The 72,089-nt window shown below is 44.3% G+C and overlaps 1 protein-coding gene across 1 annotated transcript; it reads right to left on the bottom strand.

Annotated features, from left to right (window-relative positions):
* Positions 1-30,633: 30,633 nt before the first annotated feature.
* On the bottom strand, positions 30,634-46,595 carry LOC138675707 (sulfate transporter-like). The gene is made up of 3 exons (XM_069764167.1): positions 46,534-46,595; positions 33,805-34,404; positions 30,634-33,584 (listed from the first exon to the last, which is right to left on the bottom strand). The coding sequence occupies exons 1-3, from the start codon at positions 46,540-46,542 to the stop codon at positions 31,983-31,985; spliced, it is 2,211 nt and encodes a 736-aa protein (XP_069620268.1). The 5' UTR covers positions 46,543-46,595; the 3' UTR covers positions 30,634-31,982.
* Between the last annotated feature and the right edge of the window lie 25,494 nt (positions 46,596-72,089).

Genomic DNA, 72,089 nt, shown 5'->3' with positions numbered 1-72,089 from the left:
GACTTTAGAGACCCAATCACAGTGCAGGTATTGTCTGCCAGGCCATGAAACGCTGCAGCTATCTTTGCTGTGGTCGTGCAGTGATTGGCTGGGCCGCACAGCATCTTCCCGAGTATAAGAGACCTGGCGCCGCCCTGCTCGCCGCATTCAGCTCCGGATTCAGCGAGAGTAGGGAGAGCTGCTGCAGAGATAGGGTCAGAATTGTGGTTTTTAGAGTTAGTGGAGGTCTGCAACTCTTACATCCACAACTCCTCAGAAACCAACAGTCCTTTTTAGGGATAATTCGTGGGTCCCGATATTGCAGCCGTAGGTAGGCAGGGCACGGCATATCCACATCAGTGCAAGGCCTGCAGGCACTGTATGTGCATCCATTGCTCCCACTGCATCCTTCCCAAAGCTCCATAACTGCCTGCTGCTGCTGCAGCTTATTTACTGTCTATATACCTTTTTTTTTTTCAAAAATTCCCTTCCCCAAAAAAAAAACAAATATACAGTCTGTTCTGTCAGACTGAGGCCTGTTGAAAAGTGATAGTTTGTCAGGCATACGTAGCATAGTTGTGTGTGCTACCCTTGTGCCCCCTTTTTTTGGTGTTTTAAATTCACAGAAAAAGGCCTCATATATCTGTGTGCTCTAAAGTTGGGCATTGGAGGCCGGTGTACTTATTTTTTGGCTGTCTGACACTCAATTTCTATACAGTACTATTTTGCATAAAAATATTGAAGGCCACATATTTGCCAGTGTGGTATTTCTATGAGAGCCCTCATATATCTCTGCTCCAAGTTGGGACATTGTAGGCCGGTGTACTTATTTTTTGGCTGTGTGATACTCAAATTCTATGCAGCACTATTTCGCATAAATTAACTTTAAAAAAAAAAATTGCATACAGTCTGTTAGGTCAGGCTAAGGCCTGCCTGGTGTTTGGGTTTTAAAAATCGTAGATTTGCAGGCATACTGATCATATATTATTTTGCTACTAATAAAGACATTTGTGTTGAGCATTTGAAATAGTGCAGTAGTCCATTTAAATTGGTTAAATACCATTTTACCATGCACCATTTTACCATTTTACCATGTACCATGGTTAAATACTACAAATACCAGTCCGCAGCCGCCCCATTTGTAAGATGCGCCAATTCCGGCACTTAGCCCCTCTCTTCCCACTCCCGTGTAGCGGTGGGATATGGGGTAATAAGGGGTTAATGTCACCTTGCTATTGTAAGGTGACATTAAGCCGGGTTAATAACGGAGAGACGCCTATCCATTATTAATCCAATAGTAATAAAGGGTTAATAAAACACACACACATTAGGAAAAAAGTATTTTAATATTCTTCATTTAACCATACTTACCATACTTCAGCGCCTGCAAAAAACATAAAATAATAAACCGTATACTACCTGTCTGCCGTAGTCCAATTAATAACGAGTGTCCCACGACGATCTCCCCTATAGAACAGTTACATCGGGTGATGTCATTGCTCTATAGGACCCTCAGTGACACACTGACAGGAGAAAATGGCTCCTGCAGTGCATCACTGAGGTTACTATAGTTCAAAGTCTCACTTTATGGCAATTGGCACGTGGGAAAATTTCTCACACAGCAATGCCAAAAGTGAGACTAGGGACTACTTTCTTACAGCGACAGAGGAATACTGTGCGGAAGGATACCTGTTATGACCCGGTGGTAAGGACAATAATGGACCTGGTGGTTAAGAGCACACGGAATGACCTGATAGTTACAAATAATATAGGACGAGCTCTGAGACGTGGGAACTCTGCTGACCGCAATCCCTAATCCTATCACACACACTAGAAATAGCCGTGGATTGCTCCTAACGCTCCCTATGCAACTCGACACAGCCTAAGGAACTAGCGAGCCCTGAAGATAGAAAAATAAGCCTACCTTGCCTCAGAGAAATTCCCCAAAGGAAAAGGCAGCCCCCCATATATAATGACTGTGAGTAAAGATGAAAATACAAACACAGAGATGATATAGATTTAGCAAAGTGAGGCCCGACTTACTGAACAGAGTGAGGATAGGAAAGGTAACTTTGCGGTCAGCACAAAAAACTACAAAAAGACCACGCAGAGGGCGCAAAAGACCCTCCGCACCGACTCACGGTGCAGAGGCGCTCCCTCTGCGTCCCAGAGCTTCCAGCAAGCAAGACAAAAATCAAAATAGCAAGCTGGACAGAAAAATAGCAAACTAAAGAAAAACAAGCAGGAACTTAGCTTCTGCTGGGAAGACAGGTCACAAGAACGATCCAGGAGTGAACTAGACCAATACTGGAACATTGACAGGTGGCATGGAGCAATGATCTAAGTGGAGTTAAATAGAGCAGCCAGTGTTGTGATCAGGCAATTCAGTACCACAATGGACATAAAAGTCAGAGCACATACAGTGACCTGACAGTAACCCAAAAACATAGAACGAGCCCTGAGACGTGGGAACTCTGCTGACCGCAATCCCTAATCCTCTCCAACCACACTAGAAGCAGCCGTGGATTGCGCCTAACGCTCCCTATGCAACTGGGCACAGCCTGAGAAACTAGCTAGCCTGAAGATAGAAAATAAGCCTACCTTGCCTCAGAGAAATACCCCCAAAGGAAAAGGCAGCCCCCACATATAATGACTGTGAGATAAGATGAAAAGACAAACGTGGAGATGAAATAGATTTAGCAAAGTGAGGCCCGACTTTCTGAACAGAGCGAGGATAGGAAAGGTAACTTTGCGGTCAACACAAAACCCTACAAATAACCACGCAAAGGGGGCAAAAAGACCCTCCGTACCGACTAACGGCACGGAGGTACACCCTCTGCGTCCCAGAGCTACCAGCAAGCAACAAAAAACCAAACAAGCAAGCTGGACAGAAAAAACAGCAAACAAAAATAACAAAAGCGGAACTTAGCTATGCAGAGCAGCAGGCCACAGGAACGATCCAGGAGGAAGCAAGTCCTATACTAGAACATTGACTGGAGGCCAGGATCAAAGCACTAGGTGGAGTTAAATAGAGCAGCACCTAACGACTTCACCACATCACCTGAGGAAGGAAACTCAGAAGCTGCAGTACCACTCTCCTCCACCAACGGAAGCTCATAGAGAGAAGCAGCCGAAGTACCACTTGTGACCACAGGAGGGAGCTCTGCCACAGAATTCACAACAGTACCCCCCCCTTGAGGAGGGGTCACCGAACCCTCACCAGAGCCCCCAGGACGACCAGGATGAGCCATATGAAAGGCACAAACAAGATCGGGAGCATGGACATCGGAGGCAAAGACCCAGGAATTATCTTCCTGAGCATAACCCTTCCACTTAACCAGATACTGGAGTTTCCGTCTTGAAACACGAGAATCCAAAATCTTCTCCACAATATACTCCAACTCCCCCTCCACCAAAACTGGGGCAGGAGGATCAACAGATGGAACCATAGGTGCCACGTATCTCCGCAACAATGACCTATGGAATACATTATGGATGGAGAAAGAGTCTGGAAGGGTCAAACGAAAAGACACAGGATTAAGAACCTCAGAAATCCTATACGGACCAATGAAACGAGGTTTAAACTTAGGAGAGGAAACCTTCATAGGAATATGACGAGAAGACAACCAAACCAAATCCCCAACACGAAGTCGAGGACCCACACAGCGTCAGCGATAAGCAAAACGTTGAGCCTTCTCCTGGGACAAGGTCAAATTGTCCACTACATGAGTCCAAATCTGCTGCAACCTGTCCACCACAGTACCCACACCAGGACAGTCCGAAGACTCAACCTGCCCTGAAGAGAAACGAGGATGGAACCCAGAGTTGCAGAAAAACGGCGAAACCAAGGTAGCCGAGCTGGCCCGATTATTAAGAGCGAACTCAGCCAAAGGCAAAAAGGACACCCAGTCATCCTGATCAGCAGAAACAAAGCATCTCAGATATGTTTCCAAGGTCTGATTGGTTCGTTCGGTCTGGCCATTAGTCTGAGGATGGAAAGCCGAGGAAAAAGACAAGTCAATGCCCATCCTTGCACAAAAAGCTCGCCAAAACCTCGAAACAAACTGGGAACCTCTGTCAGAAACGATATTCTCTGGAATGCCATGTAAACGAACCACATGCTGGAAGAACAATGGCACCAAATCAGAGGAAGAAGGTAATTTAGACAAGGGTACCAAATGGACCATCTTAGAGAAGCGATCACAAACCACCCAAATGACTGACATTTTTTGAGAGACGGGAAGATCAGAAATAAAATCCATAGAGATATGTGTCCAAGGCCTCTTCGGGACCGGCAAGGGCAAAAGCAACCCACTGGCACGAGAACAGCAGGGCTTAGCCCGAGCACAAATCCCACAGGACTGCACAAAAGAACGCACATCCCACGACAGAGATGGCCACCAAAAGGATCTAGCCACTAACTCTCTGGTACCAAAGATTCCAGGATGACCAGCCAACACCGAACAATGAACCTCAGAGATAACTTTATTCGTCCACCTATCAGGGACAAACAGTTTCTCCGCTGGGCAACAATCAGGTTTATTAGCCTGAAATTTTTGCAGCACCCGCCGCAAATCAGGGGAGATGGCAGACACAATTACTCCCTCTTTGAGAATACCCGCCGGCTCAGATAAACCCGGAGAGTCGGGCACAAAACTCCTAGACAGGGCATCCGCCTTCACATTTTTAGAGCCCGGAAGGTACGAAACCACAATATCAAAACGGGCAAAAAACAGCGACCAACGAGCATGTCTAGGATTCAACCGCTTGGCAGACTCGAGATAAGTCAAGTTCTTATGATCAGTCAAGACCACCACGCGATGCTTAGCTTCTTCAAGCCAATGATGCCACTCCTCGAATGCCCACTTCATGGCCAGCAACTCTCGATTGCCAACATCATAATTTCGCTCAGCAGGCGAAAACTTCCTGGAAAAGAAGGCGCATGGTTTCATCACCGAGCAACCAGAACTTCTCTGCAACAAAACAGCCCCTGCTCCAATCTCAGAAGCATCAACCTCGACCTGGAATGGAAGCGAAACATCTGGTTGACACAACACAGGGGCAGAAGCAAAACAATGCTTCAACTCTTGAAAAGCTTCCACAGCAGCAGAAGACCATATGACCACATCAGCACCCTTCTTGGTCAAATCGGTCAATGGTTTAGCAATACTAGAAAAATTGCAGATGAAGCGACGATAAAAATTAGCAAAGCCCAGGAACTTTTGCAGACTTTTCAGAGATGTCGGCTGAGTCCAATCATGGATGGCTTGGACCTTAACAGGGTCCATCTCGATAGTAGAAGGGGAAAAAATGAACCCCAAAAATGAAACCTTCTGAACACCAAAGAGACACTTTGATCCCTTCACAAACAAAGAATTAGCACGCAGGACCTGAAACACCGTTCTGACCTGCTTCACATGCGACTCCCAATCATCCGAGAAGACCAAAATATCATCCAAGTATACAATCAGGAATTTATCCAGGTACTCTCGGAAGATGTCATGCATAAAGGACTGAAACACTGATGGAGCATTGGCAAGTCCGAATGGCATTACTAGGTACTCAAAATGGCCCTCGGGCGTATTAAATGCAGTTTTCCATTCGTCGCCTCGCTTAATACGCACTAGATTATACGCACCACGAAGATCTATTTTGGTGAACCAACTAGCCCCCTTAATCCGAGCAAACAAATCAGATAACAGCGGCAAGGGGTACTGAAATTTAACCGTGATCTTATTTAAAAGGCGGTAATCTATACAAGGTCTCAGCGAACCATCCTTCTTGGCCACAAAAAAGAACCCCGCTCCTAATGGCGACGATGACGGGCGAATATGCCCCTTCTCCAAGGACTCCTTCACGTAACTCCGCATAGTGGCGTGCACAGGCACAGATAAATTAAACAGTCGACCTTTTGGGAATTTACTACCAGGAATCAAATCGATAGCACAATCACAATCCCTATGCGGAGGTAGGGTATCGGACTTGGGCTCATCAAATACATCCCGGTAATCAGACAAGAACTCTGGGACCTCAGAAGGGGTGGATGACGAAATAGACAGAAATGGGACATCACCATGTACCCCCTGACAACCCCAGCTGGACACAGACATGGATTTCCAATCTAATACTGGATTATGGACTTGTAGCCATGGCAACCCCAACACGACCACATCATGCAGATTATGCAACACCAGAAAGCGAATAACCTCCTCATGTGCAGGAGCCATGCACATGGTCAGCTGGGTCCAGTACTGAGGCTTATTCTTGGCCAAAGGCGTAGCATCAATTCCTCTCAATGGAATAGGACACTGCAAGGGCTCCAAGAAAAACCCACAACGCCTAGCATACTCCAAGTCCATCAAATTCAGGGCAGCGCCTGAATCCACAAATGCCATGACAGAATAAGATGACAAAGAGCAGATCAAGGTTACGGACAAAAGAAATTTTGACTGTACAGTACCAATGGTGGCAGACCTAGCGAACCGCTTAGTGCGCTTAGGACAATCAGGGATAGCATGAGTGGAATCACCACAGTAGAAACACAGCCCATTCTGACGTCTGTGTTCTTGCCGTTCAACTCTGGTCAAAGTCCTATCGCACTGCATAGGCTCAGGTTTATGCTCAGATAATACCGCCAAATGGTGCACAGATTTACGCTCACGCAAGCGTCGACCGATCTGAATGGCCAAAGACATAGACTCATTCAGACCAGCAGGCATAGGAAATCCCACCATGACATCCTTAAGGGCTTCAGAGAGACCCTTTCTGAAAATAGCTGCGAGCGCACCTTCATTCCATTGAGTGAGTACGGACCACTTTCTAAATTTCTGACAATATACCTCTATCTCATCCTGACCCTGACACAGAGCCAGCAAATTTTTCTCTGCCTGATCCACTGAATTAGGTTCATCGTACAGCAATCCGAGCGCCAGGAAAAATGCATCAATATTACTTAATGCAGGATCTCCTGGCGCAAGAGAAAATGCCCAGTCCTGAGGGTTGCCACGTAAAAAAGAAATAACGATCCTAACTTGTTGAACTGGGTCACCAGAGGAGCGAGGTTTCAAAGCCAGAAATAGTTTACAATTATTTTTGAAACTCAGAAATTTAGTTCTATCTCCAAAAAACAAATCAGGAATAGGAATTCTTGGTTCTAACATAGAATTCTGAACCACAAAGTCTTGAATATTTTGTACTCTTGCCGTGAGCTGATCCACACATGAAGACAGACCTTTAATGTCCATCGCTACACCTGTGTCCTGAACCACCCAAATGTCCAGGGGAAAAAAAAGGCAAAACACAGTGCAGAGAAAAAAAAATGGTCTCAGAACTTCTTTTTTCCCTCTATTGAGAATCATTAGTACTTTGGGCCTCCAGTACTGTTGTGATCAGGTAATTCAGTACCACAATGGACATAAAAGTCAGAGCACATACAGTGACCTGACAGCAACCCAAAAACATAGAACGAGCTATGAGACGTGGGAACTCTGCTGACCGCAATCACTAATCCTCTCCAACCACACTAGAAGCAGCCGTGGATTGCGCCTAACGCTCCCTATGCAACTCGGCACAGCCTAAGAAACTAGCTAGCCTGAAGATAGAAAATAAGCCTACCTTGCCTCAGAGAAATACCCCCAAAGGAAAAGGCAGCCCCCACATATAATGACTGTGAGATAAGATGAAAAGACAAACGTAGAGATGAAATAGATTTAGCAAAGTGAGGCTCGACTTTCTGAACAGAGCGAGGATAGGAAAGGTAACTTTGCGGTCAACACAAAACCCTACAAATAACCACGCAAAGGGGGCAAAAAGACCCTCCGTACCGACTAACGGCACGGAGGTACACCCTCTGCGTCCCAGAGCTACCAGCAAGCAAGAAAAAACCAAACAAGCAAGCTGGACAGAAAAAACAGCAAACAAAAATAACAAAAGCGGAACTTAGCTATGCAGAGCAGCAGGCCACAGGAACGATCCAGGAGGAAGCAAGTCCTATACTAGAACATTGACTGGAGGCCAGGATCAAAGCACTAGGTGGAGTTAAATAGAGCAGCACCTAACGACTTCACCACATCACCTGAGGAAGGAAACTCAGAAGCCGCAGTACCACTCTCCTCCACCAACGGAAGCTCATAGAGAGAATCAGCCGAAATACCACTTGTGACCACAGGAGGGAGCTCTGCCACAGAATTCACAGCAAGCCAGCTAACGAATTAAACTCGTCACCTGTGGAAGGAAACTCAGAAGCCGCAGCCCCATGGACAGAACCAGCCGAAGTGCCATTCATGACCACAGGAGGGAGCTTGACAACAGAATTCACAACAGTACCCCCCCCTTGAGGAGGGGTCACCGAACCCTCACCAGAGCCCCCAGGCCGACCAGGACGAGCCAAATGAAAGGCACGAACCAGATCGGCAGCATGAACATCGGAGGCAAAAACCCAGGAATTGTCTTCCTGACCATAACCCTTCCACTTGACCAGGTACTGGAGTTTCTGTCTCGAAATACGAGAATCCAAAATCTTCTCCACCACATACTCCAACTCCCCCTCAACCAACACCGGGGCAGGAGGATCAACGGATGGAACCACAGGCGCCACGTATCTCCACAACAACAACCTATGGAATACATTATGGATGGCAAAAGAAGCTGGAAGGGTCAAACGAAACGACACAGGATTGAGAACCTCAGAAATCTTATACGGACCAATGAAACGAGGATTAAACTTAGGAGAGGAAACCTTCATAGGAACATAACGAGACGACAACCAAACCAAATCCCCAACACGAAATCGGGGACCCACACAGCGCCGGCGGTTAGCGAAACGTTGAGCCTTCTCCTGGGACAATGTTAAATTGTCCACCACATGAGTCCAAACCTGCTGCAACCTATCCACCACAGTATCTACACCAGGACAGTCCGAAGACTCAACCTGCCGTGAAGAGAAACGAGGATGGAAACCAGAATTGCAGAAAAACTGCGAAACCAAAGAAGCCGAGCTGGCCCGATTATTAAGGGCGAACTCAGCCAAAGGCAAAAAGGACACCCAATCATCTTGATCAGCAGAAACAAAGCATCTCAGATATGTTTCCAAAGTCTGATTAGTTCGTTCGGTTTGGCCATTTGTCTGAGGATGGAAAGCCGAGGAAAAAGACAAATCAATGCCCATGATAGCACAAAAGGCTCGCCAAAACCTCGAAACAAACTGGGAACCTTTGTCCGAAACGATGTTCTCCGGAATGCCATGTAAACGAACCACATGCTGGAAAAACAATGGCACCAAATCAGAGGAGGAAGGCAACTTAGACAAGGGTACCAAATGGACCATCTTAGAAAAGCGATCACAAACCACCCAAATGACCGACATCTTTTGAGAGACAGGGAGATCCGAAATAAAATCCATAGAGATATGTGTCCAGGGCCTCTTCGGGATCGGCAAGGGCAAAAGCAACCCACTGGCACGAGAACAGCAGGGCTTAGCCGGAGCACAAGTCCCACAGGACTGCACAAAAGAACGCACATCCCGCGACAAAGACGGCCACCAAAAGGATCTAGCCACCAAATCTCTGGTACCAAAGGTTCCAGGATGACCAGCCAACACCAAACAATGAACCTCAGAGATAACTCTGCTAGTCCATTTATCAGGGACAAACAGTTTCTCCGCTGGGCAACGGTCAGGTCTATCAGCCTGAAATTTTTGCAGCACCCGCCGCAAATCAGGGGAGATGGCAGACAAAATTACCCCCTCTTTGAGAATACCCGCCGGCTCAGGAACACCCGGAGAGTCGGGCACAAAACTCCTTGACAGGGCATCAGCCTTCACATTCTTAGAGCCTGGAAGGTACGAAACCACAAAATCAAAGCGGGAGAAAAATAGCGACCAACGAGCCTGTCTAGGATTCAACCGTTTGGCAGACTCGAGATAAGTCAAATTCTTGTGATCCGTCAAGACCACCACGCGATGCTTGGCTCCTTCAAGCCAATGACGCCACTCCTCGAATGCCCACTTCATGGCCAACAACTCTCGATTGCCAACATCATAATTGCGCTCAGCAGGCGAAAACTTTCTAGAAAAGAAGGCACATGGTTTCATCACCGAGCCATCAGAACTTCTTTGCGACAAAACAGCCCCTGCTCCAATCTCAGAAGCATCAACCTCGACCTGAAACGGGAGCGAAACATCTGGCTGGCACAACACAGGGGCAGAAGAAAAACGACGCTTTAACTCCTGAAAAGCTTCCACAGCCGCAGAAGACCAATTGACCACAACAGCACCCTTCTTGGTCAAATCAGTCAACGGTTTAGCAACACTAGAAAAATTACTGATGAAGCGATGATAAAAATTAGCAAAGCCCAGGAACTTTTGCAGACTCTTCACAGATGTCGGCTGAGTCCAATCATAAATGGCCTGGACTTTAACAGGGTCCATCTCGATAGTAGAAGGGGAAAAAATGAAACCCAAAAATGAAACCTTCTGAACTCCAAAGAGACACTTTGACCCCTTCACAAACAAAGAATTCGCACGAAGGACCTGGAACACCATTCTGACCTGCTTCACGTGAGACTCCCAATCATCCGAAAAGACCAAAATATCATCCAAATATACAATCAGGAATTTATCCAGGTACTCTCGGAAGATGTCATGCATAAAGGACTGAAATACTGATGGAGCATTGGAAAGCCCGAATGGCATAACCAGGTACTCAAAATGGCCCTCGGGTGTATTAAATGCTGTTTTCCATTCATCGCCCTGTTTAATACGCACAAGATTATACGCACCACGAAGATCTATCTTGGTGAACCAACTAGCCCCCTTAATCCGAGCAAACAAATCAGACAGCAGCGGCAAAGGATACTGAAATTTGACTGTGATCTTATTAAGAAGGCGGTAATCAATACAAGGTCTCAAAGAACCATCCTTCTTGGCCACAAAAAAGAACCCTGCTCCCAATGGTGACGACGACGGGCGAATATGACCCTTCTCCAAGGATTCCTTTACATAACTCTGCATAGCGGCGTGCTCTGGCACAGATAAATTGAACAGTCGGCCCTTAGGAAACTTACTACCAGGAATCAAATTGATAGCACAATCGCAATCCCTATGAGGAGGTAGGGCACTGGATTTGGGCTCATCAAATACATCCCGGTAATCCGACAAAAACTCCGGGACTTCAGAAGGGGTGGATGATGAAAGGGAACATCACCATGTACTCCCTGACAACCCCAGCTGGACACAGACATAGATTTCCAATCCAATACTGGATTATGGACCTGTAGCCATGGCAACCCCAAAAAGACCACTTCATGCAGATTATGCAACACCAAAAAGCGAATATCCTCCTGATGTGCAGGAGCCATGCACATGGTCAATTGGGTCCAGTACTGAGGCTTATTCTTGGCCAAAGGCGTAGCATCAATTCCTCTCAATGGAATAGGATACTGCAAAGGCTCCAAGAAAAAACCACAGCGCCTAGCAAACTCCAAGTCCATCAAATTCAGGGCAGCACCTGAATCCACAAATGCCATAACAGAATAGGATGACAAAGAGCAAATCAGAGTAACGGACAAAAGAAATTTCGACTGTACCGTACCAATGGTGGCAGACCTAGCGAAACGCTTAGTGCGCTTAGGACAATCGGAGATAGCATGAGTGGAATCACCACAGTAAAAACACAGCCCATTCCGACGTCTGTGTTCTTGCCGTTCAGCTCTGGTCAAAGTCCTATCACATTGCATAGGCTCAGGTCTATGCTCAGATAATACCGCCAAATGGTGCACAGCTTTACGCTCACGCAAGCGTCGATCGATCTGAATGGCCAATGACATAGACTCATTCAGACCAGCAGGCATGGGAAATCCCACCATGACATCCTTAAGGGCTTCAGAGAGACCCTTTCTGAAAATTGCTGCCAGGGCACATTCATTCCACTGAGTGAGTACAGACCACTTCCTAAACTTCTGACAATATATCTCTACCTCATCCTGACCCTGACACAGAGCCAGCAAGATTTTCTCTGCCTGATCCACTGAATTTGGTTCATCATAAAGCAATCCGAGCGCCAGAAAAAATGCATCAACATCACGCAATGCCGGATCTCCTGGCGCAAGGGAAAATGCCCAGTCTTGAGGGTCGCCATGTAACAAAGAAATAATGATTTTTACTTGTTGAACAGGGTCACCTGAGGAGCGAGGTTTCAAAGCAAGAAACAATTTACAATTATTTTTGAAATTCAGAAACTTAGATCTGTCCCCAAAAAACAAATCAGGAATTGGAATCCTAGGCTCTAACATCGGATTCTGAACCACAAAATCTTGAATGTTTTGTACCCTTGCAGTGAGATTATTCATACAAGAGGACAGACCTTGAATGTCCATATCTACACCTGTATCCTGAACCACCCAGAGGTAAAGGGGAAAAGAGAGACAAAACACACTGCAAAGAAAAAAAAATGGTCTCAGAATTTCTCTTATCCCTCTATTGAGATGCATTAATACTTTGGGCCACCTGTACTGTTATGACCCGGTGGTAAGGACAATAATGAACCTGGTGGTTAAGAGCACACGGAATGACCTGATAGTTACAAATAATATAGGACGAGCTCTGAGACGTGGGAACTCTGCTGACCGCAATCCCTAATCCTATCACACACACTAGAAATAGCCGTGGATTGCTCCTAACGCTCCCTATGCAACTTGACACAGCCTAAGGAACTAGCTAGCCCTGAAGATAGAAAAATAAGCCTACCTTGCCTCAGAGAAATTCCCCAAAGGAAAAGGCAGCCGCCCACATATAATGACTGTGAGTAAAGATGAAAATACAAACACAGAGATGAAATAGATTTAGCAAAGTGAGGCCCGACTTACTGAACAGACTGACGATAGGAAAGGTAACTTTGCAGTCAGCACAAAAAACTACAAAAAGACCACGCAGAGGGCGCAAAAGTCCCTCCGCACCGACTCACGGTGCGGAGGCGCTCCCTCTGCGTCCCAGAGCTTCCAGCAAGCAAGACAAAAATCAAAATAGCAAGCTGGACAGAAAAATAGCAAACCAGAGAAAAACAAGCAGGAACTTAGCTTCTGCTGGGAAGACAGGTCACAAGAACGATCCAGGAGTGAACTAGACCAATACTGGAACATTGACAGGTGTCATGGAGCATTGATCTAAGTGGAGTTAAATAGAGCAGCCAGCTAACGAATTAACCTCGACACCTGTGGAAGGAAACTCAGAAGCCGCAGCCCCATGGACAGAACCAGCCGAAGTACCATTCATGACCACAGGAGGGAGCTTGACAACAGAATTCACAACAGATACCTTCCTCATTGTGTTCCTGGAGCCCCTGGAGAGCGGTCACATCAGCTGATGCTGCTGTTCTCCACGGGAGATCGTCATGGGACACTCGTGGATTTCTGCGGATCAGGGAGTATATTGGTTGTTTGTTATTTTAATATTTTTTACAGGTGACACTAGCTTCGGGGATCAAAATGACAAGTAATGGTGAGTATGTACTCTATGTTTAATGTACTGTATGTCTGTATGTATGTATTTTATGTAATGTATGAATGTACTGTATGTAGTATGTATGTAGTATGTATGTAGTATGTATGTTTTGTTTGTTTTTTTCTTCATTTAACACATTAGCCGGATGATGGGACTACTACTGTCCCATCATTGGCTAATGTGTCAATTACTGTCACTGTAGCAGGCATTGTCCGATGAGACTTGTAGTCCCATCAGACAATGCCTGCACACACGCACATAGATAGAAGAACCTGGCAGTCAACCTAATGCTTAGTGAGAGGTTCGAGACCTTCATCAGCTATTACAGTGTAAGAAAACAAATACATATATAAACATTGTGAACATAAAAAATAAATAAATAAAACATTTACTCATTTTCTTTTCATTTTGTTTTATTTATTTATTTTTCATGTTCACGATGTTTATATATGTATTTGTTTTCTTACACTGTAGTAACTGATGAAGGTCCCGAACTTGGGGACCGAAACGTTTTGTTGGTACTACAAAATAAAACCTCTCACTAAGCATTAAGTTGAGTGCCAGGTTCTTCTATCTATTATCTCATGGTGTGAGAACCTACCTGAGCACCACCATTAGTAGTGCACACATACCTATTCTCTGCACACACGCACAGACCCCCGGCAGCCCGCACAGAGCCCTGGCAGCCCGCACAGAGCCCCGGCAGGCCCGCACAGAGCCTCGGCAGCACGCACAGAGCCCCGGCAGGCCCGAATAGCCCCCAGCAGGCCCGCACAGAGCCCCAGCAGCCCGCACAGAGCCCCAGCAAGCCTGTACAGACCCACTGGCAGGCCCGCACAGAGCCCCGGCAGGCCCATACAGACCCCCGACAGGCCCGCATAGAGCCCCGGCAGCCCGCACAGACCCCAGCATTCCTCACAGAGCCCCGGCAGGCCCACACAGAGCCCCTTCAGGCCCGCACAGACCCCGCCCGCACACACAGACATGCACAGTGTCCGCCCACGCACCGCCCACACTCTTTCCCCCTCCGGAACAGGATGTAGAAGGACAGAAAGGGCTTATTTACATTCTGATATTTGTGTCCCATTGACTTGCATTGGTATCGGATATCGGTATCGGCGATAATAGGGAAGAAAAACGGGCCCTAGTAAATCTACAATCTATGAAGGATGTAGTGTTCAAACTTGTGGACAAAGGGGGCAACTTGGTGTTAGGTGTCGAGTTCCACCTGCTGCACAGGGGGAATCTCAAACCACCTCCGCTGCGGTCCCCCATTCTTCTCCAGCTGCAGTGGAGTCTGCTCAGCATAGACGTCGGTCTCAGCGTCTGGCTAGGGCAGATACTCTGCACTTGGTTATTGCTGCTCTTCCAGGCTCAGCCATTGTAGCCAGCACTGGTCAGCGGTGAGCAGACGTCTCTGGGACTAAGTCCTGTTTTTCCCCTTCTGAGCATGCCCAAGGGAGGACATCTCATTGGAGGTCGGGGGTTACACGCTCAGGTCCTGTAGCAGCTCCCACTGGTCCTCTAGGAAGGTCCTGAAGTTGCTGGAGCTATAAAAGATTTGCATGGCCACATGGCCATGCGCTAGTATCATTTGTGTTTTGTGCTTGTCTCCAGTAATACTCTGCCACTCAGGCTGCACATGGAGAGTGTCCATAGACATGGGAAATTACATAGGCAGGCAGCTAGCTTCAGTGGGGCAATTAGTCGCTTGGCTTAGCATCTGGTTCCTTCATGTGTGCGGTTAGCTCAGAAGAGTTCCTGTTATGTTTGCTAATGACAGGTGTTATGAAGGCAATCCAGAAACACAGTGTGCTTAGCGATCAGAGCGCACACAGTGATCTGACAAATACCCAAAAATACAAGAACGAGCTCTGAGACGTGGAAACTCTGTAGACTGCACACCTGATCCTATCCTAAACACAACTAAAAGCGGCTGTGGATTGCGCCTAACAACTACCTAGGCAACTCGGCACAGCCTAAGAAACTAGCTAGCCTGAAGATAGAAAAATAGGCCTGACTTGCCCCAGAGAAATTCCCCAAAGGAAAAGGCAGCCCCCCACATATAATGACTGTGAGTAAGATGAAAAGACAAAACGTAGGGATGAAATAGATTCAGCAAAGTGGGGCCCGATATTCTAGGACAGAGCGAGGACAGTAAAGCGAACTTTGCAGTCTACAAAAAACCCTAAAGCAAAACCACGCAAAGGGGGCAAAAAAAAAACCACCGTGCCGAACTAACGGCACGGCGGTACACCCTTTGCGTCTCAGAGCTTCCAGCAAAACAAAAGACAAGCTGGACAGAAAAAAAGCAACAAAAAAGCAAAAAGCACTTAGCTATACAGAGCAGCAGGTCACAGGAACAATCAGGAGAAGCTCAGATCCAACACTGAAACATTGACAAGGAGCAAGGATAGCAGCATCAGGCGGAGTTAAGTAATGAAGCAGTTAACGAGCTCACCAGAACACCTGAGGGAGGAAGCTCAGAAGCTGCAGTACCACTTGTGACCACAGGAGTGAATTCAGCCACAGAATTCACAACAGTACCCCCCCCTTGAGGAGGGGTCACCGAACCCTCACCAGAGCCCCCAGGCCGACCAGGATGAGCCGCATGAAAGGCACGAACAAGATCGGAAGCATGAACATCAGAGGCAAAAACCCAGGAATTATCTTCCTGAGCATAACCCTTCCATTTAACCAGATACTGGAGTTTCCGTCTAGAAACACGAGAATCCAAAATCTTCTCCACAATATACTCCAATTCCCCCTCCACCAAAACCGGGGCAGGAGGCTCAACAGATGGAACCATAGGTGCCACGTATCTCCGCAACAACGACCTATGGAATACATTATGTATGGAAAAGGAGTCTGGGAGGGTCAAACGAAAAGACACAGGATTGAGAACCTCAGAAATCCTATACGGACCAATAAAACGAGGTTTAAATTTAGGAGAGGAAACCTTCATAGGAATATGACGAGAAGATAACCAAACCAGATCCCCAACACGAAGTCGGGGACCCACACGGCGTCTGCGATTAGCGAAAAGTTGAGCTTTCTCCTGGGACAAGATCAAATTGTCCACTACCTGAGTCCAGATCTGCTGCAACCTATCCACCACAGAATCCACACCAGGACAGTCCGAAGACTCAACCTGTCCTGAAGAGAAACGAGGATGGAACCCAGAATTGCAAAAAAATGGAGAAACCAAGGTAGCCGAGCTGGCCCGATTATTAAGGGCGAACTCAGCCAACGGCAAAAAGGACACCCAATCATCCTGGTCTGCAGAAACAAAACATCTCAGATATGTTTCCAAGGTCTGATTGGTTCGTTCGGTCTGGCCATTAGTCTGAGGATGGAAAGCCGAGGAAAAGGATAGGTCAATGCCCATCCTACCACAAAAGGCTCGCCAAAACCTTGAAACAAACTGGGAACCTCTGTCAGAAACAATATTCTCAGGAATGCCATGCAACCGAACCACATGCTGAAAGAACAAAGGTACCAGATCAGAGGAGGAAGGCAATTTAGCCAAGGGCACCAGATGGACCATTTTAGAAAAGCGATCACAGACCACCCAAATGACTGACATCTTTTGAGAAACGGGAAGGTCAGAAATGAAATCCATCGAAATATGTGTCCAAGGCCTCTTTGGGACCGGCAAGGGCAAAAGCAACCCACTGGCACGAGAACAGCAGTGCTTAGCCCTAGCACAAATCCCACAGGACTGCACAAAAGTACGTACATCCCGTGACAGAGATGGCCACCAGAAGGATCTAGCCACTAACTCTCTGGTACCAAAGATTCCAGGATGACCAGCCAACACCGAACAATGAAGTTCAGAGATAAGTTTATTAGTCCACCTATCAGGGACGAACAGTTTCTCTGCTGGACAACGATCAGGTTTATTCGCCTGAAATTTTTGCAGCACCCGCCGCAAATCAGGGGAGATGGCAGACACAATGACTCCTTCTTTGAGGATACCCGCTGGCTCAGATAAACCCGGAGAGTCGGGCACAAAACTCCTAGACAGAGCATCCGCCTTCACATTTTTAGAGCCCGGAAGGTACGAAATCACAAAGTCGAAGCGGGCAAAAAATAACGACCAACGGGCCTGTCTAGGATTCAAGCGCTTGGCAGACTCGAGATAAGTCAAGTTCTTATGATCAGTCAAGACCACCACGCGATGCTTAGCTCCTTCAAGCCAATGACGCCACTCCTCGAATGCCCACTTCATGGCCAGCAACTCTCGATTGCCCACATCATAATTACGCTCAGCGGGCGAAAACTTCCTGGAAAAGAAAGCACATGGTTTCATCACTGAGCAATCAGAACCTCTCTGTGACAAAACCGCCCCTGCTCCAATCTCAGAAGCATCAACCTCGACCTGGAACGGAAGAGAAACATCTGGCTGACACAACACAGGGGCAGAACAAAAACGACGCTTCAACTCCTGAAAAGCTTCCACAGCAGCAGAAGACCAATTAACCAAATCAGCACCCTTCTTGGTCAAATCGGTCAATGGTTTGGCAATGCTAGAAAAATTACAGATGAAGCGACAATAAAAATTAGCAAATCCCAGGAACTTTTGCAGACTTTTCAGAGATGTCGGCTGAATCCAATCCTGGATGGCTTGGACCTTAACTGGATCCATCTCGATAGTAGAAGGGGTAAAGATGAACCCCAAAAATGAAACTTTCTGCACACCGAAGAGACACTTTGATCCCTTCACAAACAAAGAGTTAGCACGCAGGACCTGAAAAACCATTCTGACCTGCTTCACATGAGACTCCCAATCATCTGAGAAGATCAAAATGTCATCCAAGTAAACAATCAGGAATTTATCCAGATACTCACGGAAGATGTCATGCATAAAAGACTGAAACACAGATGGAGCATTGGCAAGTCCGAACGGCATCACTAGATACTCAAAATGACCCTCGGGCGTATTGAATGCAGTTTTCCATTCATCTCCTTGCCTGATTCTCACCAGATTATACGCACCACGAAGATCTATCTTAGTGAACCAACTAGCCCCCTTAATCCGAGCAAACAAGTCAGATAACAATGGCAAGGGATACTGAAATTTAACAGTGATCTTATTAAGAAGGCGGTAATCAATACACGGTCTCAGCGAACCATCCTTCTTGGCTACAAAGAAGAACCCTGCTCCCAGTGGTGATGACGATGGGCGAATATGTCCCTTCTCCAGGGATTCCTTCACATAACTGCGCATAGCGGCGTGTTCGGGCACGGATAAATTAAATAATCGACCTTTAGGGAATTTACTACCAGGAATCAAATTGATAGCACAATCACAATCCCTATGCGGAGGTAGAGCATCGGACTTGGGCTCTTCAAATACATCCTGATAATCAGACAAGAACTCTGGGACCTCAGAAGGGGTGGATGACGAAATCGACAAAAATGGAACATCACCATGTACCCCCTGACAACCCCAGCTGGATACCGACATGGAATTCCAATCCAATACTGGATTATGGGTTTGTAGCCATGGCAACCCCAACACGACCACATCATGCAGATTATGCAACACCAGAAAGCGAATAACTTCCTGATGTGCAGGAGCCATGCACATGGTCAGCTGGGCCCAGTATTGAGGTTTATTCTTGGCCAAAGGTGTAGCATCAATTCCTCTCAATGGAATAGGACACCGCAAAGGCTCCAAGAAAAACCCACAACGTTTAGCATAATCCAAATCCATCAGATTCAGGGCAGCGCCCGAATCCACAAACGCCATGACAGAAAACGACGACAAAGAGCATATCAAGGTAATGGACAGAAGGAATTTGGACTGTACAGTACCAATGACGGCAGACCTAGCGGACCGCTTAGTGCGCTTAGGACAATCAGAAATAGCATGAGTGGAATCACCACAGTAGAAACACAGACCATTCAGACGTCTGTATTCCTGCCGTTCAACTCTAGTCATAGTCCTATCGCACTGCATAGGCTCAGGTTTAACCTCAGGCAGTACCGCCAAATGGTGCACAGATTTACGCTCGCGCAAGCGTCGACCAATCTGAATGGCCAAAGACAAAGACTCATTCAAACCAGCAGGCATAGGAAATCCCACCATGACATCCTTAAGAGCCTCAGAGAGACCCTTTCTGAACAAAGCTGCCAGCGCAGATTCATTCCACTGAGTGAGTACTGACCATTTCCTAAATTTCTGACAATATACTTCTATATCATCCTGACCCTGGCACAAAGCCAGCAAATTTTTCTCAGCCTGATCCACTGAATTAGGCTCATCGTACAGCAATCCGAGCGCCAGGAAAAAAGCATCGACACTACTCAATGCAGGGTCTCCTGGCGCAAGAGAAAATGCCCAGTCTTGAGGGTCGCCGCGCAAAAAAGAAATAATAATCAAAACCTGTTGAATAGGATTACCAGAAGAATTAGGTTTCATGGCCAGAAATAGCTTACAATTATTTTTGAAACTTAGAAACTTAGTTCTATCTCCAAAAAACAAATCAGGAATAGGAATTCTTGGTTCTAACATAGATTTCTGATTAATAGTATCTTGAATTTTTTGTACATTTATAACGAGATTATCCATTGAAGAGCACAGACCCTGAATATCCATGTCCACACCTGTGTCCAGAATCACCCAAATGTCTAGGGGAAAAAAAAAAAGTGAACACAGAGCGGAAAAAAAAAAAAAAATTATGTCAGAACTTTTCCTTTCCCTCTATTGAGAATCATTAGTTTGGCTCCTTGTACTGTTATGTTTGCTAATGACAGGTGTTATGAAGGCAATCCAGAAACACAGTGTGCTTAGCGATCAGAGCGCACACAGTGATCTGACAAATACCCAAAAATACAAGAACGAGCTCTGAGACGTGGAAACTCTGTAGACTGCACACCTGATCCTATCCTAAACACAACTAAAAGCGGCTGTGGATTGCGCCTAACAACTACCTAGGCAACTCGGCACAGCCTAAGAAACTAGCTAGCCTGAAGATAGAAAAATAGGCCTGACTTGCCCCAGAGAAATTCCCCAAAGGAAAAGGCAGCCCCCCACATATAATGACTGTGAGTAAGATGAAAAGACAAAACGTAGGGATGAAATAGATTCAGCAAAGTGGGGCCCGATATTCTAGGACAGAGCGAGGACAGTAAAGCGAACTTTGCAGTCTACAAAAAACCCTAAAGCAAAACCACGCAAAGGGGGCAAAAAAAACCCCAGCGTGCCGAACTAACGGCACGGCGGTACACCCTTTGCGTCTCAGAGCTTCCAGCAAAACAAAAGACAAGCTGGACAGAAAAAAAGCAACAAAAAAGCAAAAAGCACTTAGCTATACAGAGCAGCAGGTCACAGGAACAATCAGGAGAAGCTCAGATCCAACACTGAAACATTGACAAGGAGCAAGGATAGCAGCATCAGGCGGAGTTAAGTAATGAAGCAGTTAACGAGCTCACCAGAACACCTGAGGGAGGAAGCTCAGAAGCTGCAGTACCACTTGTGACCACAAGAGTGAATTCAGCCACAGAATTCACAACAAGTTCCAGAGCAAGCACAACCCTAGTTAGGGTTTAGTCCCACTAATTATTTCACGACTCTGCAAAGCAAGAGGGTTTGTGCTGATTCTGACTGAGTGACGGAACTCACTTCTAATCTGACATTGTACCGCCATATAGGGCCGCCATTTCTCTAGCAGCAGGCTTCTCTCCTGCACGGTGGACCCCAGGCTGCGAACGCACCTATAACAACTCATATATTTACTCGGTGCTTTCCGCCAGCCATAATACTTGGTAGTTTGGACAATAGCTCAATATGAAAAACAAGCATACAAGCTACTACATGCACCTGATTGTTATCGCAAACTACCATACAAATCTATCCTCACATTTCAGGCGGAAATACTGCAGATCATTGATAAAGCTTTTGAACAGGGCATTATCCCAAAAAATATGGTTGACACCATCCGTAATCTCCACCCGAAATTGCCAACACTTTATTTGATCCCCAAACTTCACAAGGACCCACTGGACCCATCTGGTAGGCTAATCATATCCGGCAATGGGGTCTTTGTGAAGTTATTTCAAGCTTTATTGACCACTATTTAAAACCTCTGGTATCCACACTTCTGTCATACATACAGGAGACAACAGCTGCCTTGCAAAGATGAAATTATCTTTATTTAGAAGATCATATGATAATGGTCACAACTGATGTAGAGGCACTTTACACCTCCATCAGACATGAAGATGGTCTAAAAGCAGCTGCATGGTACCTGAGGATGAGCAACCTTGAGCCCGCCCTGACTGATTTGAATTTAATTCTTCAAGATTTTGTTTTAAAACATATTATTTTTACTTTCAACAAGCATACTTATCTCCAGACACAGAGCACAGCCATGGGGTCTCTTGTGCCCCCTCTTATGCCAACCTTTTTTGGGGGTCATGGGAAAGGGAAATCTTTTAAGGGGATGCCATTAGCTAAATACAACTGGTACAGGGATGGATGAGATATATTGATGATGTTTGGTGTTAGGGCCAGTGGAAAGCACCGAGTATAGATAGGTAGCTACAAGGTGCGTTCGCAGCCCGGGGTCCACCATGCAGAGATATCTGCTGCAAAGGAACGGCAGATAACCTTTGAGCTCACACGTGGGTTAAGCTTCACCCGGTGTGAACTGGAAGCGATCTCTAATGATTCACAGAGAGGCGCGCTGTACACAAACTATTACCCTAACTAAGGCTTATGCTTGCTGTTTAACTCCTCTGTGCTAACCGCACACATGAAGGAACCAGATGCTAAACCAAGGCTAATTGCCCCCACTGATGCTAGCTGCCTGCCTGAGTGAACAGTCCCAAAGATACAGCCTCACACCACATATATAGAGTGGTATAGTATCCACTGGCATAAGCCAAACACATTTGATACTAGCGCATGGCCATACGGCCATGCAAACCTTTTATAATTGCAGCTCTACAGGACCTTCCTGGTGGACCAACAGGAGCTGCAACAGGGCCTGAGTGTGTGACCCCCCGACCTCCAACGAGAGGTCCTCCTGTGGGCATGCTCAGTGCGTGAAAAGCAGGACTTATTCCCAGAAAAGCCTGCTCGCCACTGACCAATGCTGGCTACAAGGGCAGAGCCTGGAAAGGCAACAGTATCCATTCGCACAGTATCAGGCTGAGCCAGACGCTGGGACCGACATCTCCACTGAGCAGGTCCCACTGCAGCTGGAGGAGAAAGGGAGACCACAGCAGACATGGTTCGAGATTCCCCCTGTACAGCAGCGAGAACTCGACACCTAACATTTGGTTTGTGTGGGAAGGCACAGTGGACACTCTTCACTCTCTGATGGTCAAACTCAATCAAAACAATCTCAACATTAATTTAACATACAAATTTGGGAGAGAACTTGAGTTTCTCAACCACAAAATAAGTATATCGGCTGAAGGTATGATCAATGCCAATCTATATAGAGAACCTATGGCCACTAACTCACTTATACATGCCACATCATCTCATCCACCTGCTACCATTAAGGGCATAATAATGGCTAATTTCTGAGGGCCAAGTGGATTTGTTCGGAAAATTGGGATTTTGAGATTCAAGCAGCAGACCTGACAGAAAGGTTTATCAATCGTGGCTATAGTAAACTAAGTATTAAACATGGATACAGGAGGTCCAATAATGTACCAAGGGAACAACTAATCTATTCAGCCTCTAAGAATGGTGATGCAATTGACAACCAGGTAAGATTTATCTCTACCTTTAATAACCAGTGGGATGACATTAGACAATTGTTTAAAAAGCATTGGAATATCCTTATGGTGGACCCCACTCTACATAAAATTTTACCATCACACCCCTCCCTGGTAGCAAAAAGAATCCACAATCTGAGAGATCTACTAGTGCATAGTCACTATGACCCTACCCCAGAATCTTTAAGTAGACCCTTATCACAATGCTTTTTCCTTGTGGTTTATTCAAAGCTTGTGGAAATATGAGGAAATCCCTCACCTTTTTCTAATAGTGATGGATCAAGAAAATTTGACATCAGAAAACATCTGGAATGTTCTTTCCAGGGAGTGATATATTATGCCACTTATTCCTGCAATTTGATGTACATTGGACTTACCACACGTGAGCTTAAAATTAGGGTACGGAAACACATCCGCGACATTGAGAAAGCTAAAACAATTGATGATCCCTCCCTTTTAAAAACTCTACCTGCCTTTTTAAAACCTACCATGATTCCAATCCAAGAGACCTTATCATCAAAGGGATTGACCAGTTCAACCTCGGGATACATGGAGGAGATCTTAGCAAATCCTTAGCTCAACTTGAGAGCAAATGGATATACAGTTAGGTCCATATATATTTGGACAGAGACAACATTTTTCTAATTTTGGGTATAGACATTACCAGAATAAATTTTAAACAAAACAATTCAGATGCAGTTGAAGTTCAGACTTTCAGCTTTCATTTGAGGGTGTCCACATTAAAATTGGATGAAGGGTTTAGGAGTTTCAGCTCCTTAACATGTGCCACCCTGTTTTTAAAGGGACCAAAAGTAATTGGACAATTGACTCCAAGGCTATTTCATGGACAGGTGTGGGCAATCCCTTCGTTATGTTATACTCAATTAAGCAGATAAAAGGCCTGGAGTTGATTTGAGGTGTGGTGCTGCATTTGGAAGGTTTTGCTGTGAAGTAAACATGCGGTCAAAGGAGCTCTCCATGTAGGTGAAACAAGCCACCCTTAAGCTGCGAAAACAGAAAAAAACCCATCAGAGAAATTCCTACAATATTAGGAGTGGCAAAATCTACAGTTTGGTACATCCTGAGAAAGAAAGAAAGCACTGGTGAACTCATCAATGCAAAAAGACCTGGGCGCCCACGGAAGACAACAGTGGTGGATGATCGTAGAATAATCTCCATGGTGAAGAGAAACCCCTTCACAACAGCCAACCAAGTGACCAACACTCTCCAGGAGGTCGGCGTATCAATATCCAAATCTACCATAAAGAGAAGACTGCATGAAAGTAAATACAGAGGGTTCACTGCACGGTGCAAGCCACTCATAAGCATCAAGAATAAAAAGGCTAGACTGGACTTTGCTAAAAAAACATCTAAAAAAGCCAGCACAGTTCCGGAAGAACATTCCTTGGACAGATGAAACCAAGATCAACCTCCACCAGAATGATGGAAAGAAAAAAGTATGGTGAAGGCGTGGTACAGCTCATGATCCAAAGCATACCACATCAACTGCAAAACCCGGCGGAAGCAGTGTGATGGCTTGGGCATGCATGGCTGCCAGTGGCACTGGGTCACTAGTGTTTATTGATGATGTGACACAGGACAGAAGCAGCCGAATGAATTCTGAGGTTTTCAGAGCCGTACTATGGGCTCAGATCCAGCCAAATGCAGCCAAACTGGTTGGTCGTTGTTTCATACTCCAGATGGACAATGGCACAAAACATAGCGCCAAAGCAACCCAGGAGTTTATTAAAGCAAAGAAGTGGAATATTCTTGAATGGCCAAGTCAGTCACCTGAACTCAACCCAATTGAGCATGCATTTCACTTGTTAAAGACTAAACTTCAGACAGAAAGGCCCACAAACAAACAGCAACTGAAAACAACCGCAGTGAAGGCCTGGCAGAGCATCAAAAAGGAGGAAACACAGCGTCTGGTGATGTCCATGAGTTCAAGACTTCAGGGAGTCATTGCCAACAAAAGGTTTTCAACCAAGTACTAAAAATGAACATTTTATTTAAAATTATTTATTCTGTCCAATTACTTGTGGTCCCTTTAAAAACAGGGTGGCACATGTTAAGAAGCTGAACCTCCTAAACCCTTCATCCAATTTTAATGTGGATACCCTCAAATGAAAGCTGAAAGTCTGAACTTCAACTGCATCTGAATTGTTTTGTTTAAATTTTATTGTGGTAATGTCTATAACCAAAATTAGAAAAATGTTGTCTCTGTCCAAATATATATGGACCTAACTGTATCGGCTTGGCACCCTTACCCAACAAGGTTGAATGAAAGTTTGGGCTTTAATTCCTTTCTATAACTGTTGTCTCGGGATCAGGTTTTAAAAGGTGTTTTTATTATTTTTTGTGTGTTTATTTTTTTAACTAATGTTTTTAGTTTTATTTATGTTTATTCTTGTTGCAATTTTGTTATTTTTTTTTTATTTTGATAGCATTCCTCATCTTCTAAGGCATATACCTTGATATGGTGCCATTCCTCCATCTTTATATTGGATGACATTTTCCATTGTGGCAGGATTTCGGAAGTATAGGCTTCATTAGATGACTCCTTGGATCCAAGACCTGACACTCTTTGATCATCAGGAGAATTTTATGGAGAATTATGACTTGAGATCAATCCATCCATGTAGTCCAAAAATTCCTAGATGGGTCTAATTTTTTTCATACATTTCTGCTTTTGAATTTTGTACCATGCTTTTTTTGTATTATATATATTTATTATTGCAACCTGGGGAGATTTTGATACAGTTAGGTCCATATATATTTGGACAGAGACAACATTTTTCTAATTTTGGTTATAGACATTACCACAATAAAATTTAAACAAAACAATTCAGATGCAGTTGAAGTTCAGACTTTCAGCTTTCATTTGAGCGTATCCACATTAAAATTGGATGAAGGGTTTAGGAGGTTCAGCTTCTTAACATGTGCCACCCTGTTTTTAAAGGGACCACAAGTAATTGGACAGAATAAATAATTTTAAATAAAATGTTCATTTTTAGTACTTGGTTGAAAACCTTTTGTTGGCAATGACTCCCTGAAGTCTTGAACTCATGGACATCACCAGACGCTGTGTATCCTCCTTTTTGATGCTCTGCCAGGCCTTCACTGCGGTGGTTTTCAGTTGCTGTTTGTTTGTGGGCCTTTCTGTCTGAAGTTTAGTCTTTAACAAGTGAAATGCATGCTCAATTGGGTTGAGTTCAGGTGACTGACTTGGCCATTCAAGAATATTCCACTTCTTTGCTTTAATAAACTCCTGGGTTGCTTTGGTGTTATGTTTTGTGCCATTGTCCATCTGTAGTATGAAACAACGACCAACCAGTTTGGCTGCATTTGGCTGGATCTGAGCCCATAGTACGGCTCTGAATACCTCAGAATTCATTCGGCTGCTTCTGTCCTGTGTCACATCATCAATAAACACTAGTGACCCAGTGCCACTGGCAGCCATGCATGCCCAAGCCATCACACTGCTTCCGCCGGGTTTTGCAGTTGATGTGGTATGCTTTGGATCATGAGCTGTACCACGCCTTCACCATACTTTTCTCTTTCCATCATTCTGGTGGAGGTTGATCTTGGTTTCATCTGTCCAAGGAATGTTCTTCCGGAACTGTGCTGGCTTTTTTAGATGTTTTTTAGCAAAGTCCAGTCTAGCCTTTTTATTCTTGATGCTTATGAGTGGCTTGCACCGTGCAGTGAACCCTCTGTATTTACTTTCATGCAGTCTTCTCTTTATGGTAGATTTGGATATTGATACGCCGACCTCCTGGAGAGTGTTGGTCACTTGGTTGGCTGTTGTGAAGGGGTTTCTCTTCACCATGGAGATTATTCTGCGATCATCCACCACTGTTGTCTTCCGTGGGCGCCCAGGTCTTTTTGCATTGATGAGTTCACCAGTGCTTTCTTTCTTTCTCAGGATGTACCAAACTGTAGATTTTGCCACTCCTAATATTGTAGGAATTTCTCTGATGGGTTTTTTTCTGTTTTCGCAGCTTAAGGGTGGCTTGTTTCACCTGCATGGAGAGCTGCTTTGGCCGCACGTTTACTTCACAGCAAAACCTTCCAAATGCAAGCACCACACCTCAAATCAACTCCAGGCCTTTTATCTGCTTAATTGAGTATAACATAACAAAGGGATTGCCCACACCTGTCCATGAAATAGCCTTGGAGTCAATTGTCCAATTACTTTTGGTCCCTTTAAAAACAGGGTGGCACATGTTAAGGAGCTGAAACTCCTAAACACTTCATCCAATTTTAATGTGGACACCCTCAAATGAAAGCTGAAAGTCTGAACTTCAACTGCATCTGAATTGTTTTGTTTAAAATTCATTCTGGTAATGTCTATACCCAAAATTAGAAAAATGTTGTATCTGTCCAAATATATATGGACCTAACTGTATGTACTTGGGAATGGACTTTGAACTTACTCCCCTCCTTAAATCATTTTTCCTTACCCTTTTTTTTATCATACCTCTCATTTTTGAAGTTCCCTTTAAAAAAAAAAAATTAACAAAAAATTCTTAACCTATATTTAAGGAAATTACTCACTAAGCCTGTTTATCAGGATTGGATTTTTTGGGCACCTATTTCCTATTTATTGCCTGTACGGCACCTCCACCTTATTTTATTCAGCTATGTCTGCTTTGCCTCATTCACTTTTTCCCTTACTATTTTGCACTTTTTCCCCATCCCCCTTCCTACCTCAATTGACCACATTTTGATACCTTGAATTTAAGGCTCATAAATATTATTATATTCAATTTACTATTTTGACTAATTGTGATCACCCATTTAGTGCAATTTACCTTTTATTTAATTTCCCCTCCCTCTCTTTCTCTTCAGCATCCATTTCATTCATCCACCTAATAATGAACAGTGTTTTTCACTCCTTTCTTTCACACCCTTAAGTCCAGCACCTCCCCCTTCTGCCTTTTCCTTATTCTACTACATGCTTCCTCCACTGTGTCCCAAGCTTTTCCCAGTCTTGCCTCCCCCCTGCCGCTCTTCTAGCTCCCATGGTCTACTGCACGCTCCCCGGGCCTGAACTCTCCCATTGACTTCCAGAAGTGCTCCTATGTGACCGCAGTGCATTCCACTGCGCATCACAGAGCGTGGTTCCGGAAGTCCCTTTTGCAATAGGAGGCAGGACCCGGCATGCGCGTGCTAATCATGATGAAGTGTGAACACCCACCTACTAAACGTCATTCTATCAGCACCCGGCACTTTGATATTTATTCATTCCCAATGCCTACTAACCTGTCACTTTGTGAAACGGAACTCGTCGGGCGAGGGGACCCCTAGCAGCAGCTGCTCTCACGGCACATTTTCACAGCACTGTTCTATCATCGGATTTATGGGCAGCTTTTACTTGCACTTGCATTTGCGTATTCAGCACTATATGGCAATATTTCTCAGCTGAGCCATTTCCATCATCCTTCCCTCCTCCCTCCCTTCCCTCCTTTCCTTTTCCCCATCGTTCTTTCTGCCATCTCCTTAGATTTAAGACTGTATGTGAGAAACAATTGTTCTTTTATAGGATATAGCTCACAATTGTGAGCATTCTATTGACTTTATCTCTTTAGGCTCCTGTTCTATCCATTGATTTTCAGGCAGCTTTTACTTGCACTTGCATTTGTGTATTCAGCACTATTTGGCAATATTTGTCAGCTGAACCATTCTCCACCATATTCCCCACCCCCCTTCCCCATCCTTTTTTCTGCCATCTCCTTGTATTTAAAGACTAATTGTTCTTTTATAGGGGCGCTTTAAATTACATTCTACTTTACTGTGCACTTTATTACTTGCTGCTGCTACTGCTCCCCACTTGTTTAGAGGCTTTACTCTGCCTGTCTTTTTAACTATATTCTTTTATATTTGTTATTCAATAAAGTATTTCTTTTAATTTTACTACTGAGTTTGTTCTCACTTCTTATCTACATGGCACCTACGATAGTAGATTATGTTGATAATGTATTGTTTTAGTGCTCCTTAACATCCTTCTAAATAGGACTATGGGAATAATTCATATCACTGCCACAAAATGACAACGTGGGATACGGCAGGCTGTATCATGTTTTGCAACAGAAAAAATTATAATTTTGTTTTTTTTATGTGTGTTTGGTCTCCAGACAGCTTCATATCACCGCCACAAAATTACAACATGGGCTACAGTGGGCTGTATCACATTTAGCAACAACAAAAAATATTTTTTTTTGTTATGTGCATGAGGTCTGCAGAGAGTTTCATTTCACCACCTGAAAATAATAATGTGGGATAAGGCTGGATGTATCACGTTTTGCAACTGAATTTTTTTTTTTTTAATGTGCGTTAGGTCTGCAGACAGCTTCATATCACCGCCACAAAGTGACAACGTGAAATACGGCAGGCTGTATGATATTTACCAAAAGAAAACAAAATTATATATTTATTTTTAATGTGCATGAGCTATGCACACTGCCGAATTTCACCGCCACCAAATAACAAGGTGAGATATGGCATTGTGAATCATGCTAGCAACTGCCCCAAAACAATATTTCATCATACACAACATCTCAAATCACAGAACAATGTCACCATTGCACAAAGTGACAAGGTGGGATATGGCATGCTGTTTCACATTTAGCTAGTGAAAAAATAATATTTAGAATGCTATGCTTGTGCATGGAGCACAATAGAAGCAGTGCAAAACACACTTGCATGACATGTGCCCTGCTGGCTTTGTCTGTGGACCTCAGTAATGGCAAAACAAAAAAAAAGCTTGGAAGTTCAATGTCACAGCAATACTAGACAGTAGCTAGCTACACTATTTGACTGATATACAACTGCCTTGCTAACTACCTAAAATCTTGCTGCTAACAGTGCCAGCATAAGGGGCAGACTCTCTGTGCTGTTACAGTGTCAAAATGACGCTAAAACAAGATGTCTACTCTTTATATAGAGGGACATGTGATTTCAGCAGCCAATGACATAAGTCGTTGTGTCAGTAAATTGTGGATGTTTCCTGCGCTCTGATTGGCTAGCCGCAATGTGCACACATAAAGTTAGGAGGAAAAAAATACTGTTTACATGAGCGCCGTGCCTCTGAGCTCTACAACCCCCCTCCTTTCATCAAACACATGCCTAACGCTCATGATACAACTCCATTATCGTTGCTAAAGTGCTGAAAATACTTTTGTGGCAGTGCAAATATTTTCCCGCACTTTTTACTGAATATTACCGATTTTTTTTCGATTTTATAAAAATTTGCTCGTGCTTCCGATCTCGAATCTGAATGTGCCATATTCATGCCGAATTTATGTTTGGTGATCGATTTCCCAACAAATTAGCTAATCACCAATTGTGATCATGTCCTGTTCATTAACTTAGATAGGGAAGAAAAGGCTGATACATATAAGATGTGCACACCTGGATGATCAATGAAAGTATGCTTTATTAACACAAATGTAAAAAACAAAGAAATCATAAAATCATTTAAAACCACAAAAACTGTAAAATAGCCGCGATCCTGAACGCACAATAATAAAACCACTGTACGTAGATGCTAATACACTATTTGAGTACAGTAGATGATGTTAGCTACCGGTGCGAATTGCATAAACAGAATGACACTAAGATTGATGATGTTAACAAATAAAGTCAGATCAATATGTAATCAAAGTACATGCGTGACCCATGCTAAGGATCTGGGAAAATAGCTGAAATAATCTGGCATGGAAATATGACATATGGTCAAGTCGCATACGGCTAATAGCCACCCAAATCAATGGTATGTCTCATGACCTAGGAATAATAACCATGGTACTGCGTCATCAAAATAATACAAATAATACAAAATATGTACATCAACAATCTACTTAGGATGTTACCATATGTATGGATAGAATAAACCAATGAAGCATCATGAAAACACCATAATGAGGCAGCATGTGGTGTAGCTTCGTCCCTCTCTTTGATATTGCCTTCCTATCCATGATGTAGCACCCTCATACTCATTATGTTCATGATTTATGTCGATAGATACTGTAGTTCACCCTACCCTTACTTATACAACTGTTCATTAACCTTGGACATGTGCATGGTTCTAGATGATCGTGCTCATGTCTATTAAGGTGTGCGGTGTCGTAATGTCATCAGCACCGCTCACCTTCAATGCGGAAATGAGTAAATATAAGCCTCTATGAAGAGAAATAGGTGATCTGGAACTCTGTATTAAAAACAAAATCAGCCCTTAGCCAATAAAATATATCATAAAATAATTAGCACAGAGTCTTAAACCTACTTTAAGAAAAATTACATTTTAACCTTAACATTTTGGACCTACTTGTTTTTGTTAAGCTTGAGGCTTCTTAATGTCTCACTATTTCAGAAATAACTTTTACATTTTTTTTTACTAAACCCAGAAAGCCAAAGTGAACTTTTACATTTCTGGAGTTAACATGTTTCATGGTAAGTATTATATTTTAGAAATCTCTCAGCTGCTACTTGTCCTAAAGGGGTGGTGGCTGGAAAAAAAATGTAAATCTATATTTTTGATGATGATCTTGCTCAATATTTGAAACAGCACAAGACATAATGTCCATGTGAACTGGGATTAAAAAACGAAACGGCCCATCGTAGCTGTAGAACGAAACGGCCCATCGTAGCTGTAGGTGTACTGTACATAAAAAGCCTAATATGAATATAGACAAGTATAAGTTACTGAGTCATCTATGACATTTTTTATGCTGAAGGGAATTGTCCATACATCTTTTAGCCTTCACTAATTTCTAAGGTCATCGCTAATGGCTTGAGCTGGGTCAAAAGAGAAAGCATTGTCTCTCAACTGAATTTCTTTCTGTTTTTCGCGAAACTTTCTTTCAGCAAATGTTACAGCATCATGCACACTATGAAAAGTCAGCAACTCTACATCACCGCTTGTGTTGACGAAATATCCCCCATCATGAAGGGATCGGCGCACCGATGGGTTGCAGCTTACAAGGAACACTTCAACGCCAATCTCCTCGTAATCGTTACGGACCTCTTTGAGAATACTCAGGCCAACAGTGTCTATGAATTGCATGGCACCACAATCAATTAAAAGTGAGTGAATATCAAGTTGGGGGACTGAGGTTTTAGAATCTGTCTGAGGTTTCTGTACAGTTTTAATCAAATTAAACCTGGCTATGAACCTGTTACTTGTCACTCTCGATGCTGCTTCCTCTTCCTTTTTGGCCTTCCTTTGCAGTGCGGCCACTAAAGCTGGGTTAATGCCAGTCTTGCTGTATAGAGAATTTCTGAAATAGTCTTTGTTGGCATAGTATAGAGAGGCATCAAAGCGGAATATTTTAACGTAAGGAATAGTGTTCAGCTCCTTGTAGGTGAACTGGTCCTCATAAATCTCTGTGCCACTGACCTTACCTAATAAAGTGGCTCTTGGCCTCTGCGTACGAAAGATCACGCAGAGAATAGAGAAACAGACTGCGACCAGTAGCCCAATTTCAGTGGAGATTAAAGAAGATGCTAGCATGCTAACCCACCAAACCACTGTGTCGATTTTACTTATCCGCCACATTTTTGGAGTATCTGCAAATTTTCTTAGGGCTCCCCTGAGACTGCAAATAGTGATGACCCCTAAAATACTATTTTGTAATGAATAGAATAAAGGAGCAATAGCAAGAAGTACAAGCAGCAGTACAGCAGAGCTGATTATGCCAGTGAGTTGTGTAGTTGCACCTGTAGATTCTCTTAGAAGACTTTTAGCAAGGGCGGCGCAGCTGCTGAAGCAGGAGAAAAAAGATGGAATCAGATTGCACATACCAATAGCTATCATCTCCTGATTGGTGCTAATTGTGTACCCATGCTTTTTGGCAAATATTTCAGCAAGGGATACTGTCATGGCAAAGCCAATTATTGCAATAGGGACTGCGTCAGCAGCAATACTTGGAATGAGACTCCAGTCTGGGGCTTTGGGAGTTTGGAAACCAGTAGGAATGTTGCCACATACTGAGGACTTATATTTAGTATTAAAGTTAAAGTAATGGGAAACCAATGTGGCTACAATGATGACAATTAATTCTACTGGAAATGGGATTTTCATCTTATTTTTGAATCTATCATTAATTTCTTTGACAGGTACAATAGTGATTATTGCAATTATACTAGTTACTAAGTCGCATATATTGGTAGCTTTTATATATGTAAAGATGTCGATCCAAGTCATAACCAGTGCTCCTGCTCCGTCCCGACGAGGAATCTTTAATCCGAGGAGATACTTCATCTGGGAAGTCAGAATAGTAAGGGATGACCCTGTAACAAAACCACTCAGCAAGGGTTCTGACAAATACATGGAGATGAATCCCAATTGAAATATTCCCAATAGGATCTGCAAAAGAAATATAAAATAAAATTCATAAATATTTCGCGTAATGTTGAATTGCTGCACATGTATTTAATTTAACAAATTATAAATCATGAAATTAATATTTCCATTGTAATCACATTTTTTGTAGATCATTGATCATAATGGTATTATTAGTATTATAGAATAAGCCCATTCCTTGGCTTGGAGTTTTTTCTCTGTTCTTTTCCAAATGTCTACTTACCTGATAGACTCCAACAATGAAAGTTAAAGATGTGGCCACAGTAATGGCATAACAGCTTTTATCACATATAGTTCCATTGATGAGTGTTGAGTTTACCACTGTTGAGGTAGTGCCATCTGTAATGTACCCTGCAGCTTTTAGTTGTTTGTTCACAGACTCTCCTACCATCAAACAGAGCACTCCATATGTTCCAACACAATTATGGCGGGAAGTTGCCATGAAGAAATAGATAATGCAGCAGAAGAAGTTGGTGTACAATCCGTAGATTGGGTCTTGGTTGGCCAACAGAGAATAAGCAATTGACTGTGGAATGGTGACAATGCCTACAATAATGCCAGATGTGATGTCACCCGGTAGGTATTTCTTAATCTTATAACGTGGAAACCATTGGAAAACAGGAAAAAGTGTTAGGAAAAAGTTGGCAACCATTTTTGGGCCACTTTCGCAGTATTTTCTGGTTTTCTCCGTGATGAGTTCCTTGGTGCTAAGTTCTGGTAGAGCATGTTCTTCAAGCTTTACATGCATGTATTGAAAGGCGCGTGAATCGTTATGCTCATTTTCATCAGGAAAATCATTCCCAGAGTCCTCAAGATCTTCAGGCTAATGTAAAAAAATATAGAAGCAGATGTGGAAATACCCATGAAAATATAGAAGCACCATATGACATATATAATTTAACAATATATTATTAACATACTGAAGATTGTAACATTCTATCACTAATTTTGGTTGTCTAAAGGAAAGGGTACATGCTTTTATTTCTACTATTTGCATAGTTAGTCCAGTATATAGGCCACTTTTCATTTTAACGATTCTTTTCCTTAAAGGATTTAGCCACTTTATCTTTATTTTAATAAATGTGTTGGGGGCATATTTTTTGTCACTTAGTAATATATAAGTTTTCCAGGTTTTACTTCTGCACTTGTTCTAAAAATACCTGGTCCTGTCCATCAGCTTTTTCCATGCCCACTGCGCATAATCCCAATACTGAGGTCCTCAAGGGAACATTGGTGGAGAAAATCAGTTGATCGTTTTCATCATGGTCACACCATAGAGTCTGAATGGAGTGGCAGGTAGCAAGTTTGACCTCTGGTTCATTAATTTCTCTTTGCTATGGCCTTGCCGCTATGGGGAACTGAGAAACTTGGAGCCCTGTTCTGACAATTGATGTTGCACCCAATGGTCCACAACCAAGAATCTAGCATTTATTACCCATCCAGTTGAAAAATATTTGAGACTGGAATGTTCTTTTAATGCAATGGTTGACTGTGTATACAAATGTTGGTAAGTTACAGACTATTAATCATCCACCAAATGAGCCAACTGCTAATTTGTTGGGTGGAATGATTTGTAAGCAACCTTAAAAATCTTCGTTCTCGGCAGCACATCATCCTATTCAAATAATAAGTGCTGTCGAAAACAAAGAAATTCTGTATACTGTATATAGCTTGATCTTATTAATGATCATTCTGTGTGATTGAGTGCGCTCAGCCTATATAAGCGACCTAGTAAATGAGTCGATAGGCTTGCATAAAGCCAATTGGTGGCCACGTAAATCATGGGGTTGGGTGGCCAGTGTAAACACACCCTTAGTTCTCATTAGTATCTGCCTACAAGTCAGTATATGGCAGAGAATATCTTAGATGGAACACTAGAAGTTTTCTTTTGATGTTTACTTGTTTTATAAAAATTAATAGATAACATTTTCTGTGTGTTTTGCATTTCAGTTCATGCTAAACAGTTCACTAGATAAAACTGAAAAATGAAATATTGGTCAGCACATACTATTGCACTGTTGTTTGGCAACTTTTCTACTGAGGTTTATGTCCAGAATTGAGCACAGTTTAAGGGCTTGTTGTCATGTGTTTAGTGTAAACTTTATAATACTAGAAACACCAGCATTTCTGTAGTCTACATACGTCAAAGATTGTCTTATCTAAAGTGAGATCTATTGGAGTTAAATGAAAGACGATTGTAAAATAAAACATCAGTAACCTAACAGTCTAATAATCATACGTTTAAGAAGCTGTAAAGACGTCTTCAGAGCCAACACACCATTGGTACACTGAAAGCTGATGCTAGACTCCTATGGAAGATAAAATAAATTCATAATGCCCTATCCTGATTTCACCACATATCATTTATTTAGAAAGAGTCTGGACTGGAGACTTCTATCAAAATGACAGATTATGCAATGATCAGGGTCACGGGGCTACAGGTGTAAGAGTTTTATCTGGGACCTGGAGCCACGGTTGCCAATCATCTAGAAATTGAATGACAGTCTGTAAAAAATGGTCACTCCGTAAAAAAAAATGTAAGGCATCTGTGATTGAAGTTGAAGAAAGTTACACAGATTATTTTGACTGTAATTATTACCCATGAATGCCGCTCCCCGTGAATGCAGCTCATGTCTTCATATCAAGATTATGGGCTATAGACACTTATCACTAAAAATCATAATGATTTATTATGGTTTTTCAGTGTGTCTGCAAAAAATATTCACATTGGTAACCCTGCCTGGGTTTATGCTTTGTAATGATAACACAGATATATAAAACAATTTGTTTCAGGTACCAAGGGTTTTTTTTTTAATGGATTTAGGGTAATTTGAGAGTGCTGAATTAGAAAATCTGATTACTTTTGCTGAATTGGTTAAGGTTTTTTGAGATAATTCATCGACAAACATAATGTATTCCCCCAATGCAACTTGTGTGATAGCAAGTGAATAACAATAGCTTTTGGTCTTTTTGACTCTTTGACAGTGTCTTAGGTAAAGCAATGGCCCGGACTGCGACCCAAAGGGTCTTAAAGGAAGGGATCCATGACTAGGATGTATGCCAGAGAACTCAGATAGTAATCAGGTCTTTGAACATCAAGGGGTGACAGATATTCTCAGATGGCTTTTTTTCATTGGACTGAACGCAGGGACAATTTCAAATGAGAGGAAGGGTCACACATTAGGTGTGTAGTTTAGGGGCATGGCAACACCTGAATAGTCATTGTACTTCTGGTGTACTTCTTTGGGTGGTCCTGGGTCAGTCCATTGACAGATCACCATCAGATAATGTAACACCCCAGGTGACCGGTTGTTACAGTGATATTGCCTTCCTTTCAAGGAGGGTAATATCATGCTTGGAGGCAAGGGGAGTTCCCTTCACCAGGTAAGCACCTACGCACAACACATTCTGAATCCAGGCCAGAAGAGGGAGCTCAGGACCCATATTCAGGGGAGCTTCCCTCAGCTTGAAGTATTCTGGTCTAGAGGAGGAGTTAGTTCAGTTGGAGAGAGACACTGAGAGAGAAGGAAGTCTGGAACAGAGTGCAGACTATGGAGCCCTGCAGCCAGGACTGAGCTGCAGCTCCAGGGAAGGACGAGAACCCGAGGAGTTGTTGAACGTAGTGGAGAAATTGAGGGAAGGAGCAAAGGAGTGGAAAAGGGCTCAGAGGGGAACTGTGACCGAGCACCCTCAGAGCTGAAGTGCAGAAACCGGGCACCAGGAGCCCAAGGCTTTTGTGGTACTCTAGGACACATAGCAGAACTGGAGGGCTTAGAACTGTATGTGATTTGCCTACACCATGCCTGAAGGTGAAGCAGCACCTTAAGAGCCTGGGTCGTGATAGAGACCCTGTAAAATGGCTCAAGCTGCCCATCATATGGGTAACTGTCTCAGGACAGGAGGGAGGGGACTTTGCCAGCAAGCTGTAGGCAGCAGGGACCTTGCATACTAGCACGAGTATGAAGGCTTACGGACCTCACCTGGGAGAGGGATCACCTTTGCCTCCAAGCTGGCTGGTCCACATCACCACCCATGCCTGGTATCCTGGACTATGGACTTCTTCTGCCAGTAAACCAGGTAAAGACTTTACCACTCTGTGTCCTTCACTTATTTGTCGGCATACACCTTCCTTGCCATACACCTTGGAAGCCCTGTGGACCTGTGGGAAGCAACACCATCTTGCTGCAACAACATCACCCCAGAGGATCCTTTTAAGCAGTGTCAGTCCCTACTGACCGAACACCCCAGGTGGCGTCACAATCAAATGCTTTATTACCAAATTCCCTTTAAAGACCTATCCCCCTTTTATGTGAGCGCCCAGGGCCATGCACCGGGTTGCAGCCACCGTGACATCCCCTTTAAGTGCGTCCGGACTCGGTATCGAGTACCCCAAGGCCCTGGTGGGCGACTCCATAACATCTCAGCTTCAGATAGAGGCCCCTCTGGAAAGTGTTAAGGCTTTAGCTCAAGAAGAAGGCCTGAGCTGGCTGCAGGAGCAGCTGCGGACATTAAGTATAGGAGTTGGCAAGACAGGTGCATTACCAACTCCTCCCAATTGCTTCAGGAGATCCTTGCCTCCTGAGAAGTTGAGTATTGATGGTGTGGCGAAAGCAGAGGAGGCCCACATAGGATACTCTTGTCCAAGCCAGCTGGTGACTCAGCATATTTGAAGGAATCCACATGAAAGAGCTGCACCATTGGTTAGTGGTGACATGAGCATGCTGACGTCATCGTGCGTCAAGCCAGTCACATTCCTACTAGCAGAGACACTGATGTCATCGTGCGAGAACAAGGCAACATCATCAGTGCAGGCGACCAAATCTTCTGGTCGCGTTTTAGACCGGGAGAGCTGGGCTGCCCTTGATTTGAGACATGGTGGCATCAGAGACATGACAGGAATGAGGGCATCTGCACTGGCAGGAGATGGCAGGCAGGGACGAAACAGAACACTGGCTTTCGGACAAGGACAACAAAGAGAAGGAGAGCAACATGGCTTCCAAAGGATTGCTGGCTGCAAGTATGCAGCTGAAGAGCTATTCCCATCCACAGGGCACTTCAGTGATGATGCAGCTTGAGGGATCTAAGCTGCTGGATATTTGGATGATAGTTTGGAGAAAGAAGGAGTAGCGCCATCTGATGAAGACACGGGTTGGGAGCATCAGGGGATAAATGTATGGCTGTTCTGGGAGTATATTGCAGTCAGCCTGGTAAGAAATGTTGACACTGTACATCTGAGTTTTGTAGTGGGAATGTGGAAATGAGGTGTCAGGCTGTGGATGATGGTAATGGGGTTGAATATTGTGCTGGAGAGAGTGATGTATCACAACTGCTGCTGGTATAGAGAGAGCTGATTGTCCCAACTGAGTTGAGCTCGGTGTCTGTATGGCAAGGAAGGAGGTCCAGAGGTGCTACATAGCTAATTCTGATTGTGGTAGAGGGCCCAAGTGATGCCCAGTCAGTGGTGACAGAGGGAAGTACCCCTGAAGAGTCAGATTCGACGACTGTGAATCTAGTACGGATGGATGACAGAGCACAAGGGGATGTATATATTTGCTGTGATGGGCCATTAGGGGCCCATTTGATGCAAGAGACAAAAGCAAAAATTTGGAAGGATGAGTATGTAGAGATTTTTTCATTATTGCCACTTGAAAAGTTTAACGTAGACAGCTTGAAGCCAGATGAGAGTAAAAAGAATGAGTAGGAAGATAGGAGTGAGTAGGAGATATCATTTTATGATATCTCCTACTCACTCCTATCTTCCTACTCATTCTTTTTACTCTCATCTGGCTTCAAGCTGTCTACGTTAAACTTTTCAAGTGGCAATAATGAAAAACAGGCTTTCACAATTTTGGCTAGTGTATTTGGTAAAGGGTGCCTGAAAATTGTTTGGGCCTTTATTGTTTTATTGCACGTACGGAGGTGTGGGTTGGTTAGGTTGGTTATGATATGATGAGCAATTTAGGTAGAGAAAAGCGGTCAGTCCTTCTTTGCAATGAGAACATAAAGAAATTACTTTGTGGATAGAGCTGATAACAGTGCCGCGAGCCGGGTCACAGACTTTTCTCGGGGTTTCTGAAGATGCCGCTAACGCAGGGGAATCTTCAGCAAACACCCAGAAAGGGCGGTGTTGGCATTTTAATGAAAGAGAGTGTAGTTTTGGAAAATCATGTTGGTTAAAGCACGAGTGCTCAGGATGAGGAGATCTCATAGTTATTTCAATTGTTTTAAGAAAGGAAAAAGGAAAACTTGGAGAAACTGCGAGTAAGAGGGACGACACTATTGAGAGAGGAGAGGATGGAATCATACCTAAATAGATATTTTGATAAAGAAGAGGCTGTTTTCTTATGGGACGGTTATTGCTGTGGTTTCAAAATCCCCTCCATTGTTGAGCATATTTCCACTCCAGCCCGTAATTTGAAATCCATATTAGTTAGTCTGGAGGTTGTTTGCGAGAAGTTGGCAAAAGAAGTAGAGTTAGGAAGGGTGGTGGGGCTATTCACGGATTGCCCATTACCCCAGTTGAGGATTTCTCCACTAGGTTTGGTGCCAAAAAAGAGCCCAATAAGTTCTGAATAATTCATAAGTTGTCATACACAGAAGGGTCGTCTGTAAATGATGGGATTAACCCCAATTTTTTTTCGGCATCATATGTCTCTTTCGATAGGGTGATTGAATAGGTCATAGTTTTTGCTTGTTGGGCTGCTATTGGGAAGAAAAGTTTTATATTGACTGTTATTTGCTTATGGAATGTTCTATCTAGTTTGCGTATTTTGAGATATTTAGTTCATCCTTAGAAGGTTAGGTTGTGAAACAGAATTCAGGTTTAGAATTGGTCAGGCATTATTTGGATGACTTTCTATGCATTGTTTCAACTCTGTCTCCGATTTGTCCTGTACTGTTGCAGACAGTGGAGCAGGTTTCTAGAGGTTTCGGTATACCTCTGGTCCTAGACAAAACTGTTGGCCCGACGACGAGTCTAAGTTTTTTGGATATTGAATTGGACTCCATGTTGATGGAATGCAGTTTTCTGATGCTCAAGCTAGATGATTTACGGGTTTGTATTCAGAAGGCTCTTAGGTCTACAAAGATCCGTTTGTGCTATTTACAATTGTTGTTAGGCAAGTTGAATTTTGCCTGAAGGGTATTACCGATGAGACCATTTTATTTTTAGGAAAAAGCTGCCAAATGCATTTTATCTGCTTGAATGTTGGCCAGAAAGCTGATTTACGCAATATTTAAGGGATTATAATGGTTGTTTGGGGTGGATGTACGATGTGATATCCCATGTTGATTTGGAGTTGGTAACAGCGGTTTCACAGGGTTTCTGTGCATATTTCAGTGGAAAATAGTGCACAAGATAATGGCCTTAGGTCTGCTCATGTTTAATGTATTTGTCTATATTTGCCCCGTATTCACATGTAAAGCGCCATGGAATAAATGGCGCTATAAAAATGTATAATAATAATAATAATAGGTTTGGAAACAGAATTGATTGACAAGGAACTTGACCATCTTGAAATTATTCCCTATAGTGGTTTCAGTCAAGATTTGGGGAGAGTGTTTGAGGAATAAGAAAGATAGGTTTTTATGTGACAACATGGCTATTGTGCAGAGTATTAAGAATCTATAAGTTCAATCTCCCAGGGTGGTGAGCCTAATGCAGGCATTTGGTTTTAAGCTGTCTGGAGATGAATGTATGGTTGCGTGCATCTTATGTGCCCAGGGTCACAAATTCCTTGGCAGATGCTCTCACTTGTTTTCAGTGGGGTCGGTTTTGACAGCTGGCATCTGGCTTAGATAAGCAAGGAACCGTGTGCAATCAAGAACTATTGGACCCGGTATTGGACCAGCATTGAGATTGGTCAAGGAGTTAGTGGATCTGGGCACGTTTGCTAAATATATGACAGTGTGGGGGTTTTTGTCAGCAATTGGAGGAAGAGACGGGTGTGTATCCTTCGGTTGATGAAAGAGTGAGGTTGCTGTTGCATATGATAGGACAGGCGAGTAAGGACAGAATATTGGTATCTGTTTTGAATGATCGCATGTCTGTCTTAGCATTCTTGTTTAAATTAACCAGAAAGAAGGATATTACTAAGGACTTCATGTTCAGGAAGGCACTAAAGGTTTACAGGAAAGGCCAGGTTGTTAGCAACTAGTGAAAACCGGTCTCTTTTGAGTAATTAGGAAAACTTTTGATGGCACTGAGAGAAGTTTGTTCTTCAGGATACAAAATTTTATTGTTTTGGTTGGCTTTTACAATAGCATTTTTTGGGACCTTTAGAATTAGCTAGTTAGTAATTAATATTTAGCGTAATCAAGGCAGCATGCAATATAGGGATGTGATTTGGGAGGCAGGGGTAGTTTGTTGTTTTTTAAGAAAGTCTAAGACCGAATATGAGGGTAGAGGCTGCATAAATGAGTTATGAGCAGTAGAAGGCCTAAATGAATGCCCAGTATCTTATATGAAAGGGGTTAACCCAGGGTCTCTATTAGTTCATGAGAATAGTTTGACATTGTCGTAATTTCAGTTGGTGTTCATTTTCAAGAAATGGACAGGTTAAATTTTAGGTCGCATTCATTCAAAAAACGGAACGACAGTGATGTATCTAGATGGGGTTTGACTCTTGACATGGTGAATAGAATTGGACATTGGGAGTAGGAGCAATTCCGTTTGTATGTGCTTCCAAACATGTTATGAAAAAAAAAAAGTTCAGACTATTTCTTTGCATAGTATTCTAGGCAACATTTTGCACTTATTCTGCTCATTTTTCAGATTGCTCACTGCTGGTTTGGGTTCTAGCCACTATTTTGTGATATGGGGAGTGTTAAGGGTGGATGTCAGGCTAGATGACTGACAGCTTAGACTCCCTAGAGAAGAGGCAACGGTGTGGTGAATCGGGGTCAGTGATGTGTTATGTCCCATATTTATGCCTGAATTGCATTTCCACACCAGTTTTGACAGGCCTCTGTATATTTTGCTGATTCACGTGGGTGAAAACGACATTGTCGCCCGGCTTGCATGGAAACATGGCCACTCCACTTATCATTTGAAAGGGATTTACAGTTTCCAGGAGCATCCATAGGATACAGAAACAAGGAGAAGACCATGTTTCACAAAGCTGACAGAAAGTTGTGCGCACCACCGTATTAGACTTCTGGGGGTCCCCTGGGACTGGACCTGATTCTCCAACATCACCGTGAGTTTGTTCCTGTTTGGTGCACCTGTTAGGGCCTAGTGTAGGCTTCAATAGTCAGTACACGGGAGCCGTGTGGCCTGCTTAGTAAAGGCCAGGGAGGTCATACGTTGAGTAGCATCATCACTTGTTTATTGTTTACATTTGCTTGTTAGACATTTTGAGTCTGCAATAGTTGTAGCACCGTGCTATTTTACGGAAAAGATGAAGTTTATTACTCTTGTAAATTGTCTTTTGCCATTGTATACCCCTGTTTGCATCTCCCTCATCCACTTCCAATAAATATACCCTTTGTTGTTTGCACCTCATCTTGTGTACAGTAGTCTTCCTGCACCATGGTGGTCCCCCGGCCATCGCTTCACCCCCACCACACCACACATACTCCCACCCCCCACCACATCACCACACATAATCCTGCCCCCCTCCAAATCACCACACAAAATAAATCACCAAACCTAACATTGCCTCCCACCACATCACCACACACAATCCTGCCCCCCACCACATCACCACACACAATCCCACCCCCAACACATCACTACACATAATCCCACCCCCTACCACATCACCACACATAATCCCGCCCCCCACCACATCACCACACATAATCCCGCCCCCCACCACATCACCACACATAATCCCGCCCCCACCACATCACCACACATAATCCCGCCCCCACCACATCACCACACATAATCCCACCCCCACCACATCACCACACATAATCCCGCCCCCACCACATCACCACACATAATCCCGCCCCCCAACACATCAGCACACATAATCCCGCCCCCCACCACATCACCACACATAATCCCGCCCCCACCACATCACCACACATAATCCCGCCCCCCACCACATCACCACACATAATCCCGCCCCCACCACATCACCACACATAATCCCGCCCCCCACCACATCACCACACATAATCCCGCCCCCACCACATCACCACACATAATCCCGCCCCCACCACATCACCACACATAATCCCACCCAACCAACACATCACCACACATATTCCCACCCCTCACCACATCACCACACATAATCCCGCCCCCCACATTACCACATGAGGCTCCGTCCCCACACATTACCACATGAGGCTCCGTCCCCACACATTACCACATGAGGCTCCATCCCCACACATTACCACACGAGATTCCGTCCCCACACATTACCACATGAGGCTCCACCCCCCCCACATTACCACACGCAGCACTTCCTTTCTATGTAATTCAACCACTTCAGCCAAGGTAAACATACATTTAATTGCATCCACATTCTCCCAAGCAAAATGAGCCAAGAAGAGTTGCCAGGTCCATCTCACAGGCCGCAAGAAAATCCGGACAACGATGCAGTAGCTGATCGACAACAACAATATTGACAAAATCGTAGGATTGGTTATCAACAACAAACACCTGAGCAGATTGATAAGGACAGAGAGATATCACAAGGTTTATATCCACCGAGTGACAGAAAGAAGGGAAGCTGAAATATATAACCAGCGTCAACGATGAAGGAATTTGACACCTGCGGAAGTTGAAAACAACAATGCCCGTCGACGTAAACTGCCACCTTCGAGGTATGCAGCAAGAAATCCAGAGAATATACCCAGTGAACACCACATGGGAGAGCGAGACGTTACGTGTAGTGATTGCGGTGCACCTCACTCTTGGAAAGAAAAATTACACAGTGCAAAGTTTGCGTCGTGCTGCGGAAGTGGTACTATACACTTATGTGAAATAAATGAATATCCTCAGCAGTTTCAAGCATGGTTAACTGAAGATACGAACGAGGCAAAACATTTTATTTTAAGTTAACTTACTACCTGCGTATGCGCTATTGAATGTTGTCATTATTTACTTTAGTTTAATCACCAGCAGCGTTAATTAGATAGCAATGAGCGTGCCGAGCGTTAGCTGGCTGGAAACAGCTAGTCCAAAATAAAACAGCAGAGCATCGATGGAATAAAATAGCAATATGGGTTAATAGGGTTAATAGTGTGCTAATTCTGAGCACTAGACTAGAAAGGCTAAGATCTCTGATGCTATCACAACTTTAATAGAAACTTCAAACCTAAAATATAAATTTGCACAATATTAGACAAATAATCCTGCGATGCCTTGAAAAACCTTTGCGAGTGATCGAGTTCTATAAGCGAACCGTCCCATGTACAGAGAAGCCACAGTCACACACTCACAGTAACTCTCACTATACTGTGATCGCCTGTTGTACGAAGGTCCCTCAACTGTAAGGGTATGTGCACACGTAGAATGGTCCTCTGCAGATTTTTCCGCAGCGGATTTGATAGATCCGCAGGGCAAAAACACAGCGTTTTTCCTGCAGATTTATAGTGGATTTACCGCGGATTTACCGTGGTTTTTGTGCGGATTCCACTGTGGTTTTCTATTATGGAGCAGGTGTAAAACCGCTGTGGATTCCGCACAAAGAATTGAAATGCTGCGGAATGTAAATTGCTGCGTTTCCGCGCGTTTTCTTCCGCAGCATGGGTGCAGCGTTTTTGGTTTCCATAGGTTTACATTGCACTGTAAACTCATGGGAAACTGCTGGGGATCCGCTGCAAAATCCGCATCGTGTGCACAGAGCCTAATTGTCTATGCTGCACCTATGTAAAGAGTGAGCTGCCAAGTGTTGTGGCGTGGTCATAGCTGCTGCTCACAGTATAGTGAGCAGTGACTGTAGACGCTCTGTTCCCGCCCCTATGACTGAAAGGCAATGACTTCTGGGAGGAAATAAGGTCATTTTCAGTAAGGTGGAAAGGCAGCTTTGTAACGCTATTTTTTAGCAGATTAGCGATATATCTGCAGATAAATAACGCTTTCACAGGTGACAGGTTCCATTTAATAATTAATATAGAGTGAACTATATAATCATTTAGGGCAGAAAAGATTAGAAAAAAGAGGATAAATAACAGATATATAAAACCGTTAATTCTGTCGGATCTTAAAAAATCTCTAAATTAGAGCTTAGTGCACGGTTTTTGAGGTCCATATTGTGCAAGAGCCTAGGTACACCAGAGATGGAAGGCCCAGGTCGCTCCAGCACATAAATTAATTCTGTTTATGTTACCAACTGAAAACACAGCATATGTTAAAAAAAAAACAAATTTCCAAATTTGCCTATCTGGAGAAGGAATATACAGAATGTATTTGGCTTTGTGAAAACATAGTGATAACGTCAGTATTTAATATTTCTACCCTATGTGAAACCAGAGGCAAAACATTATTTTAAGATGATAAATTGAAGGATAATACTATAAATGCACAGTAAAAGGAGCATCTGTTTCTAACAGCAGGGAGCGGAGCTGAGCTCCAATCGCTACTGTTAACCATTTAGATGCTGTTGTCAATCTCTGGCAGCAGCATTTAAATGGAATGGTTACCACTGGGGCAGCCAGGGACCAAATTGCATATTCAACTCTGCAGCATCTTCAGGATTTGTTATGTTGCCATTTCTTTATAAAAAAAATTATTTAACCACATTTCAATTTATACCAGATTATAACTGTTGGACCAAATTTTAAGATCTGTTATGTAATCGATTGATATAAAAAGTATAAAACCTCTTTAGGGGCTACAGTTTTCTCTTATCACTAAGAACAAGACTTGAATTGCTGTAAAATGATCGGCAGTTAATTACCAACAGGGTATATCATGGTGTGGAGATATATGAAATATATGAAAACAAGAACAGGACATGTACTTAGCGTAATCTGTGTCCTAATAATGACTAACCTTCTCCATGGAAATGGAAATTCTGTCTAGTTCAGTTCAGAGAATTGGTAAGACAAGCCTATGATCTAAAATGACTCTACGACAGATTTATACATCAGCATTCTATTGTTATTATTGAAGGAACCAATCATATTCAGCTTAAGCAACCCAAAAACAAAAAAAGCTGTTCATTCAGGTTTAGACCATCAAAGTGGAAATAGTATTTAGCCAACAATACAATTCTGTCAAACAAGATAAAATTCCATGTAGATTGTCTACTAAACAAAAGTGTTTGCTATCTTCTATCTCCTTTAATAGGCAATTGAAAACCTTGCATCTGTGGTGATTCAGCGTTATTAACCTTAGGTGTAAGACATAAAGCTTTTTTTAAGATAACATATTGCTTAAAATGCAATTATTTGATGACAAATAACAACATTAATAATCATAATCATAATAATAATAATCCTTTAACCTCTTAGTGACAGAGCCAATTTGGTACTTAATGACCGGGCCAATTTTTACAATTCTGACCACTGTCACTTTATGAGGTTATAACTCTGGAACGCTTCAACGGATCCCGCTGATTGTTTTTTGTGACATATTGTACTTCATGTTAGTGGTAACATTTCTTCGATATTACTCGCGATTATTTATGAAAAAAACGGAAATATGGCGAAAATTTTTAACATTTTGCAATTTTCAAACTTTGTATTTTTATGCCCTTAAATCAGAGAGATATGTCACAAAAATAGTTAATAAATAACATTTCCCACGTGTCTACTTTACATCAGCACAATTTTGGAAACAAAATTTTTTTTTGTTAGGGAGTTATAAGGGTTAAAAGTTGACCAGCAATTTCTCATTTTTACAACACCATTTTTTTTAGGGACCACATCTCATTTGAAGTCATTTTGAGGGGTCTATATGATAGAAAATAACAAAGTGTGACACCATTCTAAAAACTGCACCCCTCAAGGTGCTCAAAACCACATTCAAGAAGTTTATTAACCCTTTACGTGCTTCATAGGAGATGAAACAACGTGGAAGGAAAAAATGAACATTTAACTTTTTTTTGCAAACATTGTAATTCAGAACCATTTTTTTTATTTTCACAAGTGTAAAAACAGAAATGTAACCATACATTTTGTTATGCAATTTCTCCTGAACACGCCAATACCCCATATGTGGGGGTAAACCACTGTTTGGGTGCACCGCAGAGCTTGGAAGTGAAGGAGCGCCGTTTGACTTTTTCAATGCAGAATTGGCGGGAATTGAGATCGGACGCCATGTCGCGTTTGCAGAGCCCCTGATGTGCCTAAACAGTGGAAACTCCCCACAAGTGACACCATTTTGGAAACTAGACCCCTTAAGGAACTTATCTAGATGTGTGGTGAGCACTTTGAATGCCCAAGTGCTTCACAGAAGTTTAGAATGCAGAGTCGTGAAAATAAAAAAAAAATTTTTTTCACAAAAAAGATATTGTAGCCCCCAAGTTTTTATTTTCACAAGGGTAACAGGAGAAATTGGACCACTAAAGTTGTTGTCCAATTTATCCTGAGTATGCTGATGCCCCATATGTGGGGGTAAACCACTGTTTGGGCGCACGGCAGAGTTCGGAAGGGAAGGAGCGCCGTTTTGGAATGCAGACTTAGATAGAATGGTCTGTGGGCGTTATGTTGCATTTGCAGAGCCCTGGCAGGGCCGGACTGGGACTAAAATTCAGCCCTGGCATTTGAAGTCACATAGGCTCACTTGTCACATGGTGACTGTATAATATCTGTGTACACTTGTAGGTTACAAGAAGTGAGGGGAGTGTAACACGACTATATAACATATAATTACAGCTGTATCCAGCATTACAGCTCAGCCCCTATAGAATGTAATGCAGCCAGTCCCCATAGAATGTAATGCAGCCAGTCCCCATAGAATGTAATGCAGCCAGTCCCCATAGAATGTAATGCAGCACAGCCCCATAGAATGTAATGCAGCCAGTCCCCATAGAATGTAATGCAGCCAGTCCCCATAGAATGTAATGCAGCACAGCCCCATAGAATGTAATGCAGCGCAGCCCCATAGAATGTAATGCAGCCAGCCCCCATAGAATGTAATGCAGCACAGGCCCCATAGAATGTAATGCAGCACAGACCCTATAGAATGTAATGCGGCACAGCCCCATAGAATGTAATGTAGCCAGCCCCCATAGAATGTAATGCAGCACAGACCCCATAGAATGTAATGCAGCACAGCCCCATAGAATGTAATGCAGCCAGCCCCCATAGAATGTAATGCAGCACAGCCCCATAGAATGTAATGCAGCACAGCCCCATAGAATGTAATGCAGCACAGCCCCATAGAATGTAATGCAGCACAGCCCCATAGAATGTAATGCAGCCAGCCCCCATAGAATGTAATACAGCACAGACCCCATAGAATGTAATGCAGCACAGCCCCATAGAATGTAATACAGCACAGCCCCCATAGAATGTAATGCAGCACAGACCCCATAGAATGTAATGCAGCCAGTCCCCATAGAATGTAATGCAGCACAGCCACCATACAATATAATGCAGCGCTGCCCAGCTCCATAGAATGTAATGCAGCTATGCCATGTAATAATTTTAAAAAAAGCACTGACTCTACTCACCTTTCCTCTTGCCCCACGCTGCTCCTGGCTCCGGTCTCAGCAGCTGCAGTCTACCCACCTGGTCACACAGCAGGTGCGCGATGATATGACGTAATCGCGCACCCGCAGTGTAAGCGGCAGACAGAGCCGGAATGATGGGAGAGGGAGCGACAGCAGACGCTCTCTCCCCATCATTGCATTCAACTGTACCGGCGTCTATGACGCCGGTACAGTTGAATGCGGGGCCGGGAGTGTGCCGACAGCGGGGGGAGTGTGCCGACAGCGGCACACTTGAGCGGCCCACTACTGCCATCGGCCCTTCTGGCATTTGCCAGAACTGCCCGATGGCCAGTCCGGCCCTGAGCCCTGGTGTACCTAAACAGTAGTAACCCCCCACAAGTGACCCCATTTTGGAAATTAGACCCCCCAAGGAACTTATCTAGATGTGTGGTAAGAACTTTGAATGCCCAAGTGCTTCACAGAAGTTTATAATGCAGAGTCACGAAAATAAAAAATATTTTTTTTCCCACAAAAAAGATTTTTTAGCCCCCAAGTTTTTATTTTCACAAGGGTAACAGGAGAAATTGGACCCCAGAAGTTGTTGTCCAATTTATCCCGAGTACGCTGATGCCCCATATGTGGGAGTAACCCACTGTTTGGGCGCACGGCAGAGTTCAGAAGGGACGGAGCACCATTTGACTTTTTGAGCGCAAAATTGGCTGTCGTGTTTGGAGACCCCCTGATGTACCTAAACAGTGGAAACCCCCCAATTCTAGCTCCAACCCTAACCCCAACACACCCCTAACCCTAATCCCAACCAGATCCATAATCCTAATCACAACCCTAACGATAATCACAACCCTTACCCCAAAACAACCCTAATGTCAACCCTAACCATAACCCTAATCAAAAACCTTAATCCAACACACCCCTAATCCTAATCTCAACCCTAACCTCAAACCTAACCTTAATCCCAATACACCCCTAATCCCAAAACTAACCTTAACCCTAATCCCAAACCTAACCCTAATCCCAAGCGCAACCCTAATGCCAACCCTAACCCTAATACCAACTCTAATCCAAACCCTAACCCTAATCCCAACTCTAACCCTAACTTTAGCCGCAACCCTAGCCCTAACTTTAGCCCCAACCCTAGCCCTAACCCTAACCCTAAATTTAGCCCCAACCCTAACCCTAGCCCTAACTTTAGCTCCAACCCTAACTCTAGCTCTAACTTTAGCTCCAACCCTAACCCTAGCCCTAAGGCTATTTTCACACGTGCGTCGTTTGGCATCCGTCGCAATCCGTCGTTTTGGACAAAAAACGGATCCTGCAAATGTGCCCGCAGGATGCGTTTTTTGCCCATAGACTTGTATTGCCGACGGATCGCGACGGATGGCCACACGTCGCATCCGTTGTGCACTGGATCAGTTGTGTTTTGGCGGACCGTCGGCACAAAAAAACGTTCAATGTAACGTTTTTTTGTACGTCGCGTCCGCCATTTCCGACCATGCATGCGTGGCCATAACTCCGCCCCTACCTCCCCAGGACATAGATTGGGCAGCGGATGCGTTGAAAAATTACATCCGCTGCCCACGTTGTGCACAATTTTCACAACGTGCGTCGGTATGTCGGGCCGACGCATTGCGACGGCCCCGTACCGACGTAAGTGTGAAAGAAACCTAACCCTAAATTTAGCCCCAACCCTAACCCTATATTTAGCCCCAACCCTAACCCTAAATTTAGCCCCAACCCTAACCCTAAATTTAGCCCCAAACCTAACCCTAAATTTAGCCCCAACCCTATCCCTAAATTTAGCCCCAACCCTAACCCTAACCCTAAATTTAGCCCCAAAGCTAACCCTAAATTTAGCCCCAACCCTAACCCTAAATTTAGCCCCAACCCTAACCCTAACCCTAAATTTAGCCCCAACTGCTTTCTCCTGCCGGCTGGCAGATGGCGACAGATGGCTGGCGCACTGCGCATGCGCCCGCCATTTTGTTTCCCAAAGAAGACGCCGGCGGCCAGGAGAAGAAGCAGGAGGACCCAGGGACACCGGTGAGTATAATAGGGTCCCCGAATCCCCCTATTTCTCTGTCCTCTGATGTGCGATCACATCAGAGGACATAGAATTACACATCGCTTTTTTTTCTTTTGCGGTTGCCGGTAAACAGTTAATTACCGGCGATCGCAAAACAGGGGTCGTAAAACTGACCCCGATCATGTTCTTTGGGGTCTCGGCTACCCCCTGCAGCTGAGATCCCAAAGATCCTCCCGGTGCCGGCCGGCGGGCGCACTGCGCATGCGCCCGCCATTTTTTTGCCGGAAAAAGATGGCGGCGCCCATCGGGAGCCACGAGGAGCACCAGGGGAGACAGGTGAGTATCGGGGGGCTATCTGGGACCCCTTTTCCCTGTCCTCTGATGTGCGATCACATCGGAGGACAGAGAAAATAAAAGGGAAATCGCGTTTTTTTTTTTGCGATCGCCGGTAAATGGTTAATTACCGGCGATCACAAAATCGGGGTCGGTAAAAACCAACTCGAATCATGTTCTCTGGGGTCTCGGCTACCCCTGGCAGCCGAGACCCCGGAGAAAATCGGACTCTGGGGGGCGCTATTTACTTTTTCCACAGCGCCGTTAATTAATGGCGCTGTGGTTTAAGTACCCTTAACTGCCGCCGTTAAAAGGCATATCGGCGGTCATTAAGGGGTTAAAGTAAACTTGACAGCTGATGCATGCTGCCCATTCGACATGCAACATGTATCAGACACTAACTGTATGATCTGAGCTAGGTTTGTTTAACTTTGAATTAGCGTTTCAGCAAAAAACATGCTTTGAAAGCTGCTGGGAACTGAGCCACATTGGAAGCAAGTTAGACAGGAGGGTCCCTGGACAGGGCTGCCATCAGGGTATTAAATCCCTTACTGCTGTATGGGGCCCTGTGAGCAGAAGTACAGAGGGGGGGCTGGGTCCCCCTCTTGTGCTTCTGCTGACCGGCCCCAAGGTGTAATAAAGTGCTGTGCACTAAGATGCTGGGAACTTTCTAGAGCTCTACAGCTCTCTAAACTTTTTTTGTTGTTTTTTTTCTTTATAAAATCAATTAAGTGGGTGAGGGGGTCTGCAAATAATGAAGTGGGGGTAGAGGGGGACTGCAAATGATGAAGTGAGGGGGCACGGCAAATGAAGTGATTAGGTGAATGGGAGACTGCAAATGATGAAGTTAGCGTGGGGGACGGGGCACTGCAAATGATGAAGTGATTAGGTGGATGGGGGACTGCAAATGATGAAGTTAGCATGGGGGACTTCAAATGATGAAGTGGGCAGAGGAATGGAGGACTGCAAATGAAGTGAGGCAGGGAGGTGGACTGCAAATTATGAAGTGAGGGTGGGGACAGAGGACTGCAAATGATGAATTGAGGGTGGGGTATGGGGGACAGCAATTGAATTGAGCGTGGGAAGAGCAAATGCTGACTTGGGGGCGGGGCAGAGGGAAGAGCAAATAATGATGAATTTTGAGGGTGGAGGAGTAAATGATGAAGTATTGATACTGGGGGATGGGGACAGTAAATGATGATGAAATGAGAGTGAGGACAGTAAATGTTGATGAATTGAGGGTCAAATAAACGATAAAACAGCCGCACTCTCTTGGGTTATAGCTTGCAAAGTGGTGTACTTATTCACATGTGTTTGACATTCAAATATATGTACACATACAGCAGGATAAGAAAAAAAGTGATGTTTCGACCCAATTCCGGGTCTTTCTCAAACTGCAAGTAAACATAAAATACAATTAGTGTTTATGTACATAGAGCATAATGCGTGAAATTAATATTTACAACTATATATACAACTGTAATCACTAATAAAAATTCCATGAGTCCCCTTAAGGTGAAGGATCTTGAATTGAGGGTGGGGCAGCAAATAATGATAAATTGAGGGTGGGGAGAGTAAGTGATGAGTTGAAATTGGGGTAGAACAGTTGATAATGAAGACATGGCATAAATTGTTATGGAAGAGGCATCTAAGTATAATGATTCAGGGGAGAGGGAGGTACAGAGTGTGGGCATTGAGGATGCAGAAGTGTAATTGGTATTGTATTGGGGGAAAGAGTATGGGTGCTAATTAATTTATATATTTATTGGGTGGGGAAATGGCTATTTATAGTTAGTGGGGGCACAGTAGTGGATTATAATTTATATTTGGAATGGTGGGTTGCATAACTAATTATATTTTAATGGTGGACGCACATCTGTGTTCAGCTGTGTAGCGTAGAAGAAGGGAAAAAAGTGTAAAATGTGCTCTGGAAGTTGGGCTCTAGGTAGCTGTGTGTTATTTTATGCAGAGATGAGTCATGACTGGAAGATGTGATGGCAGTCTGCGCTGGATGAAAAAGAAAAGTAAAGAAGGAGGACTTCGACTAGAGACATCACTGGTAAGTCAGTGTGTTACCTGTAGACTGACACTATCTACTGTACACTATATACAGAGTTAGTGTGTATAATGTCACAGGTGATTACTGTATTTTATGTACACTGACACTATATACAGAGCTCGTGTATATAATGTCCAGGAGATCACTGCATTACCTATACACTGACACTATATACAAAACTCCTGTGTATAATGTCACTGGTGAGCTCTGCATTACCTGTACAGTTACACTATATACAGAGATCCTGTGTATAATGTAACTGATGATCACTGTATTATCTGTAAATTGACACTATATACAGAGCTCCTGTGTATATTGTCACTGATGATCACCGTATTACCTGTACACGGACACTATATACAGAGCTCCTATGTAGAATGTCACCGGTGAGCACTGTATTACCTGTAAACTGACAGTATATATAGAGCTTCTGTGTATAATGGCACTTAGTATTGTGTTTTTTATTAATGATTAGTATTGTAGTATTGGGTCACGGAGACGGAGCAGTCGTTGAGCCTGGGAGTAGTCTCAAGGGGGCCCAAAAATTTTGCCGGTATGGGATCTGAAATTCCTAGTGGCATCCCTGTCACTGGCAGCTTTCTCCCTCCCGCTGTCATGGATTAACAGGTCTCTCCTTGCGTACATGTATAGGGAGAGACCTGTTGCGCCAGAACAGTGGGTGAAGAGAAGCAGTTAGGGACCTGCCTGTCCAACTATTCTCCAAGCGGCTTGACCCCCTGTAGCTTGTAAAGTACAGGGTGGGTCATTTATATGGATACACCTAAGTAAAATGGGAATAGTTGATGATATCAACTTCCTGTTTGTGGCACATTAGTATATGGGAGAGGGAAAACTTTTCAAGATGGGTGGTGACCATAGCGGCCATTTTGAAGTCAGCCACTTTGGATCCAACTTTATTTTTCTCAGTGGGAAGAGGGTCATGTGACACAGCAAACTTAAGTTCATGACCACTTATAAAATGTGTTCAAAAAGCTGCCCATTGTGTTGGATTGTCAATGCAATCCTCTTCTCCCCCTCTTGACACATTGAGAGCAACACAGCAGAAGAAATGCTAGCACAGGCTTCCAGTATCTGTTGTTTCAGTTGCTGCACATCTCAGATCTTCATAGCATAGACAATTGCCTTCAGATAACCCAAAAAATAAAAGTCTAAGGGGGTCAGATCGTAAGACCTTGGTGGCCATTCAACTGGCCCACGGCGACCAATCCACTTTCCGGGAAACTGTTCATGTTTTTTATCACCCATACATTTTTTAAGAGCTGATAATCACTTTATTGTGTTTTTATTCATACAGTAGGTATGGTGATGAATAAAAAAGAACTCAATTTTGGCATTTTTGCTCTCTTTATGGAGTGTACCATATGGGTTAATAAACTTTAAATCTTGATATACCGGACATTTACGAACAAGGCAAAATCAAATAAAATTTTTATTTTATAGTTTTATTTTATATTATACATTTTTTATATCTCATTTGTTTTATTTTTTTATATATATAATGGAAGAAAAAATAGGGTTGATTCAAATTTTTTATATATATATAAATAAGATACCTATCCATTATTAATCCAATAGTAATAAAGGGTTAATAACACACACACACAATAGGAAAAAAGTATTTTAATGAAATAAATACACAGGGTGTTGTAATATGTTTATTATAAGCTCAATCTAAATGACGACCCATGTCTTCTGTTAAAAAGGTAAAAAAAAAACAAACAACAATATCCCATACCTCTCCGCCGCTACAGTCATGTCCCACGATGTAAGTCCATCAGAAGGGGTTAAATAATTTTACATCCAGGAGCTCTGCTAATGCAGCTGTTCTCCTGACTGTAAAAACTGGGGAATAAAAGGAAAGTAGGGGAACGTACAGTAGCTACCTAGACTTGCGGTGCTGCACCCTGCTGGCATAACCTCATATGAACTTGAGCGTGAGAAAATATTCTCGAAAATTCTCGAAAATTCCCACGCTAGAGTTCATATGAGGTTATGCCATATATATGTGTGTATATACTGTATATATATGTGTGTGTTTTGAACAATATTTCATTGTAAAACGATGTGTAAATGTCAGAGGTCTGCTGTATGTAAAAGCTCCTGTTAAAATCGAATTGCACACGGATTGCATACGGATGTAATACGAATGTCATACGGATGTTGCCATAAAAAATCACATAGACATCGCATGACACTCGCGTGTTTTGCCTCCGTTTCTTCGGTCCAGAAATCGGACCGTTTTTTTTCTCACATATGGCTATGAGCCCTTACACTGATTGTTTTTAGATCTTTTAGTTAGCTGTTTCTATGGTATACTAAAGTACAAATTTTTGACCTAAGAGCTGATATTCACCTGCCAGGTGAATTGCAGAAGTCTTGAAAAATAAGAGTCATTACTGTAAATATTAATCTTTGCATAAATTTGATGCATTTGTCAATTTAAAAAATTCTTATAACTGTACATCAGTAACCATAGCAACATCTAAAAACACTGAAGCAACAAACTTTGGGATAACTAAAAATTGTGTCAGTCTTAAAAGGAACCTGTCACCCCGAAAATCGCGGGTGAGGTAAGCCCATCGGCATGAGGGGCTTATCTACAGCATTCTGTAATGCTGTGGATAAGCCCCCGATGTTACCTGAAATAGGAAAAAAAGACGTTAGATTATACTCACCCAGGGGCGGTCCCGCTACTGGTCCTAGAACATGAGTGGGAAAAAGCATGGTTGTGATGAAATGGGGAATAGGCTTAGTGTTCAACATGTACGTGGGTTAAGTGGTAATGTTACTGAAAGCCAGGGGCTGGCTGGCAAATTTTGGCCTGGGGGGCAAGCAGACAGCAGTGGCCCATGAACAGCGGCCCATCCTTATAGTGTTTCCATTCTGAAATTCACCATTGAGTGAGCTACATACACATACATAGAAGCACTGAAAAACCAAAACCCTACTATACAGATATGGTGTCAAAACCAAACTTAGTGTAATATCTTATTCGGGTGGATTCTGCCTGAAAAAGAGCTGCAAAACGCCACAAAAAATGAACATACTGCACAGCAATGTATAAACGACATTGCTGTGCACGTTTAGTGTTTGGTTACCTCTTTTCACCGCTTCAGGGCTTAGAAACTGAATAGGTTGAAAGAAGTGATGCGCTCATTTTTTTTGCTAAAGTTACTCTCCCACTATTGTGTAAAATAAAGAGAAAAGACTCCGGCGGCGGGGCCACCACGAAAAACTATGGCAGAGCCACCAGTGAAACTGTTTAGGAAAATGAGCACTGGCATTTTTCTGAAGCATCTTTGCCTAGAAAAACTTGGTTGACCAAATGTTGTGTGCACATACCCATAAAGGGGTTTTCGGAAACATCGCCAATGACTCATACACTGTCACGATTCCAGTCTATTCCCAGCGTGAGGGATAGTGATCCCAGATATGTGATTTTTACAATTGCGGTCAAATGCCGACTAGAGAAGCAGCTGAGACTCTAGTCAGCATTTAACCGCAACTATGCGGATTGTACAATTGTGTTAACTATGCTGGAAATGGAGAGGAATCGTGACAGTGTGTCCACAGCGCACTATCGCGATTCAGAAATCTGCAGGGACAGGTGGACTACAGAAATTTACCTGTAAAACCCCTTTAACCTAAAAAGGCAATGACAGATCCAAGTGTATACTGTACAGGTACAACAACAACCAAGTTTGCTACAACTACTTGCAGTGGCAGATACTGCAAAAAATGAGCCACAGTATAAGTATGCATGCAACGTATAGGAGCATATTCACAACGGCCATTAAACAGACAAAAGCTAAGATGGGAAACAAAATGAGCAGCTACCCTGCCGTAAGTAAGTAAAACATAATGGTGCATAGGAATAACATAGGATAATTTGTAAACACTGTTTTTGATCAAAAAAGCGTAAAAGCCATCTCACCACGACAAGATGTTCTCAAATTGGGACGGTCCTATACTATATGTAAGGCCGGTGTCACACTACAGTATAACATCCGATGCCAGATGCTAATGACCCTCGGCTCCAGCTTTGCTGCGAGTGTGATCCGAGTGTCAGTGCCCTGTGCTCCGATCCTCAGCATGAGAGCATAGCTGCACAGCAGCGGAGTATACTGAGATATTCATTTCTCCATCTCCCACATTGCACGTCTTGGCGTATATCGGACTGCAGTGGGATCACATCCGAGTGCAGTCCGATGTCTCCCACGCACCCATAGACTTGCATGGGATGAGAGTGAGCTGAATCTCGCTGCCAATCGCAGCATGCTGATGTAACGTCATGAGAAATTAATCGCAGATTTACACTGCCTCATAGTATAACAATGAGCCGAGTGCTATCCGATAAATTATCACATAGCGCTCAGCTGTGTTATATGCTCGTGGGAAAAAGAGACCTAATATTGTAATTGTAACTGAAGCAACAATACTGCACAGTTACGGTACTTGCAAAGTGAAAAAAAAACAGTTTGTGGTAAGTTGTCTTCATAGAATTCATTCCTATATACCATTTCATTATCCACAGTAAAAAAAAAGACAAAACAGTCCACTTTAAGAGGCCTTCCATTAAAGGTAATCTGTCCACCCCCCACCCCCCGGGACGTGTATGACCTATTATTATGGGCATACAGGTAATAGAAATATTACACTGGTCCTACCTGTATGCCTCATATTAATGGTGCTTTTGTGGAGAAATGTTATATTCTATTTTTATGCTAATGATTTCTTCCAGGCTCCGGGGCGTGCGGTACCTGAAAGAAATCCCTGCCTCCTGTCCTCAGTACTAACCCCTCCCATCAGCGTCAGTTACAGCCCTGCACTCCCTCAGGAATACATACCTCAACCTCCTTTCTATGGGAGCTGCATTCAGGGATGTTCTGCGCAGGCGCCGGCGACTTCCGGTCCTCTGGAGTGTGTGCCGATAAGGGGATGTCATTACAGGACATGGAACATTACTACAGGACAGGAGACTTTTATTACAGGACAGAGGATGTTATTATTGAACAATGGACTTTATTACAGTACTGGGGACGTTATTACAGGACAAGGGACATTATTGCGGAGCAGGGGATATTATTACAGGACAGGGGATGTTATTACAGATTGAAGGATGCTATTTCAGGTCGAGGGATGTTATTACAGGTCGAGGGATGTTATTACAGGTCCGGGGACGTTATTACAGGACTGGGGCTGTTATTACAGGATAAGGCATGTTATTACGGAGCTGGAAACGTTATTACAGAATGGGGATGTTATTACGGCATGGGGATGTTATTACAGGATGGGGATGTTATTACAGGTTGGGAGAGGTTATTACAGGACGGGGGACGTTTCTGCAGAACAGGGGATGTTATTACAGGACAAGGGACCTTATTACAGGACAGGGGATGCTATTACATATTGGAGGATGTTATTACATAACAAGGGACGTTATTACAGTTTGAGGGATGTTATTACAAGTCCCTGGAAGTTATTACAGGACTGGGGAAGTTATTACAGGATAAGGCACGTTATTGCTGGACTGGGGACGTTATTACAGGACAAGGAACGTTATTGCAAAACATGAGACGTTATAACAGGACAAGGGACGTTATTAAAGGATGGGGTATGTTATTACAGAACGGGGACGTTATGGGACGGGGATGTTATTACAGGACGGGGGATGTTATTACAGGTTGGGGATGTTATTACAGGATGGGAGACGTTATTACAGGACTGGGGACATTATTACAGGAGAGGGATGTTATTACAGGTCGGGCGGTGTTATTACAGGTCGGGGACATTATTACAGCACAGGGGACGTTATTACTGGACGGTGGATGTTATTACAGGATGGGGGACTTTATTACTGGACAGGGGATGTTATTACAGGGCCCATAGATCCAACCAACATACTATTAGGGGCATCAGTCCAAATTTTGCACCTGGGTCAGTAGGATTCTAGTTATACCACTGTCCCTCTGACATCTGTGCACGAAGTACAGCACAACCAGCATATAGATTAGTATATAATGTACTGGGCTACAGACATCAGAGGGTATATAACAATATTGGGTGTTCTACTGTGTACAGATATACAATATAATATGCACTGACTGATCCTCAGCCTACAGGACCTCACATGCTATAATATATGGTAATACAAATACTATATGATGTCCTGTATGCCTGGGATCAGTTAGAGCAGGGTGCTGTACACATGGCCTGCAGTCTCTATCTGACCCTGGCTGTGAGTTATTGCTGCAGACTGTACTTCTATACAGATGGGGTGAAAGTTCAGGTTGCTGCAATAAATCAGCGTAAGCCACAGACAGCCCGACTGCAGATAAACATCTTCCTGTTACCTCCTCATTCGTCTGCCTCAGTTCCTGCTTCTCCGGAGCTCATGATGATCTCTATCCTGCTCCCGCTCTTCTCCGGCCAGATATAGTGAGGTGAGTTTAGCTGACACTGACTGCACACAGTGTGAGGCCATGTGTGCAGTGCTGGGATGCGGCTTCCGACACTAGTACACATTATTTAAAGGTACAGTGCCGGCACCCGACTTCTACCCATCAAATAGACAGCGGCCTGAACTGCTGCTGGGGGACCGGCCCGGGGGGCATTTGGCATCCTGCCACCCGGCCCAGCCCGCCCCTGCTGAAAGCTCTATTGAACAAACACCATCTTTTCCTATCCAATTACAACTGTCCGCATATCTTACTGGACGGGCTACTTGACTCTTTCTTTGCAAACATTTTGGCTAATATTATTGTGCTAGCACCAAGCCACATTGCCTAAACAAAATCACTTTGGCTAATATTGGGATGCAGGCACCAGGCACCATTTCCTAATCAAAATTGTTTGGGCTATTATTGCTGTGCAGGCACCAGTCCACATTTCTTAATCAAAATGCTTTGGACTAAGATTGTAGTGCAGGCACCAGTCAAAATTTCCTAATCAAAATCGTTTGGGCTAATATTGCTGTGCAGGTTGCATGCCACATATTCGAATCAAAATCGTTTGGGCTAATATTGTTATGGAGACACCAGGCCCCATTTCCTGATCCAAATCGTTTAGCCTAATATTGTTCTCCAGGCACCAGGCCACATTTCCTAATCAAAATAGTTTGGGCTTATATTGCTGTGCAGGCATGAGACCACATTTCCTAATCAAAATTGTTTGGGCTAATATTGGTGTGCAGGTCCCAGGCCACATATCCGAATCAAAATCGTTTGAGCTAATATTGTTGTGCAGGCACCTGGCCCCATTTCTTGATCCAAATTGTTTAGGCTAATATTGTTCTGCAGGCACCAGGTCACATTTCCGCATCAAAATCGTTTGGGCTAATATTGTTGTGCAGGCACACTATTTTAGCAAATAAATACAGTTTATTTATTCAGTTACAGGTGACTGACAGGTTCAGGTCTAGGGTTGTGAAACAGCTTAAAGGTTAAAAGAGGGTAAGGTTGTAGATCTCACTTGGTGTGAACCCAGAGGCATGCAGCTGGGTAGCTCAGTAGAGGAGGTGGAGGAAGAGGAAGATGAGAAGATTACGTTGCAGCTTGCTGCAGAGAATGGCTTAATGCAACCACGACAAGCACTGCATCTTCAGTCACAACTATGGCTGTGGCCAGAAGTTGTCGTGAGTCTGCAGTTCGCATAGACTTTCCTAGACTGGGCCTTTTTTGAGACTGCAAAGAATGAACCAACTGAGGTTATTTGCCAACTATGCAAAAATCGACTCTGTGGAGGAAAAAATTTGCAATATTTTGACCACTACATGCACGAATCGGCAGATGGGCGATCAACATGATTTAATCTGGGAATCTCACTTCTTCCGCCTCCATCACCGTAGCAAGTGTTCTCACAGAGTTCTCTGTCAGCAGAACCTCCACTTGTTGATCCCCTTCAATAGAGGTGAGATACAGTAGAGCCCATCAGCTGTTATGGCAGTGGAGATGCCTGCTGTTTTTGTTTCAACGAGCACACTACATCTTTGTCAATCCAACATAACATCTCCTTCTGCACCATACTCACAGTCCACCAGTTTGTTTTGCTCACCTTACTCCACCCTGTCTCAGCACAGCAGACAGCCCTCGATTCAGCAGTAGTGGTCACGTAAAAGAATGTTTCCTGCTATACATTCCAAAGCTAGGAGCTTATACTCCACTATCTCCAATCTGTTGGCCAAGGAAATGCTTCCTTTCCGCCTGGTGAGCACAGACCGTTTTCAAAAGCTGATGGCCGTAGCAGTCTCCCAGTACCAGCTGCCCAGTCCCTATTACTTCTCTAGGAAAACTGTGCCTGCGCTACACCAGCATGTTGCAAACAACAACTCCCATTCCTTGAAAAATTCTATGTCTGTCAGGGTGAATTTCACCACTGACATTTGGACGAGCAAACATGGCCAGCATTATATTTCCCTGTAAGTGCACTGGGTGACTCTGATGGCTGTAGGTGTAGGGCGGGCAAGGGGCTGATCCACAAGTCTTCTCCTGTATTTAATACTTCCTCCACTGCTTCTACTGCCACAACCTCCTCTAGGGCATCCACCTGCTCCCTCAATGTCTCTTTTAATGAGACACGCATTCCAACAGTGCAGAGAGAATCCCCCACTTCCATACTGTGCAACCAGGGCTAACCACAACCAGGCAGTATGTAAATTATTATACCATGGAGATTGCAGTCACACAGCTCAAGAGTTGTGGACAGCTATCAAGGCCAAGTTTGAGCAATGGCTGTGGCCAATGAACCTGGAGCCAGGGAAGGCAATGTATGATAATGGTGCAAACCTGGTGGCAGCCCTATGCTGGGGTAACCTCACACACGTGCCTTGCATGGCTCACGTCTTCAACCTGGTGGTACAGCAATTTCTCCACTACTATTGGAGCCTAGATGCACTGCTGAAGAACGCATGGTTGCTATATGCTCATTTCTGCCGTTCGCACCCTGCAGTTCATCGACTTGCATGGCTACAGAGGTATTTTGGTCTACCGGTTAACCGTTTGATATGCAATGTGCTGACACAGTGGAATTCCACTCCACATGTTGCAGCTACTGTGGCAGCAGCAACAAGCACTGGTGCAGTGTGTCCTTTTGCATAGCCTGGGTCAACGCAGTCCGAATATGGTGCAAATCACTCATGCGGTGTGGGCACAGATGAAAGACCTCTGTACCTTTCTGTACAGTTTTTAAATGGCTAGTAAGATAGTTAGGGCTGACGATACCGTCATCAGCATCTACATGCTGGAGCACACTCTGAATAGTCTGCGGGAAGAGGTGATGGTCCCAGAGAAAGATTTGGAAGCAGGGGAGGATGCAGCAGGGATAACAATCTCTCAAAGTCGTCACACAGGCAGGTAGGTTGCAGCGATCAACAGGGGCTAATGGTACGAGACAAGCTGTTAGTGATGGTGCCGGAGCTGAGGAACAAATGGAGGAACATGAAGAGGAAAAGGTGATGGATTGCAACAGTCAGGAGATAAAGAGGATACTGATCCACTCTCTGTTGTCAGTGGTTGACGGGAGGGTACAGAGGAAGCAAGCTTGAGTGTAACCCCACCACCAACACACCATGGACTTGGACCTCATGGAAGTGCCCGACACATGAGCAACTTCTTGCTGCACTATCTGCAACATGATGCCCATATTCTTAGGGTTAGAAATAGTGCTGACTACTTAGTTTCCACTCTGTTAGATCTACGGTACAAGAGTACATTTTGACAGATGCTTCCCTCCTGGAAAGGGACGTGCGCATGCTGGAGTATCAAAACACATTTGTAGATAATCTTAAGAGTGGTTTTCCCCAAGAGAGCATTGAGTCACACAGTGTGTATTGCAGTTATATCCTTCTAAACCCTGTAATGTCGAATCATCGGCACAAAAACATTAGCAGCAGCAGTGTAAGTGGCATAAGTGCGGCGCTCCAGGGTCCTTGTCATCGCAGTGGTATTGCTTTCCTCTCGGGGAGAGTGATGCTACGTTTGGAAGCAAACATGCAACACATTTCACACTCCATGCCACCAGGGGGAGCTCCTGCTCCTATTTATTAGGTCACTCCCAACATAGGTAAAACTGGTCGCTTGTAGGGAAAGTTAGTTAGTTGCTGGCTGGCTAAGCTCAGCTCAGTTAGATGGTCCCTGACAGGGGTGGGATCCTGTCAGTGAATGAAGGAGAAAGCACACGGAGCTGTGCATGCCCTCAGAGCTGCAGCTCATAGGAAGAGACACACAGACGGTAGAACTGTATTGCAGCGAGCGTGAAGGAAGTCATAGCAAAGGAAAGGATACCAGAAGGGGACCAGCCCTACACAGGCTGCCTCCTTCTGAGGCGCAGAGTCCCGGTAGCCGGAACACTGAGGGAGTAATGACCTTTATGCCTTGCTTCAGAGACCGACAGGACAGCTAATTGCAAGTTACCTGCCTACACCCAGGAGGCACGGTGTTAACCTTTGGAGGCCGGGGTGTGCTAGAGTCCCTATAAACAGCCTCTAGCCACCAGTCATACGGGTTTGTCCTATCCTATATGGGGGACAGAGAGAAAGACATTACATCTGTGAGGACCTTATGTGAAGCCATAGGCAGTAAGGGACTACACCACTACAGCGCAAGGGAAGGCTACTGATTTCCTCCTGGGCAAGGGAACTCTGGACTTGCCTCCTAACAGACCGGACTCTGCCTGCCCTGTGATCTGGTTCCCTGGACTGTGGATGCTGAAGTCTTCAGTAAAGGTAAAGAGACTGCAACCTTGTGTCCTCGTTCTTCTCTGCGCCTCTCACCATTCCTCATCTACATACTGGGAAGCCCTGGGAACATACTTCACCTGTGGGAAGGTATACCATATAGCTGCCATAACATCACCCCAGCGGACCCCTTAAAGCAGCGTCTGTCACCCTGACCGAATACCACAGGTGGCAACATGAACATTTCTCCTTTACAAACCTTTCCCTTTTACACAGACATCCCAAGGCCATGGACTGGGTCAGCCACCGTGACACCCCCCTATGAACCGCAGGACCCGGTACCGAGTACCCCACGGCCCCATAGGGGCGCTCCATAAGCAATTTCTGTAATTTGTTTTACACATATTTTTAGACCAGTCCATGCACCAGCAGAACAGAGTACAAGTTTGACATGTTGTGAACGACTGGTGAGGATGGTGCAGGAGTATTTCTAGCTCAATATCAATGACATCAATGGAAATTTTTCCTGTCATGCCTTGAAGGTTTTGTCATGCCTGGCAGCCAGTGCTCTCTCAGAACTTGTTTTCAGTGGTGTGGGGGTGACCTGACGGATAAATGCATTCAGCTGTCCCCTGAAGGTGTCTAAAGGCTAACTTCCATTAAGATGAACAAGACCTGGATTTTCAATGACTCTTGCACCCCAATCGTAGACCGGGCAGATGAGGCGATCACGTAGTTTTTAGTGTGATGCATTGATCTGCAGTCTGTTACACCTTTGTCATGGCTTCTGTGCCTACTGTTGCTACTGCTTCTGAAGTTACAAACAATTTTTTGAAATGTGGAAACTCAAAGTTGGGTCTCCATCTGGTGGGTTGCCTATAGTGGAAGGGGTGTCAGATGCCCATTATGCTATTTCTACTCTGGGGAAATTGATGCCATTTTAGTTGGTGTGTGGCAATAATTTTTTTAAATGTTTGGAATGTATGACAAGAAATGCTGCTCTGTAATGTTCTAAATGCATTCTGTATATTTCAATATGGACTCAAAATAGTCACTTTTATATTCACACTACATGGACTCCAACTGGGTTCTCTTTCTCTTTTCTCTGTGTGTTGTCTGCAGCAGTAGGACTCCCAGACTGGCAGGCATGCACTTACTGTGGGTACGAAAAGTATTCAGACCCTTCTACATTTTTCACTTTTTCTTTCTCTGCTGCAGTGATAGTTGACTTTGTGGAACTTTCTCCTATCTCCCTACTGCATCTCTGGAGCTCAGACACAGTGATCTTGGGATTCTTCTTTACCTCTCTCACCAAGGCTCTTCTCATACGATTGCTCAGTTTGGCTGGACTGCCAGGTCTAGGAAGACTTCTGGTAGTCCCAAACTCCTTCCATTTAAGGATTATGGAGACCACTGTGCTCTTAGGAACCTTGAGTACTGCAGAAATTCTGTTGTAACCTTGGCCAGATCTGTGCCTTGCCACAATTCTGTCTCTGAGCTCCTTGGCCAGTTCTTTTGACCTCATGATTCTCATTTGGTCTGACATGCATTATGTGAGGTATTATATAGACAGCAGTGTGTCTTTCCAAATCAAGTCCTATCAGTTTAATTAAACACAGCTGGACCACAATGAAGGAGTAGGACCATCTCAAGGAGGGTCACAACGAAATGGACAGCATGTGACTTAAATATGAGTATCTGAGCAAAGTGTCTGAATACTTATGACCATGTAATATTTCAGTTTTTCTTTTTTATTAAATTTGCAAAAATTTCTACATTTCTGTTTTTTTAATCAAGATCGGGTGCAGAGGGTACATTAATGTGAAAAAAAATGAACGTTTTTGAATTTACCAAAGGACTGCAATGAAACGAAGAGTGAAAAATTTAAATGGGTCTGAATACTTTCCTTACCCACTGTACCTTCAGTCAACTGCCTGTGTTACTATTCTTAAATATTTCTAGCAATAGTAGTCTACGAAGCTGATATTTGTGCCACATGAGTGTAATATAATATACCCGGATCTTCAATGATTCAGCAGCGCAGAATAAGTCCATGTTTTTTTCCCAATTTCTATTTATCTGGTGGCCATTACTGGACCTGTGGATCTGCTGCAGCGAATATCTCCTATAAGCTTAATTTATAGCTCCATCTGGTGAGTGCAATTTGATTGTTTTAAACCAATTGTATTTTGGATAAGACCCTATTTGCGCTATTTTCTCCAGCAGCATCTACTTGCCACCTGAGTGTGGCTGAGCAGAAATGCAGTTTGAGCTATTGCATGAGGTATCAAGGCCCCTAGCAAAGCAGGCTTATATCAGTCCCTCACCCACCTCGTCTTAATTGAAACTTAAATTCAAAGCTGTAAATGCTTATCAAGACTATGATACTTATGCATGGCCCATGGCTGACTGCTGCTGTGCTATTATAAAATTTCTACTGTGGGTGAATGGATCAGTCTACTAACTTAACTCCAAGTTGGGTCTCTTTCATGTTTGTTGTCTGCTGCAGTAGGACTCCCAGACTGGCAGGCGGTTCATTTCAGTCAACTTCCTGTGTTACTATCCTTACATTTTTCTAACATTTTTGGTCTACCAAGCTGATATTTGTGCCACCTGAATAAAGCAGAGCAGAAAAGCAGTTTGAGCTCTTGCATGAGTTATCAGCGCTCCTAGCAAAGCAGACTTACACCTGTCCCTCACCCACCACTTCTTAATTTAAACTTGAATTCAAAGTTGTAAATGCTGGCCTAGACCCTGATACCTGATGCATGCCTCATGTCTGACTTCTGCTGTGCCATTATCAAATTTCTACTGTGGGGGAATTGATCATCAGTTAACTACCTCTGTTACTATCCTTAAATTTTTCTACCTATAGTAGTTTACAAAACTGATGCTTGTGAAACCTGAGTGTGGCTGAGCAGAAAAGCAGTTTGAGATGATGAATGAGGTATCAAGGCTTAAAGCAAAAGAGGCTTACACCAGTCTCTCACCCACCTCATCTTAATTAAAACTTAAATTGAAAGCTCTTGCTGTGCAATTATACTATTCACACTCTGTGTCAATTGATGCCACTTTTCCTGGTGTCTACCCCTATTTTGAGCTGTTTTTGGCCCTCCTTTAGATGTTATCTATGCGTTTGTCTTTGCCTTCCATTGAATTCAATAAGGTTCGGGTATGTTCGACGAACATGTTAAGCAAACATCGGAGCGTTAGCTGAACCAAATCTTGAAAGGTTCGTTCATCTCTATTCATCACTAGAGAAATTCCAAACATGTGGATGCTAAATGTGGTTTAAACTCACTGTGGGGCTCAGAAGACGGAGTGGCATATGGACTTGGAAGCACAGAATTCGCTGGATTTCTTTGGGGGGGGGGGGGGGGGGCGAGAAGCCATTTTGCTTTTCCAGAGCCTTTGAACTATGAGTAACATGGAAGTGCCCTATATTTCCATTGACAGATGACGCAATTCAGATGAAACCCCCAAAGGAGCCACTCACTACAATGAGGCAGCAGAGTTACTCTGGACTCCGTCTGGTCTTTGTTGAGAGTTGTTGTCCTTCTTTACAGAGATGCACAAAACTGTTGCTGGTGGCACTTTCATTCACTAAAAAGATGGATGGTTATATTATACTCACCTGGGCGGGCGGTCCGATCCTATGGGTATCGTGGTCTGGTCCGGGGTCTCCCATCTTCACAGGATGAAGTCCTCTTCTGGTCTTCACGCTGCGGCTCCGTCTCTGGCATACTGCAGTACTTTGCTCTGCCCTCAACAGACAGGGCAGACAAAGTACGCCTGCGCCAGGGCTGCGGCGTAAAGACAGAAGAGGACATAATCTGATGAAGATGGGAGGCGCTGGACCAGACCGCAACACCCATCGGACAGGACCAGCAGCGGGAATGCCCCTGGGTGAGTATAATCTAATCTCTTTTTCTCATCTTTTGGATACATCAGGAGCTTTCTACAGCATTACAGGATGCTGTCGATAAGCCCCTGATGCTGGTGGGCTTACCTCACCCTCAATTTTGGCGGTGACAGGTTCCCTTTAAGCCTACAGAGAATCTATGGGGTATTGTAAAAAGGAAGATTTTGTGACTTTTTAAAAAAATATTGTTACAATTTTTTTTATGTTTGTTTTACTATTTTACTAAGTCCCACTATGGAACTTTCACTTTCTGCAGTCTGATCGCAGTTCTAGTGCATTAGAACTGTCAGAACTGCAGACACAAGTTAGTTAGATCATGCAATGCACAAGATCTAACTAACTTGCTAGTTACTTGCGACCTGGATATTGTTATGTCGACATCTAGTTACCGTCAGAGTGCAGAGGCATGTTCCCTCCTTCTGCATGGCTGGTAAATGCCGCGATCCCTAGCAATCGTAGTATTTAGGGGGATAAAGTGCCAGGAGCGATGTGGGCATCACTCCTCGCAGTGAGTGCTGGGTGTTAACTGTCAGAATCAGCTGACACCCGGTGGTGATAGTGCACGCACAGTCTCTTTGCACCATGATGAATATGCAGCGCCCCAGAGACCTGGTTGTTGCAGTAATTTTGCTCTGCCACTAAGGGGAGTGATGGTACGTCTGATGGCACTAAAGGAGTTCATCTGACCAGGTATCACCAGCACACATTACACTTCACACTCCGGCCACTAGGGGGAGCAAAAGGTTCTATTTATTAGGCCACTCCTCACACTGGTAAAACTAGGGGGTTGGATAGGAAGTTAGGACAGAAGCTGACTGGGTTTTGCATAGGCAACATCCCGTGGCAGGGGGTGTTGCAGGGGAGACTTCAGGGGAGTCACTGTCAGCCGTGGGAACCTGGCAGAGACTTAGCGACCAGAACAGAACGAAACGGAACCGCGCCTGCACTACCTTGTGGCGATATCCTTAGAAAGGACACGAAGCGAAGGATATTGTGGACAGTTAGAAACAAGACCAAGCACAAAGGAGAGCCAGTAGGAGTCGTGCCCCGAGAACGGCAACATCCCACTGAGGCGCGTAGCCGGTGCCCGGGACACCGAGGAAGTAACTGACTTTATGCCTTACTTCAAATACCGCAGGACAGTTAATTATAGGTTGGCTGTCTACCTTACATCACCTAAGCAGACATAGGGGGCAACCGTGGAGAGAGGCGTCTCTAGGGTCCCAGAATAGCTCCGAGCCTACCCGTCAAACGGGTGCGTCCTAGCCATAACAAACCTGGGGGACGGAGAATAGAAAGAACTAGAAAGAACTGGAACGAACGACAACAGAAGTTGTGAGGACTATCCCAAATGCTCAGCAGGGAAGCACTACAACACACAGGCGCTAGTGGTAGGCAACGATTTCCACCTGCAAAGGGAACTCTGGATGTGCCTTCGGACCGACCGGTCTCAGACAGCCCTGTTAGCAGTGCTCTGGATTGAGGATTCTGAAGTCACCAGTAAAGAGGTAAAGAGACTGCAACCCTGTGTCCTCGTTATTGACTGCACCTCACACCATCGCCACCTACACCACTGGAAAGCCCTGGGGACTCACTTCACCTGTGGGAAGGTATACCATCTAGCTGCCATCACATCACCCCAGTGAACCCCAAGCAGCATCGGTCACCCTGACCGAATACCACCGGTGGCGTCACGAAACCTTGACAGACTTGTATCACCTTTTATTGGACGCCCCTTAGCAGGGTCACGGACCGGGTCCAGTGTTATGATCTGGTGGTTAGAACAAATAGTGGACTTGGTAGTTAGAGCACCAGAAAAGACCTGATAGCACATGAATACAGGACAAGCTCTGGGAAGTGGAACCTCTGCTGACCGCAATCCCTAATCCTATCACGTACACTAGAAATAGCCGTGGAGCGCTCCTATCATGACCTAGGCGCCTCGTCACAGCCTCAGAATGAGCTAGCCCTAGAGACAGGAAAAATAAGCCTATCTTGCCTCAGAGAAAATTCCCCAAAGGAAAAGGCAGCCCCCCACATATATTGACTGTGAGTAAGATGAAATCACAAACACAGAGATGAAATAGATTTAGCAAAGAGAGGCCCGACTTACTAAACAGACAGAAGATAGGAAAGGTCACTTTGCAGTCAGCACAAAACCCTAAAAAAAGCCACACAGAGAGTGCAGGGAAAAATACCTTCCGCACCGACTAACGGAGCGGAGGCGCCCCTCTGCGTCCCAGAGCTTCCAGCAAGCAAGGCAAAATTCACATAAGCAAGCTGGACAGAAAAAATAGCAAACAAGAAAAAAGCAAAGCGAAACTTAGCTTCTGCTGAAGAAAACCGGTAACAGGAAGATCCAGGAGCGAACTAGACCAATGCTACAACATTGACAGCTGGCATAGGACAAGGATCCAAGTGGAGTTAAAGAGAGCAGCCCACTAACGAATTAGCCTCGTCACCTGTGGAAGGAAACTCAGAAACACCCACAGGCATCAGAGAAAGTCCATGGACAGAACCAGCCGAAGTACCATTCATGACCACAGGAGGGAGCCCGAAAACAGAATTCACAACAGTCCAGCCACTGTGACATCCCCAGAACTGAGCCAGAGAGGACCGGTACCGAGTAACCCGCGGCCCTCCATCTGGGGGCGCTCCAACTTTGCATCACAAACAGGATCTACTTAAGCATGAGAAGCAGGTCATGTGTGCCTTGGAACTGTGATTGAATTGTGCTTGAACCGTGATTTATTGCAAGGACTGTGTATTGCTAATTGCCGCAAGATTCCCGCCAAAACCGCCACCATTGCTGCGCCACGAGGAGCGCAGGAGAAGAAGGAGGGCGTGCCATGGGAAGAGATCGCAAAAGCGGCACCAAAAGTAGCAACCGCCCCCTCCGACTATGGCTGCGGGATGACGAGCTCAGGAATGCAGAAGCTCAAACCTCAGAAAATGGAGCAGCCTCGTGTGTGTGCCACCGCAGATCAAGGAGCAGAGATGACGACCAGCGGGTACCTGAACGACGACGAAGTGACCCAGGATCACTGCAACCCAGCAGAGCCGAACCAGGGCTTGCCGCCACAGGGGGATCCGGACTTCGTGGAGCTGCCGGAGGAGGCATTGAACCATCCGACTCCAGACGTGGGGTCGGCGACGGCGAAGAAATGGAAGTCAGAGCTGTGCCAGAAGATCGCACAGGGAGAGCCGTGGTCAGAGCCGCCACAGACTCCAGTGTCCTTGTCAGCGGAGCCGATCGACATCGGTGGAACCACATCAGACGCAGGTATCAAAAGCGACCCTGCCCCACCGACTGATCCCGCTCCAGCGACCGCTCCCCATCCCATCCATGACCGGTCTTCCGCTGCTGAGATTGGGGTGGCAACCCTCTACGCCACGAAGGGGATACTGCCCCCGCTACCGACATCTATGGGCGAACCGTTAGACGTGAGTCAAGAGGGGGTGATCTTTGAATGGGATGCGCCGAGGATCCAACCAGACGGGTCCAGACAGGAGGGATCTTATGTCGTGGGGCTCACCTGGGAGAAGTATAGACAATGCTTAGTTTCACAATGGGAAGGCCGAGAACTGTTATGACCTGGTGGTTAAGAGGCCACACTGAAATGACCTGGTGGCTAAAACGCAACATGGAACAGCTCTGAGAAGGTGGTATCTCTACTGACCGCAGTCCCTAATCCTAACAACACAACTAGAAATAGCCGTGGGATGTTCCTGACACTCCCTAGACACCTCGTCACAGCCTAAGATATAACTACCCCTAAAGAAGGAAATAGAAAGCTATCTTGCCTCAGAGAAACCCCCAAAAGGAAAGACAGCCCCCCACAAATATTGACTGTGAAAGGAGAGGGAAATGACGAACACAGAAATGAAATTAGAATTCAGCAA

Source organism: Ranitomeya imitator, chromosome 4 (genome assembly GCF_032444005.1).
Source record: "Ranitomeya imitator isolate aRanImi1 chromosome 4, aRanImi1.pri, whole genome shotgun sequence".
Taxonomy (NCBI): Eukaryota; Metazoa; Chordata; class Amphibia; order Anura; family Dendrobatidae; genus Ranitomeya; species Ranitomeya imitator.
Note: the sequence above shows the minus strand (reverse complement) of the source record. Positions and strands in the feature narration are given on the sequence as shown.

Bases quoted from the DNA above. Each gene is read 5' to 3' on its own strand.
- LOC138675707 (XM_069764167.1), bottom strand. The intron at 33,585-33,804 runs GTAAGTAGACAT...TTTCTTTTGCAG, and splicing joins TCATTGTTGGAGTCTATCAG to ATCCTATTGGGAATATTTCA.